This window comes from Ylistrum balloti, unplaced genomic scaffold (genome assembly GCF_031769215.1).
Source record: "Ylistrum balloti isolate Yb309-2 unplaced genomic scaffold, AGI_CSIRO_Ybal_v1 Utg369614, whole genome shotgun sequence".
Classification (NCBI taxonomy): Eukaryota; Metazoa; Mollusca; class Bivalvia; order Pectinida; family Pectinidae; genus Ylistrum; species Ylistrum balloti.
Window position 1 is genome coordinate 34821 of NW_026781888.1, and position 72089 is coordinate 106909.

A 72089-nucleotide genomic window follows, 5' to 3' on the forward strand; every position below is an offset into this window, starting at 1 on the left:
TAATGCTAAGGCAATTGCATATTAGGTTTGTTAATGTGAAAGACCTTGACCTACTTTCAAGTTCACAGTGGTCAATTATAATCATTAAATGACATTTTTTTACATTTTAAGAGTAAAACAGTTACATTATTTCGCTAACAATTTCCTGTTGAGACTTGCTTTTGATTGCTTGAAACAAAAATTCCACAAAAGTTCAACTTCCTGTTTTCCAAAGAGGTTAAAGTTCAAAACTTCAATGTAAGGTAACTATGTATACGAAACATCTTCTCAAGTTTAAAAGGATGTAGAAATTTGAAATCTGATATATGATATATATGATATTAAGGTAATATGATTGTCTGTTATTGTTTTTAATACTGTTGACCTTGACCTAATTTCAAGGTCACTGCAGTTAATTATATTAATAGCATTAAATGACGTTTTCTTAATTTTTAATAATACAACAGTTACGTGTTCCATTTAAAAACCTTCTGTAGAAATTTTTTTTATTGGTTCAAACAAAACCTCCACAAAACACCACCTTCCAGCTTTTCTTAGGGGTCAAAGTTTAAAACTTCAGTGTAGGGTATTAACATATACGAAACTTCTTCAAGATTGGCAAGGCCTAGACGTTCGATACATCCCAAATATAATGCTCAGACTATTGTCTATCAAATTTGTAAATATGAATAACCTTGACCCACTTTCAAGGTCAGAGGCGTCAATCATGTGAAAAATTCCAAAGAATTTAATTTACTACTTTAAGAGGTAAACAATTGTGAAATTCCTTAAAAACCTCCTGTGGACAATTACTATTGATAACAATAGGTAATGTTTTCCAAAAATTCAACTTCTTATTTTTTATTTTTTTTTTTTTGTACTGTTAAAAACAATGTTAAACAGCAATATTTTGGAAAACAGTGCTTTGATCTCTTACTATTGATGATTCCTTTGGTGCTTTGATTTCATGCAGAGTGCCAATGTATTGTAGACATTGCCTTTAATTACAGGTCAAAATAGGTGAAAAGCCTGTTAAAATTGTCTGTTGAAAATTTCTAGTTATTGTTGTTATTGGAAGAGTTTGAAGTTATTAGCTTATGTTTTATCTTACATTTTACGTACTTCTAATTCCCCCTGGGCACTGCTTTCTCTTTTACTTCCCCAACTAAGTACGTTTCATGGGAACATTGAATACCTCTGGAATCTTAATGCTTCTTCAGGCAGAAAGATTTGCTGCATTGAGATTTAGTTGTGTCACTTAGCATAACAGCCCATTGTCTAAGGTCAGACACTAACAGACACTTATTAGTTTTTAATTTGTTCATCTGAGAACATTCATTAACCTGAAATCCAAATCAAAATGTTACAGAAACAAATGGAACAATGCACAACTACTTGAAGGGATAATGGGGTCTCTACATATGAAATATGCAAAAGATCCATCAAGTACTTTCCCAGAAAAAATGATTACATACTTTTACTGACAAATTCCAAGATGGCCATCTGTCTGCCATGTTGTTTTTCAACTCAGTCAGAAAATGAGACAATGCACAACAAGTGACACAGGGAAACCTATGTATGAAAATTGAATAGTATCCATCTAGTGCTTCTAAAGAAAAATCAAATTACAAGAAAAGTTTTAGGACAGATGGACAGATCACAGACAAAGTTTGGTATGAGCAACCCACCATCTAATGATGGTGGACTAACAATTTGTATTTGTATCTTAAGGTACGACAGCTGCATGCATGAAGGATTCAAATTCATGTCTGGTTGAGTTACAGATGAAGAGGATTGCTTGCAGTTTATCACAAAATTAAAAGTCTAACTGGCATGGCATATTTCTCTCAAATGTAAAATAGGAATCTGTTGCTTACAAGTTTCTATATCCAACAACCACAAGAACAACTAAAACTTTATCATATGACTGTTTTAAGAGGTTGCTGTCTACATCCAGTGCCTATTGATTGAAAGTTCTGTAGCTAAACATGACCACCTACAAGAAATGTTCCTACCCTTAGGACACAAAGACTTACATATCCTTGACACTGCAGTTAGGTAAGTCAATGAACATGACTGCCTACATCCACTTGTAGAGTCTTCCTTTAACTTAAGACTTGAGGACTTACATATCTCCCCCAGAACCCATGTCAAGCAAGATGAGTGCCTTCCTTGTATCAGTGAATATAACTCATCTAGGATACTGAAATCCACAGTAACATATGCTCCTTTTTAACTGAAGATGATTGCCTTTGTCCATGTGAAGAGTCTATCTTCCCTGGGACATGAAGTCCTACATATCCTCCACACTCCATTTATAAGCCTGGTTAGCTACTGCCTTCCTGTCTGACATTTTCGCAAAAAGCTGTGCTTCAAATCCATTAGATCTATTAACGCCATCCCATCGGTACCCCGGTTGGATTCCATATCTGTTTGGTGGACCAGCTGGTCCCTTGTATCTTGGTAACTCTGTAAGATATAAAGAAACAAAGTTTTAATCAATGATGTTATGGAAGTTAACGTCCTACCAATAAGTTTTTATATGACATATTTTAATAGACAGGTAATCAGTATTGAGATATGTTTCAAATTTCTCCTCTCAACCATTCATGACTTGAAACGTCACAGATCATTAGCACTCTAAGCATATTCAGATGAGTAAGTATGCATATTTTGTTATAACACAATTGGTTGAAAGTTACATAGGAGGTTCTAGTAATAAAAACAAAGTGAGCAGAGGCTCCCATACCACATATCCCCACCTGTAGAGCAGAAAGTAAAAGGACAGCTTTAACCTTAACCAACAGTCATTATATATTAAAATCAAGTTGGACACAAATCTTAAAGGTATAATGCTATGCTGAGAATATGAACCATATCTCTTGTTAAAGGTTATACACTATAGAGCTGCATTCTGGTATTATAAAGAGCCTAGTATTATAACAAGAATCTGTTGAGAAAACTATTGAGATCTAGAATCTATCTTTCAAAATGTGCCCCGGCAAGAAAGTATGTACACTGCCCACTGCTCTGAAATATGTTTCAAAAACATCACATTTGAAGAAGAAATTCCTCAAGATATATTTTGATCAATGCCTATATCAACAATATAACTCAAAAATTTCTGAAAAATATTTGTCAAAGCATTTCCAAAACAATATTATAATCATTAAAAAATAACAAAATGTTAATCAAATGACATAAATGAATTTTCACAATCAAGTTTTCACATAAAGATCATAAAAGTATTAGTGAAGTTAAAGGGAGATAATTGACTACTCAAACTTACAAAGAAATTTTATTACAAAAAAATTATTTTGATATTGTTTAATAAAGATAACAAGAGATCCCTGAGGGATCTTGGTGTCAACCATTGTTTGATCTCTATATACCCTTTGAAAGTTCGATCTTTTCCCTTCTTTTCTCTTCTGGAAATTTGAAATTTGAGAAAGATCTATAGAGGAGTTCTGAAGAAAAAGCGGTAACAAAACTTTCGCAGTCAAAATAAAAAATGGCCACTTGAGGGCCATTTGGTTTTCTCTGATCAGTACCAAAATCAAACATGCAAAACTAGGGATCAAGGATAGCATACACATGAAATTTGAAAAAGATTTTTGCTGTATTTCTCAAAAAATAGTGATAACAAACTTTCAAAGTCAAAATCTAAAAAATCCCAAAACCAAATTGCACATAACAAACTTTCAGTAATAACAAACTTTCAAAGTCACAAGATCACCACCTGTCGGCCATTTTGTTTTTCTAATCACAACTAGGGACAAAGGGGAACTTACATATGAAATATGAGAGATATTCATCCAGTACTTCTTAAGAAATAGTGATAAAACACTTTCAAAGTTAAAATCCAAGATGGCCACCTGTTGGCCATTTTGATTTTCTGATCAGTCCCAAAACTAGATGAGCACAATTAGGGACCAAAAGGAATCTACACATGAAATTTGAGAAAGATCCATCCAATACTTCTCAAGAAATAGTGATAAAAAATTTGTTCACTGACAGACAGACAATGGACAGACGGACAATGGACGGGCAGACAAACCACAGACGCAGAGTAATTTGAATAGCCTACCATCTGATGATGGTGGGCTAAAAAGAGTGAAATTATAACTGACTCCCAACTAACAATATGAAATAAAAAAAAAGAAACAGCAACTTTAAGACAAAATTTAAACATTTTCATGTAGACCCTTTTTCTTGCACAGTTGATATATTTGAGTACAGTTTAGTAATGATATGACAGTCTATATGCTCTGGTGTTCCACTGAGATAGATTTTGTTTCCATGCAGGTAACATAGAGATGACACACTACAAATTACAATCCATATGGGAGGGTATCGACTTACCTGGTATCTTTTTAAGGTTGTAACAAGAATTGATTTGTGTAGTTTAACCCTTAGCTTAGAGGATTCATCGATTTACTTTTTTTTGCAAAGGTTCCTGCCTTATATTCAAACATATGTTTATGTATCAGTGATATTTGATATTTAAACATGGAAGGAGTTTTCAAAATATTGATCAATCTCACAAGATAAATAGGCAGAAGACTTAGCTAGTCTCTTACTAATCAGTCAGGTATGTTATATATCCAGTACAAGCGTGAAAATATGGTAAAATTTCTTAAGTTCTCAAATGTCTTATTTATAGAAATTTCCCACACTCTTCATAAATAACTCTTTTTAAATGTAAATAAATTGCTTCAAATCTTGTCAAACTAACCTTTATCTGTCTCTGAACAGGTTATAGCAAGGCTGATTACCGGTAACTAAAATTCCACAATTTTACATGTCAAAGTAAGTTAGTGTTAATCAAAACATTAAAACCTCATGAAAGGAGCTTTTACATGTAGGAAGGCACAAAAGAAATGTGTATTATCTCTGAAGGGTATGACACAGTGTATTAAATATTACTAACATCACAGCAATTGTAAAAAATAATTTTACACTCATTAGAACCTAAATGGCCACAAATTCATACCACAAAGCATCAGCTTACTGTTTTAGCTGTTTGTGAATTCAGTGGTTACATGTACTGCGTATTAACTATAATATGGTATAAAAAAGTATAAAACAGAGAACTAGTGGGGCACAAAATTAAGATGATTCAGCATATACCCATAAGGATCCAGCTCAGAATAAAACATGTTATCCTACCTTTAACCTTAGCACCTCCTTTCTGTTTTTTCTTTTTTATAAATGCCAACATCGGGTCTCCTTCTCTATCTTGTTCTCGCAGCATACTGTCAAGGTCAGCATCGTCACGGTAACGAGCTAGTGGTTTGCTTATTTCATGTAACTGATCCATCATCATAGATTCCTTCACTTCCTTTTGTTTTAAACTTGGAAATGAAAATAAACAACGATGAACATCATTTCAACATGACATGAATCTCTCAGATATACAGTTTCAAAAAAAAAAAAAAAATTTCAATTTTCCCCTTACAAAGAAACAAAATCTGAGATGTTTTCAAAATATATATATCATCAAACAAGATGTGAAAAATATCTCTAAGAACAGTTTACAGTGGCGGTGTCTTAACATTCATGATTTGTGATTTGATTAGGTCTTGAATGTCAAATTTCCTTTGTGAATATTTCTTTAATCTTAATTATATCCATCTGTTCAAATTCAAAAGTCTTTTTTTTTCAACTTAAACAATTTTTATATATACCCACACAATACACAGACACACCTCAAATTTCAGTATGTTTTTCACATTTCAATCCAGTTTTTATTTCATAATGTTTTATACTGTGATCAAAATTCACATAGTGTTATGTATGATATGTGTTTTATATAGTAACAATTCACATAGTGTTATGTATGATATGTGTTTTATATAGTAACAATTCACATAGTGTGGTGTATGATATGTATTTTATATAGTAACAATTCACATAGTGTGATGTATGATATGTATTTTATATAGTAACAATTCACATAGTGTGGTGTATGATATGTATTTGATATAGTAACAATTGACATAGTGTGGTGTATGATATGTATTTTATATAGTAACAATTCACATAGTGTGGTGCATGATATGTATTTTATATAGTAACAATTCACATAGTGTGGTGCATGATATGTATTTTATATAGTAACAATTCACACTGTGTGGTGCATGATATGTATTTTATATAGTAACAATTCACATAGTGTGGTGTATGATATGTATTTTATATAGTAACAATTCACATAGTGTGGTGCATGATATGTATTTTATATAGTAACAATTCACATAGTGTGGTGCATGATATGTATTTTATATAGTAACAATTCACATAGTGTGGTGCATGATATGTATTTTATATAGTAACAATTCACATAGTGTGGTGTATGATATGTATTTTATATAGTAACAATTCACATAGTGTGGTGCATGATATGTATTTTATATAGTAACAATTCACATAGTGTGGTGTATGATATGTATTTTATATAGTAACAATTCACACTGTGTGGTGTATGATATGTATTTTATATAGTAACAATTCACATAGTGTGGTGTATGATATGTATTTTATATAGTAACAATTCACATAGTGTGTGGATATGTATTTTATATAGTAACAATTCACATAGTGTGGTGTATGATATGTATTTTATATAGTAACAATTCACATAGTGTGGTGCATGATATGTATTTTATGATAGTGTATTTTATATAGTAACAATTCACATAGTGTGGTGCATGATATGTATTTTATATAGTAACAATTCACATAGTGTGGTGCATGATATGTGTTTTATATAGTAACAATTCACATAGTGTGGTGCATGATATGTATTTTATATAGTAACAATTCACATAGTGTGTGCATGATATGTATTTTATATGAGTGTATGTATGTTTTATATAGTAACAATTCACATAGTGTGGTGCATGATATGTATTTTATATAGTAACAATTCACACTGTGTGGTGCATGATATGTATTTTATATAGTAACAATTCACATAGTGTGGTGCATGATATGTGTTTTATATAGTAACAATTCACATAGTGTGGTGCATGATATGTATTTTATATACATGTAGTAACAATTCACATAGTGTGGTGCATGATATGTATTTTATATAGTAACAATTCACATAGTGTGGTGCATGATATGTGTTTTATATAGTAACAATTCACATAGTGTGGTACATGATATGCATTTTATATACATGTAGTAACAATTCACATAGTGTGGTGCATGATATGTATTTTATATAGTAACAATTCACATAGTGTGATGTATGATATGTATTTTATATAGTAACAATTCACATAGTGTGGTGTATGATATGTATTTTATATAGTAACAATTCACATAGTGTGGTGTATGATATGTATTTTATATAGTAACAATTCACACTGTGTGGTGCATGATATGTATTTTATATAGTAACAATTCACACTGTGTGGTGCATGATATGTATTTTATATTATCACATAGTGTGGTGCATGACATGTGTTTTATATTAACACACTGTGTGGTGCATGATATGTATTTTATATAGTAACAATTCACATAGTGTGGTGCATGATATGTATTTTATATAGTAACAATTCACACTGTGTGGTGCATGATATGTATTTTATATAGTAACAATTCACATAGTGTGGTGTATGATATGTATTTTATATAGTAACAATTCACACTGTATGATGTATTATTATATGTATTTTACATTAATTATAACAATACCCTTTGCCCCAGTCCTGATACTTGGCATCCTTGACTGCTTTTAAAGCCCTCTCCTCCGCTGTCTCTTCTTCCTCTTGTGCCAAATTCCTCCGCCTTCCACTCTTCTTGTCCCGAAATACAGTGGCTGCGTCTTTTCCCAACAGCTCTGTACCAATCTATAGTGATATAGAAATATTCTCTAATGTAAATTTGTATGAAAAATATATATATATTAAATAATTTAGACCTATAATGCATCGTTGACCTTTGAACCCTTCCGAATGTGAGGACAGTGCTGCTTACTTCATTGTCAATACTATAACAAATATAATACATATGTCAACAAAATAACTGTTTCAATTATCATCAAGGGTCATAATTCTGATTCTGATCAAAACTGAAAAAGTATGATGCTGTTCTGGGAGACACAAGAACATGTCATCTATTAATTCATCAAAATCTAATCATAGGTAGGTGAAAAATTCCTACCATTTCTGTGACCTTTGATCCTATGACTGTTAGAGCCTGTAAGTAGTGTAGTTTACATCCATGCCTACAATATTCTAATGTACTGATGTGGACAAGATATAAACTGTTTCCAAGATATTTAACCATTAACACAAGGATTGTTTCACTTCGAGGAATCAAGGGCCATAATTCTATAACAAGAGATCCCGAGGGATCTTGGTGCCCACCATTGTTTGATCTTTATTTGCTCTTTGAAAGTTGGATCTTTTACCTTCTTTTCTCTTCTCATCTCTTTTCTGTTTTTACTCTTAATGATAAGACATTTGAACATTCCTTTGCAGAAATTGTGATGATAATCTTTACCTGCCAAATCCAAAATGGCCATCCAGAAGCCATGTTGTTTCTTCTGATCAGTCCCAAAATCAAATAGGCACATGGAGAGACCAAAGTGAACATATGTATGAAATTTGAGAGATATCCATTCAGCACTTCTCATGAAATAGGGATAACAACCTTAACAATGTAAAATACAAGATGGCTGCCTGTCTGCCATTTTTTTTTCTGATCAGTCCCAAATTCAAACAGGGGACTAAGAGGAACCTATACATGAAATTTGAGAAAAAAACTATACAGTACTTCTTAAGAAATTGTGATAACAAACTTTCGAAGTCAAAATCCAAGATGGCTGCTTGTTTTCCATTTTCTATTTTCTGATCAATATCAAAATCAAACAGACACAACTAGCAATCAAGGGAAAGATACACGTGAAATTTGAAAAAGATCTCTGCTGTTGTTCTCAAAAAACTGTTTATGTACGGACATCTGATAATGGTGTACTAAAAATTGATGGAATCAAGGAGACAAAACCTTATGTCATGCATAAAATGTGAGAATGAAACCATTGTATAATCCCTGGGGAAGTAGGTAGTACAAATATATGTTAACTGACAAACATATAAAGAGACATACATGCTGATTAACTGATGGTAGGAGGGCAACAGTTACATTAACTGATGGTAGGAAGTCAACAGTTACATTAACTGATGGTAGGAGGTCAACAGTTACATTAACTGATGGTAGGAGGTCAACAATCACATTAACTAATGGTAGGAGGTCAACAGTTACATTAACTGATGGTAGGAGGTCAACTGTTACATTAACTGATGGTAGGAGGTCAACAGTTACATTAACTGATGGTAGGAGGTCAACAGTTACATTTACTGATGGTAGGAGGTCAACAGTTACATTAACTGATGGTAGGAGGTCAACAGTTACATTAACTGATGGTAGGAGGTCAACAATCACATTAACTGATGGTAGGAGGTCAACTGTTACATTACCTGATGGTAGGAGGTCAACTGTTACATTAACTGATGGTAGGAGGTCAACAGTTACATTAACTGATGGTAGGAGGTCAACAGTTACATTAACTAATGGTAGGAGGTCAACAGTTACATTAACTGAGAGTAGGAGGTCAACAGTTACATTAACTGATGGTAGGAGGTCAACAGTTACATTAACTGATGGTAGGAGGTCAACAGTTACATTAACTGATGGTAGGAGGTCAACAGTTACATTAACTGATGGTAGGAGGTCAACAGTTACATTAACTGATGGTAGGAGGTCAAGTTACAAAATCAAAGTAAATAGAATTTAATTCAATTTGGAAAACAAAATTAAAATTCTTCTTCATTTGAAGCTACTGATTTCTGTGAACATACTGTTTCAGGATTTATTGATAAAGTTGACAAAAGTTGATAGTACTCATGAAACTTGATCCCTTCAATGCCTATACCCAAGGCCATTAAGTTCTTTTATACCAGATAATTGTATCTTAGTTTCAAACAATTGCTTTCAAATATTATGATTTGGTTACCTTTTTAAATGCAGCCTCTTCCTTGGCTTTCATTTTCACCGACTCTTTTTTCATGTCTGCAGCACTAGATAAACCAGCTACCTTTCCAGATAAAGTTCTTTTCATTTTGTCATCAGAGTTTTGTTTTTGTATTCCTACATTATCTCCCTTGCTTGAACAATTTCTTCTTGGTGGTGATTGGTCAGAATCTGAGTCATTTCTCTTTTTTCTCCTTGGAGGTGATTGGTCAGAATCTGAGTCATTTCTCTTTTTTCTCCTTGGAGGTGATTGGTCAGAATCTGAGCCATTTCTCTTTTTTCTCCTTGGAGGTGATTGGTCAGAATCTGAGCCATTTCTCTTTTTTCTTCTTGGTGGTGATTGGTCAGAATCTGAGTCATTTCTCTTTTTTCTCCTTGGAGGTGATTGGTCAGAATCTGAGTCATTTCTCTTTTTTCTCCTTGGAGGTGATTGGTCAGAATCTGAGTCATTTCTCTTTTTTCTCCTTGGTGGCGACTGGTCAGAATCTGAATCATTTCTCTTTTTTCTTCTTGGAGGTGATTGGTCAGAATCTGAGTCATTTCTCTTTTTTCTCCTTGGTGGGGATTGGTCAGAATTGGAGTCATTTCTTTTGTGAGTCCTCAGAGGTGATTGGTCAGAATCAGAATCGTGTCTGCTTCTTCTTTGCAATGACTGCTCAGTTTTGCTTTCTGTCAAAAGAGTTAATTCCAGTCAGAACAAATATTTATCAAACTTTAAGCTAGTAAACCAGAAATATTATTTTTCCTTCCTGTAACAGAAATAATATATAATCTATTTATCACAGCAAACACAAGTCCTGCACATCTGATACAACAGATATAACACACAATAAAATATTGTAAGAGTAAATGATCAAGCAACACCTGTTCCCAACCACACCCACAACATAAATAAAATGTGGAGAGTGACAATAGTTTTTTTCAAGAAGTACGTGCTTAGCAATTAAAATTGTTACATTGGTGCACTCACTAGAGATCAAGGATTTGGATAAAACTGTAGGATCTTTATTTTCACTAACCTAATGTCTTCACATTCACCCAAAATAAATCATATACTCATATGGTGAAAACATTGTAGAATGATTTGATGTCTGCAAGAGAAGCCATTTGTACATTTTCTTCAAACTATTCGTTTTCACAAATTTTTTTATCAAAGCAAAGCATGAAAGCTAAGCATTGTGAATTAAAAACCAAGCCCAATGGACCTGTATTGCTCACCTAGTATCTAGTGTTCCTTACAAATACATTAACATTCATATCATATGTCATTCAATCGCGTGTGCTATTGAATATAATAAGCCTACATATTACACATTAGACCAAACAATTAATGCACAAACAAGACAGATTCACTTTAATGATGACTTAAGGTCAAAGTTCCCATGTCAAAGGACAATGTCATAAAGGTTGCATTTTGTTTCTCTAAACTTTGCAAATCTATTATGGCATTCTAAAGTTGATTTGTTAAGAGTTGAAAGGTCAATGTCACAGGTCAACACTTGTAATTATATATATTCTGAGTGTCAACAAGGTAATCAGTTTGAATAAAGTGTCAGGTTTCATCAAAGAAATTGTCAGAATTTTATAAGAAATTTTACCACTTTGACCATGAATAAGGGTCAAAGTCATATTTTGTAAGGCTACTATACAGAAGATGTTGTTTGAAGGATTTAACAAATTTAACCCCTGTGACCTTCATTATGGATCAACCCCTGTGACCTTCATTATGGATCAAGGTCATTTCTTTTTGCAAACTTTGTGTGGTGTATCCTAGCAACCTATATGCTAATTATTATGCCTATTACCCTTTTGGTAAATGAGAAGCAGTCATTGAATTTTTTTTAAATTTTACCCCTGCGACCTTGAATATGGGTGAAGGTCACTTCTTCCATGGAACCTACCGGTCAAATATCATGCCTCTAGGTCTTTTTGTTCATAAGAAGAAGTCACTTATATGTTTTAACAAATCTGATCCCTGTGACCTGTAATATGAGCCAAGGTCATTTCTTTTCGTAACTTTTCTTGGGTTTCATCCTAGCAATTTATGAGACAATACCATGCCTCTAGACCATTAGGTAAATAAGTAGAAGTCATTTAAATGTTTTTACAAATTGGACCCATAAGACCTTCATTATTTCTTTTTGCAGTTTTTGTCGTGCTTCATCCTAGGAATATTCCAGCCAAATATCTTGCCTCTAGGCTTCATGGTTGTTGAGGAGAAGTTGTTTAAAAGGGAAAAGTTGATGTCAGATGGGCGACGGGCGAAGGATACTGTACGTGTTCAGGCTAGGTTAGCTAAACATAGATAATTACCACTGATTTAAATATGTTGCTTTATAGTAATGACGATCCTTATATTATTCTGAATCTATGTGTAAAGTACAGTTCTGCCAATTTTGGTAAATCAATGGTTAATTTCAAAGAGAGGGTCAATTTTTTCCACTGAGTATCTGATTCTGAAGTAAATGAAACAACATGTTTGAGATTTGTAGTATGTTTGAATTCTATGTCTGGGTCACCTTGATAAAAAGCCAAGCAAGTGTTTAAATAATCATGCCTGGTTTTCACATTGATAGTAAAGAACTTGAAATTTGATTAGACTGGTTTAATCCTCTGGTATTGACCCTCATGCTGTTGACAAGATGTCAAAAGTTGTTCCAGTCTATGAGGTCACTACTGACATCCTGTGGTAAATTCATCTGAAGAAGCCAAACTAGAACTTTGTCATGAAGGGGCAAACTTATACCCTAACCCCAACAGAGTTAATTGTAGAATAATAAAATGGTATTTAATTTTGGTGACATGACGTATATAGCCAGCAAGTATAGTTAAAATAAATTCAGTAGTTTAGGAGGATTAGCTTGTACATTGTTGTGTCTACAACTGAGGAACAGACAGACAATCTAATCCCAGTATCCCTGCTCACCTAACTTTGTGAAGTGGTGGGTTGTTGGGTAAGGGGGCATAATCAGCAACTGGATGTGGGAATCACTATAGGGTTTAACTGTGTAATTTCAATTTTACAAAGGAGTATCAGAGTTCACAAAAATAAATCACTGCATAATTGTTATGTTACTAAAATCGCAAAACGTAGTACATATATCAGGTAGTTGTGAAAGGAAGTTGGTTTATAGTATTACATTCAAAGCACTCACATGCTAATTGTGAGACAAATTAACTATCTTGGGTGACAAATTCTGGATTTTTTTTTTCAATTTACTTTTTACAGCTGTTTGGTTTATCACCTGTATTTCTTTCTCTTTTTTTTTGTGAAAATATTAATGCAAGTGATCGCAGAAATTGAGGAAAACTCACTTCATTTAATTGATTGGTAACTTGGGAAAACTCACTATGTTCGAAAGATAACTCCAGAAACACAGAAAACCCACTTTATTGGAAATGTGACCCCAGAAACATGGATCAGACAGCCCACTTTGTAGGCAGTGACCAAAGAAACTTAAAAAAAACATCTTTGTTGGAAATGTGACTCTAGAAATTCAGAAAAAAAACATCTTTGTTGGAAAGGTGACGCCAGATTCTTAAATAACACATTTTGTCGAAAAGATGACCCCAGATTCTAAAATAACACATTTTGTTGGAAAGGTGATCCCATACCTGTCTTAATTTGATCAAGATATTGAAAGCGGGCTGCTTAGGTAAAATGAGAGTGTGGTACTGTTGTTTGACCAGTTGTACACCATCATGCCTAACATAATCCAAATGAAAGATTCCTGTTAACATTACACATTAAAATTTTACCATTTACATAATCCTGATTACGATTCATCATAGAGACAGTAACCATACCATTTTCTGTCCTGTTCATTAGTCTCCATTTGCCTTCTGAGTCCCTGTAGGACTCGAGTCGTTTCACATGATCAGGGCGTTCATCTATAATCTCAGCAACTGTTGGGTCATCATCACCAACATCCTCGTCCAGCGTATTTTCTAAATTCCCTGGCAGTGTTGTCTTAAAGTCAATATCATCATCAACAATCCTGGAACTAAAGAATGTTTTAGACCTGTAAACTAGCCAGATGGACAGTTTATCTTATGGAATTTGTTTACAAATACTCTTTCAGGTACATGTAGGATAAAGATGTTATCACACTGATGTCACTTAGAAGTTGCACTATGTGTTGATGTTAGTGTTGCTCAACAGACCCATCATGAGACTTTACATATAGTGCCCATGAACCCAGAACACCACTAGTTTAGGGTTAATATCTACTTAATACATCAGTGTGTAGGAGACCTGTTATGTAGTACATGTAGGAAATGATGAAATAAGATGGTGTAGTGAACATTTAAAACCCTAGAAAAGGTCACATAATTTGGTGTTTTTTTTTTTTAATATCCAGGAATCCTAACTATTGATCACGACCAAAACAAAAATAAAATGCCAGATAGAGAGTTCAATCATTTCAATTAGTATCAACAAAAACATGCTGAGAACCTCATCCAAATATGTAACCCTTGTGTTTCTAATACATACAGTAAATGGTGTATTTCCATATACCAAAGCAATGACTCAAGGAACTAACTAGCCAGTATATATAGGCCAAGCCAATTTTTTGCAAAAAGTGAAATCTGGTACAGTATTCAAATGATATGAAAAAGGCACTGCCTAGGAACGAGCACAAAATTTAGCTTGCATTTTCATGTCACTTTAAAACTGTACCAGATTTCATTTTCAGCAATGATTCTGCTAGGTTTCAGCTAACAAGTTGTAAACAGATAAAAATGCGGCTCACAAACTTGGTGACCTCTGACATTTGCAAAAATTACAGTAAACAAATAGCAGTCTTTGTGTATTAAAATACGAATATAGCCCCAATGAATATCTTAGGTTATGGGATTTTTTTTCTCAGCACTGACATAACAGCTTTTAGTGTTACATCAATGAACTATGGGCGATAGTATTCTGGTCTTATTCAACTGTTCAATAGGTAGGGCACAATCCCTCATATAAGTAATCGTCCTGCGTTTGAGGGACAGTTACAGCAATCTGTTACTTACACAAATACAGGGTCATTATCAAATAAAAGCAGTTTGTTTAAAATATTGAAGCAAAAAATGGTATCATCTTTTTAACATGATCCAATAGCCAATTAGACCATATATATAACTGCATAGTAAATATTCATTTCTGTTGTCTAACATTAAGTCAAAATGACAATTTATATCAATGACTTCTCTAACGACTAATGTATAGCCAGTGGCAGCATTGAGTGCAAATGTCATAGGTGAGCATGAATTCAACTGTGTTCTATTTTAGTCACACTATAAGCAGTTGACAAAAAATACAGGTGATAAAGTTTGTTTTTACAAAAAGCGAGACAACTTATGAAATGTATAATGTTGCATTGGTTATTGTGTCATGTCAAAAAATGACGCCATTTGTTGATGTAAATGTTTAAAAAAAATCACTATGTGTTTATATTTCAAATGACCCTGCATTTGAGTATCTTGTTGATTACTAAAAGCGGTAATTATTCTCCCAACACAGGACTATGCCTATGTGAAGGATTGCGTCCAATCTATTCAAGTTATTGATAGAACGACATACATCAAGAATATATAACTATATTGAAAATAGCATATATGTACCGAGGAGCTATTGCAGCTGATTTGGGTTTCTTTTTCTTTCTCTTCTTTTTCTCGTCAGTAGCATCAGATAGATAACGTTTCAAATAGTCTGCTTTGCTCAGGCTGATTGCCGCTCCGGCTCCTGCCATTTCTCGAACTTTGTTTATCGCGGAAACGCTTGAAAATATCAGGGTCACTCACAAGCGGTGATACTAATTACGGCCCGGTACCGCCCGGTACATTCAAGACTACCAAGTGCTGCCCAGGAACTATATCTTAACCGCTCGGGCTTTAATTTGCAATTATTTCACGTTATATGAAAAGAAAGGACTAACCAGATAAATATAGTAGTCGGAAAATGGTGCAAAGCTATCAGAAAATTGTCCTCATAATGGGTATTAGAAATCAGAGATATCGCAACGCAACACATTGCTATTTGCCATGCCGGGACCACATATTTATCCTGCAAATGGCACTGCCAATGTCGAAACACACCTGCAACATATATTTTTGCTGTTTTGGGCAATGACGGAAAACATCTGTATTTCAGCACGTGTGGTCGAAAGGATTACACTCTGAATTTACTTAATTATTACGTTTAGAAATATGAATAGTTGTTGAAACAAGTGATTTTATATGTTGTAATGAACAAGTTGATCTATGAAAATTCATCAAATCGCTGTTATATCCGATGACGTTTGGAACTATATTTCCGTACGGAGCAATTACATTTCCTTCCGTCATCAGGCAAAATCCAGCGTAGCATCAACATCATGTAAATACAGATTGAACAACAAAACGGTTTCAATTTCAATAGTCTGAATTTCAATCAGTGTTGCGGGATAAGTAGAATACATGGTCAGTGTCTTCAGATATTAGCCAAAGTGGCTGGCCAGAAGCTCGTTGCCACTTTTGTCTTCCTTCACCATCGCCGAAATACATTTTATATTTGAAGATACTGGCCATCTATTCTCTATATATTATATCTCATTCATTGTAGTGTCCATATAATTCTAGAAGTTGCTCCGGTCAATAGTTTAGCATATCAGGCCGGGAGTCAATGTCAGCCGGCTGACGCCATATATTGTATTGTGACGTCATTATAAGATAATGAGTTATTTCCCTTTTTATACTAATAACTTGAAAGTTCCAACATGTAGCCAGCGGTATCTCCGTGAATTAAATTTTAGTTGATAGTAAGGTTATTATATTTTTAAATTGTTATATTGCATAATGTGAATACGATACGATTGGAATAAAATATATAATAGATATTTGAACGTTTATAATTCTACACGTGGAGGTTAATGACGTTGTATGTATCTAATAAAGGTTTATTATTCTACACGTGGAGGTTAATGACGTTGTGTCTAATAAAGGCTTATTATTCTACATGTTGAGGTTAATGACGTTGTATCTAATAAAGGTTTATAATTCTACATGTGGAGGTTAATGACGTTGTATGTATCTAATAAAGGTTTATTATTCTACACGTGGAGGTTAATGACGTTGTGTCTAATAAAGGCTTATTATTCTACATGTTGAGGTTAATGACGTTGTATCTAATAAAGGTTTATAATTCTACACGTGGAGATTAATGACGTTGTATCTAATAAAGGTTTATAATTCTACATGTGGAGGTTAATGACGTTGTATGTATCTAATTAAGGTTTATTATTCTACACGTGGAGATTAATGACGTTGTATCTAATAAAGGTTTATAATTCTACATGTGGAGGTTAATGACGGTGTATCTAATAAAGGTTTATAATTCTACATGTGGAGGTTAATGACGTTGTATGTATCTAATAAAGGTTTATTATTCTACACGTGGAGATTAATGACGTTGTATCTAATAAAGGTTTATAATTCTACATGTGGAGGTTAATGACGGTGTATGTATTCAGTGAACTTTTATTATTCTACATGTGGAGATTAATGACGTTGTATCTAATAAAGGTTTATTATTCTACATGTGGAGATTAATGACGTTGTATCTAATAAAGGTTTATAATTCTACATGTGGAGGTTAATGACGTTGTATGTATTCAGTGAACGTTTATAATTCTACATGTGGAGGTTAATGACGTTGTATCTAATAAAGGTTTATAATTCTACATGTGGAGGTTAATGACGTTGTATCTAATAAAGGGTTATTATTGTACATGTGGAGGTAATGACGTTGTATCTAATAAAGGTTTATTATTCTACATGTTGAGGTTAATGACGTTGTATGTATTCAGTGAACATTTATCATTCTACACGTGGAGGTTAATGACGTTGTATCTAATAAAGGTTTATTATTCTACACGTGGAGATTAATGACGTTGTATCTAATAAAGGTTTATAATTCTACATGTGGAGATTAATGACGTTGTATCTAATAAAGGTTTATAATTCTACATGTGGAGATTAATGACGTTGTATCTAATAAAGGTTTATAATTCTACACGTGGAGATTAATGACGTTGTATCTAATAAAGGTTTATAATTCTACATGTGGAGATTAATGACGTTGTATGTATCTAATAAAGGTTTATAATTCTACATGTGGAGATTAATGACGTTGTATCTAATAAAGGTTTATTATTCTACATGTGGAGATTAATGACGTTGTATGTATCTAATAAAGGTTTATTATTGTACATGTGGAGATTAATGACGTTGTATCTAATAAAGGTTTATAATTCTACATGTGGAGATTAATGACGTTGTATCTAATAAAGGTTTATAATTCTACATGTGGAGATTAATGACGTTGTATCTAATAAAGGTTTATAATTCTACATGTGGAGATTAAAGACGTTGTATGTATCTAATAAAGGTTTGTTATTCTACACGTGGAGGTTAATGACGTTGTATCTAATAAAGGTTTATTATTGTACATGTGGAGGTAATGACGTTGTATGTATCTAATAAAGGTTTATAATTCTACATGTGGAGGTAATGACGTTGTATCTAATAAAGGTTTATTATTCTACATGTGGAGATTAATGACGTTGTATCTAATAAAGGTTTATTATTGTACATGTGGAGATTAATGACGTTGTATGTATCTAATAAAGGTTTATTATTCTACACGTGGAGGTTAATGACATTGTATGTATCTAATAAAGGTTTATAATTCTACATGTGGAGATTAATGACGTTGTATGTATTCAGTGAACATTTATTATTCTACACGTGGAGGTTAATGACGTTGTATGTATCTAATAAAGGTTTATAATTCTACATGTGGAGATTAATGACGTTGTATCTAATAAAGGTTTATTATTCTACATGTGGAGATTAATGACGTTGTATCTAATAAAGGTTTATTATTCTACACGTGGAGGTTAATGACGTTGTATGTATCTAATAAAGGTTTATAATTCTACATGTGGAGATTAATGACGTTGTATCTAATAAAGGTTTATAATTCTACATGTGGAGATTAATGACGTTGTATCTAATAAAGGTTTATTATTGTACATGTGGAGGTAATGACGTTGTATGTATCTAATAAAGGTTTATAATTCTATATGTGGAGGTAATGACGTTGTATGTATCTAATAAAGGTTTGTTATTCTACATGTGGAGGTTAATGACGTTGTATGTATCTAATAAAGGTTTATTATTCTACATGTGGAGGTTAATGACGTTGTATGTATCTAATAAAGGTTTATTATTCTACATGTGGAGGTTAATGACGTTGTATCTAATAAAGGTTTATTATTCTACATGTGGAGATTAATGACGTTGTATCTAATAAAGGTTTATTATTGTACATGTGGAGATTAATGACGTTGTATCTAATAAAGGTTTATTATTGTACATGTGGAGGTTAATGACGTTGTATGTATTCAGTGAACGTTTATAATTCTACATGTGGAGATTAATGACGTTGTATGTATCTAATAAAGGTTTATTATTCTACATGTGGAGATTAATGACGTTGTATCTAATAAAGGTTTATTATTCTACATGTGGAGATTAATGACGTTGTATCTAATAAAGGTTTATTATTCTACATGTGGAGATTAATGACGTTGTATGTATCTAATAAAGGTTTATAATTCTACATGTGGAGATTAATGACGTTGTATCTAATAAAGGTTTATAATTCTACATGTGGAGATTAATGACGTTGTATCTAATAAAGGTTTATTATTGTACATGTGGAGGTAATGACGTTGTATGTATCTAATAAAGGTTTATAATTCTATATGTGGAGGTAATGACGTTGTATGTATCTAATAAAGGTTTGTTATTCTACATGTGGAGGTTAATGACGTTGTATGTATCTAATAAAGGTTTATTATTCTACATGTGGAGGTTAATGACGTTGTATGTATCTAATAAAGGTTTATTATTCTACATGTGGAGGTTAATGACGTTGTATCTAATAAAGGTTTATTATTCTACATGTGGAGGTTAATGACGTTGTATCTAATAAAGGTTTATTATTCTACATGTGGAGGTTAATGACGTTGTATCTAATAAAGGTTTATTATTGTACATGTGGAGGTTAATGCGTTGTATGTATTAAGATGCGTCACAAGCTATCGCTCTATTAATGTATTTTTCTACATAAGATATATCTCAATTACAGATCTGGCGTCATATAATTTGTTTGCATCCCTATTATAAAAGTAACCAGATAGTTTTTTTCTATCATACAGGTATCTCCACTATATTAATGGTATCCCCAGCTCCTCTTCTCATTTTTTATTTCTTTACATGACAAATATGTTTAGATAGGGATTAAAGTCCTTTCCGTTTAAGCAATGTCAGTTTTAACAGGTAAATTTACCTGTGATTTAGTATACCACAGAAAAAAAGGTGAACCTAGTTCTCTATATATCTTACATTTCATAATTAAATTACCTTCATTATCTAAGATTGTATTATGTATGAATGTGTACAAAATTTGAATATCAGGTATGAAGCCAAATTATCAACGACTAAGTTCTAAAATGTATTATACAGAGTTATTTCAAATCAAATCTTTTTTATACAGACATGTGATATACATATGTTTGTGTGAAGCTAGAGTTGGTTATGATCAGATTATACTTACAGTAATCTTTAATTTCATACATTATTATATAGTAAAAGACGAAATCTCAAAACATAGACAAATATAGAATGCCATTGTCGTCAGCTATACGAAAGTTGTCACTTATAAATGTCGGTGAGCAGTGAATAAATAAAACTTATCTGAAATTCTGCTTACCATCAGAGACGCATGTAACATATTTTACAAATCGGCATATTTTAAAACTAAAAGCATCATGCATGTATCAACGGATGAAAGTCACTTACAAAATCGTTATTGGTCTAGGGGAGACAACTACATCATTTCATAAAAAATACATCGTGTCAGTATGAATCGTCATCTAAACTCAAGCCCTATGTATCTAGGGCAAAATAATAACAAATTAACGAGAGCTACAGAATAGAAATTTCTCTTCAGAATTAATCCCAAAATTTCCGAAAGATGATGGAACAATGATTACTAAACAAGACAAATTTTAGAGAATATTAAAGAGTTTTATGAAAATCTATATCAAGATATATCGAGATAATAAAAAGCTTACATGACATTGACCTTGAAACTTGTCTTAATTTTAATAAATACCCAAACTCACAGAGTATCAAAATCATCTCTCTCAAAGAAGCAAGTATGTTTTCGAAAAATGTTAACAATAATAAAAGCCCAGGATCTGATGGATTCGGTGTGGAATTTTCATTTTTTTTTTTAGAATAGAATTTGTAAATTTGTAGTAAGATCACTAAATTTTGGCTTTTTAAAAGGCGAACTTTCCGTAACATTACAATTGAAACTTGTGTCTCGAAATCGGTTGAGTCGAAATTACGTTTGAGTCGAAATAATTTTCAAGTCCCGAGTTTTTTCTTTCTATTTCTTTGTAATTTTAGTTCGGATGACTCGAAATTCATTGAGTCGAAATTTCGGTTGAGTCGAAGCGATTTTCAGTCTCTTCAACTATCAAGCAAGGGGAAAGTCATTCTTTGTCTCGAAATTATTTTTTGTGAAAACATTGGCACATCTTCTGAAGAAATCTGTTAATAAATACACATAGTAGACAGTCACCTGCGCGTAACACATGACTAATTACAGAGTAACAGTGGTTCATCATACACGCAACACTTGGTCTCTGGCGAGATTCATTACACGTTTATTTATCCAATTAAAGGTTTGCTTCTTAATTAGTGTCACAGTGACTTACCTGCACGTTAAAAAAGTAGCGCGTTTACAAAAACATGAATACATTTAGCTTGGTTGCGTGCTTCTTCATGAAAGAAAAAAATCGAAACCGTTAAATTAGTACGAACTTTTTGACGAAATCAAATCCCCATAATTACGAGAGAAACTAATTTTGAGCTTGTTAACTAAAGTACTAAGATCGGTGACTTTGTCAGATTTATTAGTGTTTGGACAATGAAGTGCTGAAAGTATTTTTCATAGATAGAGTCTATATCTGTGCGTGATTCGTTAAGTCTAGTATTTGTACAATGTTTTCTCTAACAGATAAAACCTTTCTAATGCCGCGTTTTTCATATGTTTATTTATTCATAATAAAGTCATATTGATATGATCTGTAGCTTCATACATCGTTTCTTGTAGCGTATCAAAAGCAAATTTTAATTTCGTTTTATTGTCATTCCGTAAAATATATGACGTATATGTGCTTGGTTAGTAAGGGTATTGTACACGTGTGCGGAACGTAACGACGTGAGTACAAATATATTTGATTGGAGTTGTTATTACGTGATTTGGATGAATAAACAATAAAAAAAGAAAGTAAAATTAAATTTATTTGTTTATGTACTGCCATTTCAAATAAAATAAAATAAAAGGCTCCAAATATAATCACTGAATATATCTATAAAATAGCATCAGGGGTTATCGCATTAAGAAAAAAGGTTCTTAATAAAGTTATTACTTATGATCAGACTGGGTGTTTATCAGAAAAGTATATTGGGGAGAATACACGTTTGTTATATGATATGAAATTATAGAAACTGATATACCTGGTATGATTATGATGATAGATTGTGAAAAACATTCGATTCTGTAACTTGGAATTATCTTAGAAAACTTTTGAAATTAATCGGTTTTGGTAATGATATTTTAAGTTGGTTTAATACATTACATAACATTACATAACATCTGCAATTAACCAAGGAGGGAACTTATTGTGGTTTTTTATCGAAATTAAAAGATCTTCTCGTCAAGGTGACCAAAATGCCCCTATATCTTTATCATGTGTGCAGAAATTTTAGCTCTATGTTTGAAGGAATCAAGACACAGAATTTTGAAACTCTAATATTTCAATATGCAGACGATACATTTCTTGCGCTAGATGGATCAGAGAAGTCACTCTATGAAATTGTCATTGAACAGATTTGCAAATATATCCGGCTTAAAAATAAATGCTGATCAAACTAAAATAATTTGGATCAGTAGAAAGAAATACAATAAGTATAAAATGCTTCCAGATTTTAATCTGCAGTAAGGAAAAATAAATTTACTCTACTTGTTATAGAATTTGATGTAAACTTAAACACCATTCCCAAACTGAATTTTCATCAAACAAAATGTAAAATCTAAAGACTAATCAATGTCTGGAAAAAACGAGAATTACTCCTAGTGGTCAGATACATATTGTTTAATCATTATTGATGTCAATCATTTGCTTACATCCCTTCTAAATCCCAGTGAAAGGGTGATTAAAGAAATTAATTCTATATCTTTGGAATTTTTATGGAATAGTAAAACAGATAGAATTAAAAGAAATTTTGTTGTTAAAAATATAATTATGGTCGATTGAATATGGTTAATTTGAATGCCTTTATTAAAGCTCTTAAACTGGGGTAAGAAAACAACACAGCGGAAGGCAGAGGTGATCAATAATATGTTGATATACAAGGCACTTAGACGAGGGGAATATAGTTTCAGTCTTCTTTACAAATTAACTACCATGTTTTACTGAAACCAAATATGGCCAATAACGTGATTTACATCGTACATGTTAATCATGTAATGTGTACCGATTTAATCATAGTCAGTATCGTTTGTAAATGTGTCGGAGTGTATTTATAACAATATTTGTCTCTCCTAAACACTAATCTTTATTATAATTATTTATAACAATATCTGTTCCTCCTAAACACTGATCTTTATTATAATTATTTATAACAATATCTGTCCCTCCTAAACACTGATCTTTATTATAATTATTTATAACAATATCTGTCCCTCCTAAACACTGATCTTTATTATAATCATTTATAACAATATCTGTCCCTTTATCTTTATTAGAATTATTTATAACAATATCTGTCCCTCCTAAACACTGATTTTATTAGAATTATTTATAACAATATCTGTCTCTCCTAAACACTGATCTTTATTATAATTATCTATAACAATATCTGTCCCTCCTAAACACTGATCTTTATTAGAATTATTTATAACAATATCTGTCCCTCCTAAACACTAATCTTTATTATAATTATTTATAACAATATCTGTCCCCCCTAAACACTTATCTTTATTATAATTATTTATAACAATATCTGTCCCTCCTAAACACTGATCTTTATTATAATCATTTCTAACAATATCTGTCCCTCCTAAACACTAATCTTTATTATAATTATTTATAACAATATCTGTCCCTCCTAAACACTAATCTTTATTATAATCATTTCTAACAATATCTGTCCCTCCTAAACACTGATCTTTATTATAATTATTTATAACAATATCTGTCCCTCCTAAACACTATCTTTATTATTCTTAACAATATCTGTCCCTCCTAAACACTGATCTTTATTATAATTATTTATAACAATATCTGTCCCTCCTAATTAAACACTGATTTCTATTATAATTATTTATAACAGTATCTGTCTTCCTTCACTCCGATCTTTATTTTAATCATAACAATCATATTTGTAATTGATATATCTTAAGTAAATTAGTTTTAGCGGGAGAAATAATTTTGAAAAAGACTGAATATAAAGATAAGAGAGAGTAAGAAATCGAATATTGATTTCTATTCATAATCTGAATTCCTAGACCTGTTAATTCAAATTAGATCTCTTAGATAATAATAACAATAATTCACTGCAATAAAAGCCGTTTTTGTGTAACTACAGAAATTAAACTCCAGATTAATATGTTTTACATTAAAAACTGTACATCAAATGCGGTTATCGCAATGAAATCGTATGTATGGATTCCGTAATCCATGTCACCACCATTTGTAAATGGGTCGGCGAATAATGGAAACACTGTACACATATGAGATATCCTAGCCAGGCATGTGTAGTTTCTGTTTCCATTCAGACATACATACATACATGTAATATACATGGATAAACACACGGAATGCAGACCTAGTTTTCAATCTTCTAATAATTTCTTCGACACTTTGACAATAACAATTAATTTCAAACTTTACGAATTCACACAATTAGTCCAGTCATGTGGTGTTCCGTTGTGTTCACATTTGTTACCAAACAAATCCAATCGACGAGAGATGTACTTAGCAGGTTGATATCTGAATTGAGTCAACATCGTGTGTTATGACGTTCTTACCATCTCGTTTAGTGCAAGATGGGAAATCGAGATAATAACCTTTCCTCTATATCAGTCAGGCTAAAAGACTTTACTGTATGTGATCTTGATATAAAGTCTGTCAGTCAATAATCGATGTTCTCATCAAATCATATTAACTATATGACCACACTGATATTACATCTATGATTTTTTTTTGTGGTAACGAAAAATATTGATCAATGAAACTGTAGCTATGCATTGTACAACGTGTTTATATTTATTTGTATTGTAGTATCTTAATTCTTCTGTCCCTGTGTCCGATCCAGAAGGTACCGTCCTCGTGTAGACTGATACACAAAGGTTCTACTCCGTCAGATGTATAAACAGTCCTCATACAGCGTCCAGTGTTCCTGTCAATCAGTAGTACTGACTTGGTGACCAATTCCGCTACAAGGACATCACCAGCTCCATCAAAACAAACATCAAACGGATAAAACTTTGATGACTGAGTAGAACTTCGGTTTGGATTGGTCGTACCGATGTCTTTACAGTGAAACTTTAGGTTGAGGTGTTTATCCATCACGATGACGTACGATTGTTTGTCTGGTTCCTCACCAGCCATGTAGTTATTATACCGCACGCCTTCATTGTCAACAACAGCTACGTCACCGGTCTGTTTACATGACATCATGTGATGAGGAAATACTGCCACCTGTCTACAAGGACCTCCCGCTCTAGATGATACCGCCCGTCCGTCTGTAGTGAACAGCTGTATTCCTCCATCCATCCCCACTAATACCATGTCATCACTGGTGATACAAAGAGAATATGGCGTGTCGGTGACGTCAAATCGTTTAACAATATCACCACCTGTCGTGATTTCCCGGATACTTCTGTCATCACGCACACAGAACCACACCCTGCCCGTGGTCGGGGATACAGATATCGATTGGACTTTGACCTTACACTGTATCTTCTCCTTCATTGTGCCTTTAGTATCCACTCGGTACACACTATCACTATCCCAGTACGATAACCACGCCTCGTCACCAGTAAGACCTGTACGACATACATCGTAATGAAATGACGTCTTGAAATCGTCAAGAACCACGGGAGTTGGTATCGGTTTGTACGACTGATCCTCTCCGTCGACTAGTATCTTACCGAACATATGTTCCAACAGTTCAGTAGATATGCTTCCGGGTTTGAATTCCACTGTCTGTAATCTACCTGGAGTAGGTGGATCAGTGGCGGTATTCCTGATTTCCCGCACTAACGTTGTGACGTCAGCTGTTATCCCTGATGCCAGTATTTGTTGACATCTATCCAGTTTCGGTTTCAAGTCTTCTCTAAGATATCTGTTTAATTCTGCTTTATTTTTCTCAGAAGTACTCGCATTTAATTTTTCCAACTCGGTACACATGTTCACTAACATATCGATATTTCTGTCGATATCGTCTTTCATTTTTTCCCCCTGACGTTTAATGTCTCTGATAACTGCCTGATATTGTCCTCCGTTTGTCTCATTCTCCCGAATATCTTCCTCAACTTTCGGAATGTCGACCTTGGAGAGTTTGTCAACATACTGTTGTATTTCCCGTTTCTGGCTCGTCACGTATTCAGTAAGTTTTCCAAATGTGTGACCATTGTGAATGTCTGTAACACACTCCATACAAATCAGCTGATCGTCACACGATTTACAGACGTAAATAAATCCCATCCCTTGATGGCGGGTACAACCAGGTACTGCCGTCTGTGTCGCCATGTTGTCATGAGTGACAGCGGAGGACTTTATAGTCCTGTCAAAAGTTTGTCAATATGGCGGCTGTTCTCCAAAATATTTAGAAAAGTCGTCTTCCGGGAATCTGACAACATATTCTATTTAAGGTAACAAGGAAGTATCATGTACTTTTATCAAATTTGGTCACATGCACATACTGGTGTCACGAGGGAGAATTCAGATATCTTTCCAGTAAGCAAGAGACACGGCAATAATTTATTACATGTCCGATTTTACTCGATAACAGGTTGATAGTGTGATCAAAAAAATCCTAGTAGAGAGGATGTTTTGTTTAATAGTATATTTAAGTCGGTTTGATTCAGTTTCTTCGCAGCACATGGATTTAAACAAAGAGTCAGTACGAATTAGACAGGATTCATTAGTGAATTTAGAATTAGCTAATGATTATATCCAATAATATACTCTAAGTTATTGTCAATAATCGAGATTCATTAATTGATCTAATCATTTCAAATCAGTATAGATTTAAGACATTTAAGATATGGTTGGCACAAAATGGTCAGTATGAAGCTCTAATTAGGTATCTTGTAAAAAAATGTGAGAGCACATATCTTCTTATTAACGTTTTAGTTCAGTTAAACAAGTATACTGTGTATTTCAGGGAATGAAGTTTGTGTTTAAACTGGGAACGTTCTATCCTATCACCTGTTACGGTCATTTAAGGACGCTCTCTCTATGTATGCGAGTTGTGTGGATTTTTGAATGTTTATGATCATATAAGGCCTGCCTCCCTTACGTGCATCTTTCTTTGGGAGGCTGAGTTATGTTCGTGTAAGGCATCTCGGAATTATACAGGACTGAGACCGATTTTATTGTTCTACCAATTTTCTTAATCAATTAGGAACTGACTTTCGATTTTTTTTCTTTCTATCCAGCATTCGTCCTTTTTATCCATCATATGTAAATTAACAATACTGAAATTTCCTCTCGCTCTCTACAAATTTAAATGCGAGTTACCTCCCTTCCTTCACCGTAGCTTGTTCTAAATTCGGTGGCAAATTTACAGCAATTTAACTTATTTATCCTCACATTGGTTACTTTAGTTAATGGTAAAGAAAAACATTCCGTCTGATGTTATTTCTAATGGAATTATGTTTGACAAACTAAAAACTTAATATGTTTTGGCATTTTAAAAACAGTAACCAAAAAAATTCATCCGAAAATTTTATTTATCGTTTCAAAGCATTCTAAGTTCGGAATTTCAATCCAAAACTATAAGTGAAATTTACATTAAATAAACAAAAATGTGTCATTTTCTTTTTTCTTTTTAAAAAATCCTGAAAATGTGTTGACGATCTTAACAGTCCAATGATTAATGATATTGAAAAACACAATAAACTAAAACTTTTCACTGAAGAACTACATGAACATATTGATTGATGGGGGTGGAGGCATTGTAGTCGCTGAACCTGATACTGAAATTAATGTAACTATGTACACAGTATCAACAAAACACACAGCAGACTAGGACTGATGGTTTGGAAAAAACCCAAAATATGGTCCACCAATACAAACCAAAGTACTTGTTAAATCAGTAATGTATGCAATATACATCAATATAAACAAAAGCGTGTACCCGAAGAGTGTATTGCAACACTGCAAAGTTTCAAATGTGTTCACTTTTTATATTTTTATTCATTTTTTCATCAACAAGTGTAAAAGTCCTGGTGTCTGCCACCAGCCTAGCTTCTTATAGTGATTTTTGTTCGCACAGCTCTGTGGTTCCGTCTCGGCTTAAAGCTGGCTACACATCAATGAATAAAAGCTTGTGTGATCAAGTTCAACATTTTATTATGTACACGATGCCACAGGGATGAGAAGATTAAATGTGATGAAAAAATATGCAGAACAGGAATACAATCTCACCGTACGCCCCTTAACTCCTGACAAACAATGACCACACTAATAAATAACATAACTAATTTCTACTTAGTAAAGACTTGTAAACTTAAACAACATTCCCAAACTGAATTTTGACTTTAAAAAAATGTAAAATCACAATAACTAATAAATGCCTTGACAAAAGAAAATAAACTCCTATTGGTAAGATTCATATTATTAAATCATTATTGATATCAATCATTTGTTTATATCCCTTCTAAATCTCAGTGAAAAGGTGATTAAAGAAATTCATTCCATACTTCTTGAATTTTTGTGGAATAGTAAAACAGATAAAATTAAAAGAAATGCTGTTGTTCAAAAGTATGATGATGGTTGATTGAAGATGGATAATTTGAATGTTTTTATTGATGCTCGAAAACTGCGGTGGGTAAGGAGACTATACAGCGGTGAGGTAAATTGTAAATTCATTTTGAAAGACCAAATCGATTTGGATGTATTGATGAATTGGTGATGAATATATAACAGAATGTAGTAATATATGTTCTAACAACTTTTGGAAAGATGTGTTTAAATCTTGGTATGAATTGAATAATTCAAAAGAAATTGGGGAACTTGATGAAAGATCACTGTTAACCCCAAATATCTGGCATAACAAAAATATTACTATTGCAGGTAAATCAGTCTTCCATCAATCATGATATAAGTCAGGAATACACACTGTTTCAGATCGGATAAAAAATACAAATAACTTTTCCTTTTATACCTTTGAAGAACTTTCAGAAAAATACTAATTTTCTTCAAGTTAATGGATGAATATCTGCGAAAATGAGGATGACAGCTATGCTAAACTGCTGTCCCAGCCAAATTTACACTAAAAAGGTTTTACAAGGGCGTTCGCATTACGGAAAAGTCTTTAAAATTCCTATTTAGATTTGTGATAGTGATAGGCATTTCAAGGTATGGTATTTGATTGTTTGCATGCTGTTCTTCCTACACATTAAGGAAGCTCGACAAACATCGTCTTTGGATGTGATTAAGCGGGTTAGAGAAAAACCCACAGATCGTATAAAACAGACGATAAAATGTGTATTCTCAACAGAAACTTATGATTGTATTTTAAACAGGGATCTCATTAATTTCCTCCCCTACATGTTGATTACTATTTGCCGTGATGTTTAACAGGTGAAGCCATTAAATGTGTTGTAAGCGTAATGTCTAAGTGTAATTTACTATTTTCATTTACTTTTTATCAAATGAATTTGCTGAATTGAAAACAGATCACATATAACATGGCGGTTTTGTAGCTGATGTTTACACTTATTTCAGAGAAACGGTCACACAAAGTGAAATATCGGATAAAACTGTATGTATATCGCTTTATTTATACATCATTTAGTCTTATACATTTGTGTATGTAAGTCACTATTTTAATATACACTAAAACTATTTTTCATTGGCTGTGCCAGTTTTAAATTGATTGTGACGTCATAATATGGAAATTACGTTATGTGATCAATTGAAAATGGCGTAACAATATGGCTACCTCCATTTGTTGTTTTTCCCCCTTTGGCTTTAAAACATTCACAGTGTTACTTTACTGCGCTATGTTATAAGAATGTTTTGGTTTTCATTTCCTAAGAAACTTCATGAAACTTATTCTCGCCAAGACTCACAAGAACAGAAAAAATCTAACACCCATAAAATTTCATATGAAATTAAAACCCCTAAATACTTATGTTGTTTCTATCTTACACATGACCTGCCACACGCCATTGTATCGACTGATTTGTCCGTGTCCAGAGTTGCTAGATTTCAGACCGTATACTGAGGTCTTTGAATGTCTCATAGTATGTTTTATCATGTTTCCTTGTTATTGGTTTTCAGTCGCGGAATACGGCATTGTATCCACACTTGAATTTACCTTTATATGTCGTTTTTGTTTAATAAGGGAAAATCTTGCTGCTTTTTTGTTCATAAAAAATTGTCCTTTGTACAATGGTTGATTCTGAGTTTACAAATTTGTCATCTTTATAATACCATTAAAACTGAATGGCTACTTTTCCTTTGAATAGTGATGGAACTGGAATTGAATGTTACCCAATCAATTCTACTGCAATGTAGAACACTATGAAAGGAAATAACTTCGATATGCGACAAATACGAAATTCGCTTTATCTAAATTCATCCAAACTTCAAAATTGTGTATTAATTGAGCAATTCAAGATAAAATAGTACATTTGCGTCTACGCTGATCTGGGGAGTGAAGATGTTAGCAAAATACCCAAACTACATCTACCAAAATAGTGAAAACCTATTAATTATTGGCATCGTATGCACGAAGTACGGACGGTTTTATGGAGATCACCTGGCTCACGAGGGAGAATTCTTTTCTTCTGCATATAAGAAACCATATATCGATATTCATTTATTATAAATTGTTCCACTTGAGTCAATGAACACTACATTCACTAATATTATCTTATTGCATGTCTAATTCCATCTTATCTTATTATTAGTGAGCGAAATGTCACGGGTATGAGTCTTACTGCGGACGCTGGGCGTTTTTCTTTACCTCCTCCAATCACACATTAAACAAAGGTTGCTATTTTATTTACAACCATACATGCTGCGAAGGAATAGGAGCTATAGTCTCATCTCTTGTATAAGGGAGATAACTCTTTTAGTCTTCAAGTAAAGTAGTAACAATGATGTGTTTATGAAACACTATGTCCTCGGTTGCAACTAAATTCTTAGGTGGAATATTGAAAATGTACTATGTAATGTATGTGCTAACTGCGTACACACTTTATGAAGCATTCCTATGGCTTTGTTGTGGCAATAATTTGCTTTTTTACTCCATTAAAAATAAATATCACATCAAACTTGAATCCACAAGCTTTACCTCTTATTGTGAAATAGCTGTGGCCAATGCTATTTTTTCCAATGCACGTCAAAGGTCATGGTCAAGGTCATATGGTCAAAAATTTTGGTACCATCGGAAAAGTCTTGTCACAAGGAATGCACATGAAAAATATGAAAACCCTGTCTCTTACGTTGCAAAAGTTACGGGTAAGGTTAACGTTGACAACAGACAAACCAACAGACACTACAAAATTAATATGCCCCGGGTCTGTCATTCTCGTTATCGATTCTTCATTCTATCTCTCCCTTTTTATATATAGTTGAGGTATTTTTTTTTTCTAGAATTTATAATAAAACTCTACTTTGGGTTATAAAACGATGATTCAGCCGTTCAAAATATTTTAATGTAATAACTTGTGTCTAATCCTTTTGCTATTACACTTGGCAATAAAATATGTTTCAACTCAATATTTTAATTGTTAAAAAACTGAAAAATATGAACATGGTTATTAGATAACTTGTAGTTTATGTCCTTTGTGATCAGTATCGTAAGGCTAATTGTGTATGAAATATTACTCTAGGCCTGAAAACTTCTATGTGTTTCAACTTGAAATAATTCTCGTGTTTGTTTCAATGACTGAAACGTTATTGCCAGTGGTGGAATAACCACTGTGTGTAGAACCATCTTACTCCGATAGGTACGGCTCGTAACTATAACTCACATATATCAAACATCTATCATGCCATGAATGTCAAGAAAATGGCGGCTTCAGTCAATGTTTGGACAAATATTGTGATAAAAGAGCAAATCCTGCTCTTTCGGTTAAAAATAAGATGATAGTATATAACCAGCAAAACAATCAGATGTAGGAGATGACGTTCTTTATTAAATTAACTAAAAATATGCTTTTTTCAACCGTGATGGCATATGTGCATCTTGCAAGTAGGTGGTTTGGACAGGCATTGTAGATTCGTGTTATTTTTTAAGTACTCAAACCACATAATTCTTTGCGAATGCATGCTGGTAAAATATCGCCTACCTCGAAGGTATAAGTGACTTTTGTGCTGTGTGTGTGTTACGTTGAAGGTAAAGGTGACTTTTGTGCTGTGTGTGTGTTACGTTGAAGGTATAAGTGACTTTTGTGGTGTGTGTGTGTTACGTTGAAGGTATAAGTGACTTTTGTACTGTGTGTGTGTTACGTTGAAGGTATAAGTGACTTTTGTGCTGTGTGTGTGTTATGTTGAAGGTATATGTGACTTTTTTACTCTGTGTGTGTTACGTTGAAGGTATATGTGACTTTTGTACTCTGTGTGTGTTATGTTGAAGGTAAAGGTGACTTTTGTGCTCTGTGTGTGTTACGTTGGAGGTGTATGTGACTTCTGTACTGTGTGTGTTACGTTGAAGGTAAAGGTGACTTTTGTGCTGTGTGTGTGTTACGTTGAAGGTATAAGTGACTTTTGTGCTGTGTGTGTGTTACGTTGAAGGTATAAGTGACTTTTGTACTGTGTGTGTGTTACGTTGAAGGTATAAGTGACTTTTGTGGTGTGTGTGTGTTACGTTGAAGGTAAAGGTGACTTTTGTGCTGTGTGTGTGTTACGTTGAAGGTATAAGTGACTTTTGTGCTGTGTGTGTGTTACGTTGAAGGTATAAGTGACTTTTGTACTGTGTGTGTGTTATGTTGAAAGTACAGGTGACCTTTGTGCTGTGTGTGTTACGTTGAACGTATAAGTGACTTTTGTGCTGTGTGTGTGTTATGTTGAAGGTATATGTGACTTTTGTACTCTGTGTGTGTTACGTTGAAGGTATATGTGACTTTTGTACTCTGTGTGTGTTATGTTGAAGGTAAAGGTGACTTTTGTGCTCTGTGTGTGTTACGTTGGAGGTGTATGTGACTTCTGTACTGTGTGTGTTACGTTGAAGGTAAAGGTGACTTTTGTGCTGTGTGTGTGTTACGTTGAAGGTATAAGTGACTTTTGTGCTGTGTGTGTGTTACGTTGAAGGTATAAGTGACTTTTGTACTGTGTGTGTGTTATGTTGAAAGTACAGGTGACCTTTGTGCTGTGTGTGTTACGTTGAACGTATAAGTGACTTTTGTGCTGTGTGTGTGTTATGTTGAAGGTATATGTGACTTTTGTGCCGTGTGTGTGTTACGTTGAAAGTATGTGACTTCTGTGCTGTGTGTGTGTTACGTTCGAGGTATAGTGATTTTTGTGCTGTGTGTGTGTTACGTTGAAGGTTGTCGTCTATTGTTAATGTTATTAAACGATTGATAGAGTCAAGTCGTTCCAATACACTGGCAAATGCTTCAGTTATACATGTTTTCGTTAGTCAGAGTTAATTCTTTAAAACTACTTTTTGATCTTTTATCCAATAAATCTACACGAGGGGACATGTACCCTGTTGTAGATTTATGGAGAGGGACTTAAAATATCGGCATCCATATCGGAATCTTTTCACGCCCTTTTACTCACAGTGAAAATACATGTGCTACAACTTATGTATTAGCTAGATCAAAATGATTCAGCACCAATGTAGTTTTACATACAGATAGCTGGCCATTATGTTCAAACTACACAATGCATATTCTCGAGTTCAGAAATTCAACAGATTTTCCCAGAAACACGACGAACAACACGTCATCTTTATGTATATACAATCAGAGACATATATGTCTCTGATTCAATTGATATTGTATATTGAAATGCGTGTACAGAAACCATCCGTTACATAGAAAAATTACAACCCAACAACTACATATATATACATAAGATATAAGATGATTTGGCTTTTCATCATATTATGCATTTTAATTATCTTTGCTATAACAAGTTGAAACACGCGCCTGTCGAGTTACTCCCCCTTTATGTACTCTCTCACCGTGAAACCAAGACTAGTCTGCATGAAATCATTTCCTGTTGAGGAAGACTTTGTTGTCAATAAAGAGTTCCTTGTTATATTTGTGAATTTGGGTCGATTTCACGGCTTTTAATAAATCTTCATCTATTTAGGATACATCTAGTAATATTTCCTGATATAATCCCGACATACTTAATAGTATATATCCTGTTAGTGATAAAAGCTTGGGAGGTCACGCCGGATTTGAAGAAAAATGGCGGGTGTGTTATTCGAAGATATATTCGATGTGAAAGATATTGATCCTGACGGGAAGAAATTTGACAGAGGTAAGTTGAAGTAATTTAAGCTTATCCAGTATTTTAGACGGTGTTTCAATACACGTAAGTTCAATTTAGATTTAATTAATTGCCAGTTAATGAACCTAATACCCCTTGAAGCGGCGAGCATGTGTCTGCTTGATCAGCACAACGTCAAACAGTGCATGCTGTTGTCTTATATTCATCAAGATCTTAAGTTAACGTTATCTTGTCGAAAGAATTTGAATACACAGTAGTTTTAGAATTAAAAAAATGCTTGTAAACGATCGATATAGTTTTACACTGTTGAATGAGTACCCGGTACTTTTTGAACTTGTCAAAACTTGTCATACTGAAGTAGTCTGATTGGTCCCGGACTTCAAAAGTCCTACAAAACCCCCCGTGGATCTTGACGATTCTGACAGACCAAGGCGTAACACGGACCGAGTCGTACATCTAGGCAAAACAAGAGTGCCGACATATCAAGATTTTTTAACAGCCGAAAACATGGCAGATTCGAGAAAGGCGACTTCAGAAATGCATGCAAAGATAAAAATATTCGGAAGACAAGAACTAATACCGAGTGTGGACTGATGATGGGTTACGGAGAATGAAAGCTACAGAAAAATGCCTGGTAAATCATGTGTGAGCCTGTCTTGTCACTAAATGTTATCAAACCACTGATAATTTTGCTTAAACAGTGATTAGGCAGTGTCACTTTTCTTGATATGTTTGAAATAATTATCAACTGTTAAATTTGTTACTTGAATTTGAATTATTATATAAATATCTTTAATGTCTTCTTGGTGTATGTTGTTAAACACCATTTATGTATTAAACAGCAGGCTGGGACATGCCATGGAATGGAATCCATGATCACCATTGATTAAACAGTCATTTTTTAAAACAAAGATAATTGAAGTCAGCTAAAGTAGATTTAATTATCTCTTTATGTAACTCCCTTAAGTTATTTTTGCTCTTTATAAGAAAGTTGGTAACATTTGGTGACAGTGCAAATTTCACATGTTGGATCTTGCAGCATGGGTTGCCTAGGTATGGAATACACATACAAACCAGGTACCAACTGGTCTTTGAGATAAAGTTTATTCCCTACTCTGTCAAACCATATTTCTTTGATTTTAGCTTGCTAATTTAGTGGAGGCAATACTTACACCATATTGTATTTTTTTCCCAGGTTGATTTCTTTTAATACTCTTTCATGAGAAATTGTATTTTTTTTTTCAACTGACTCTACAAAGTAGCTGACGTCAGATTGCTGCAGAGTTATTTTTGTCTAACCATTTGTTAATAGAAATTAAGATTTTTTACAGCATTTAGGAAAAAGTATACAAACACTTGCATGTTAATTTATACTGCACAAGATCACTTTTTTTACACACGTTCTAATATAGGTTGATGTAATGTGTCTCAACATTAATCCGCTATAGAATGTCATTTAATACATACTTTAAAACACTTAAGCTTACAGGAAAATGATGTAGATAAAATGTACAGATTTATATCAAGAAATAATATATGATATTTTGGATGTTAGTCAATATTATAGTGTTAATGTCCTTGTCGGAAACCAGAACTATTCATCATCTTTAAAGTTCAAATGCACATGTAGAGGATACAAGAAATACAAGGATTGTGTTTTTCAAAGTGGTGAAAAGGATAAGTTTTACTGCAAAATCGAAAAGAATAGTTGAATAGTTTACAAAGAAACTTTTTTATGCTTTTCATCACTAATACTCAACCAGTCTGTAGTTAAATGATATGAAGATGTGTGAGCTGTGTGATCTAGACTATGACCATGCACCTATATACATGTATACACTTCTCTGGAAGGTGTGACATGATCAGTGTAAATAGACTTATCTAGGTAATATAAATCTTAACACGACTGGCCAAAGAGTAAGTCTGTTATTGGTGGTATGTGGATGAACTTTGACCTATAGATGTGCTTGATTTAGGACTTGATTAGCAGATTTTAGCCTTCTGTGACCAAGTGTCTGCAGATCTCCCTAATAGCAAATAAACCTATTTGTCATAAGTATATATAACAAAAGCTTAAACACTTTAAATGGTTTTGGTGCAACTCTGAATCTATGTTGGTGTATTTTGTACCAGTCATTTGTTTTGTTGACTTCACATTACAGTTTTCTCTCTCCAATTGTCATTCTTTGTAGCAGTACTCAAAGGTGAAATTTCGCTTTTGTTAAAAGTTGCTAACAGACCATAGTTTCAAGAGTGAATGCTTTTAATTAGGGGGGATTTTTCAAGTTCACAAACACAACCCTTGAACAAGATGTTTGTTGAAATGATTTTCACATGTTTCATCTGCATACAACTCTGATGTACATTTTATACTAACTTGTGTATATTTTTTTTTGTTTTTGTAGTTTCCAGGCTATTCTGTGAGTCAGAGTCATTTAAGATGGACCTGATCCTAGATGTTAATACGCAGCACTACCCTGTTGATCTAGGTATGCATTTAACCACAACATTATTATAAATCTTCTGACAGCAGCTTTTTATACACATTTTATGTGCATTCTGACATGGAAATGTCAAAAACTATGAATTAGTTCATTACAAGAAAAAGTATGGTAACTATGTGTACAGTAAAAACTTATCATAAACAGTTACCCTGCATAATTTTTAAAATGATTCATATACCAATAGATTTTTAGCTTAGATTATACATGCATGAGAAATATAGAAATAAAAAAGAACAAAATATTATTGTTTCTGTTAACACAGGATCAGATTTGATTTAATGTTGTTGATCATGAATGTTGTTAAGATTTAATTTAACAGATGATCTGTAAAATAAGAATCTAATGTCATTTCTTAAAATCACCAATTTGAATAATCTTAATTCTTATCTAAGAATATTAAGACAGACAGAATATCTTGTAAATCAATTATTGCTTAAGTTCAGTGGTCTCTGTTAGTGAGGAAGATGGCATTCAGATATCAACAGGTATTGGTACGAATGTTGAAATTTTTCCTCTCAGATAATATTTGGTTCAATCACACATTAACTTGGTCATGGTGTAAATCTAGATTTAAACAACTCATTGTTGAGCTGCTCAGAAATACGTTTCAGGATATATTAGCTATTGAAGAACACACTGCACATAACAAAGGCCCATCCATTTTATCTAATATCAGATCTTAATTTGAATCATTATTGATAAGGTTCAACAGATATCTTTTGTCCTTCTAGATCACTGCATGTGGTAACTTAAAACAATGCAGAACATTAAAATGATTTAAAACAAAAGACTCATGTAGCTATGTTCTCATCGTATAATGTAATATATAGGTACATATACTTGTGATCCATGGCTAGATTGACAGACACAGGGCTATTGTTAGGAGGTTCCAAGTGTCCATTTAAAGATACCATGGTGACTGCTTAATCAGCCACAAACCTTTTCTTGTGAAGTTTTAGCCAACCGAATGGTAGGAAACAATGATAAGGTTATTCTAACTTGTTCTAATGGTACATAGTTGAAGTGCATTTTTTCATTGGCAAGATCTATAAATTAAAATCCAGCAAATTTTGAAGAAAAATTTGTCTCAACTTGTCGAAAGATTGTACATTGGTAAAGAAACAATGACTTTGCAAAGTAATTGAACACTGGTATATATACACGTGTGTATGAAGTGCATACTCAGTATACACAGCCTTTTAAATTCCAATAGAAAAACTACACGTTTTCAATAGAATTATATGTCTATACTTGTCTTGGGCTGGGCAGTTAGTATACAGTTATGTCCTATTACAATACTATGAGGTCGTTGCCGAGTTTGTATGGACATGAATCAAACTTGTAGATCAATATGCAATACTAAAGTCACACTGGCTCCACAGACTCAATACAGACACAAAGATTTCAATGAAAAATTTTCTTTCTTTAATATATTCAATATTGAATCATTCAGCTGGTGCAAAATTGTTTAGTTTGTATTTCATGCATATTATTGGTAAAAGAAAAGAAAACAATAAACTTTACAAATTGAATGTTAACTGTAGCAGCGTGTAGGTTCATGTTACACAATATCAATAATAAAAATGAAAATATAGTTAATTTTACAATACATAACTTTCTTCTAATATCATTTTAAGGTTTGTGATTTGATCTTTGTGATATTTATCACCTTTATATCACATGGCTGTTTCAAATTTGAATTTTTTTCTGTCTTCTGTGGAGTTGATTTGCTCTTATTGATAGATGGAATCTTAAACTTATGTCAGTGTATCGAATGTTTTAACTTCATTCATCATCAGTAATCAGGTGTAGTATAAGAAGTAAATTGATTATCATTTCACCAACACTTATTTGTTACCATGGAAATCAAATTTGATAAGCCTTTAATGATTGAAGCCTTAATTTTAGTTTCAATAATGTTTTCACTTATTTTGAAAGTTTGTGCTTTATCATTAAATTAATTTGACTTCAAAAGCATTTATTTACTAAAAGCACACAAAAATTAAATATGCTTAGCAAGTTTGAATCGTAAGTGTTTTGCCAAACCTATTCATAACTGTATTTTTACTTTCCAAAAACCCATTTTTTTCAGCTCTCAAACAGTCCACTGCTTTTCATCATATACTCATGTATGAAAATGACTTTTATATATATTCAAATTGATCAGTTTTGTCAAAGATTGCCTATAGATAAGCAATGTGCAATGATTCAAATTGTCTAAAAAATGTCATTTTTCATTGGAAACCAGTGGATTGCAATAATCTGTGAACATTTGTGTACATAGTATTATCAGTGGTAACAAGACCCTTCCTTACATGCTTCAAAGCAAATGCACCACACCATGTGTATAGAAAAGATCTGTTCTAACTTGCTCCATGGTAGTGCAAATAAAACACCCACGTTTAAATACCATGGACTTTTCACGGGTATGTGTTATGTACAAATGATTTATCTCTTGAATCAACAATATGGTCACTGAAATTTTAGAATAATTCTACAGTTTTATAATTCGATGCAAAGAAAAACTGGTGACATTTTACCATGAATATTACATTGACCTTACTGTTCTATAGGTGACAAGTTTCGTATGGTGCTGGCGACAACGTTGCGAGAAGACGGATCACCAGACGATGGAGAGTATAATCCTCTGGACACTGGACCATCTCGAGCAGATAGCTTTGAATATGTCATGTATGGCAAAGTATACAGGATTGAGGGAGATGAGACTGGTCCCGATTCCTCACGATTGTAAGTCTGAATTTAAACTACTGTTTTCTTAGCCAGTCATTTTCACTGTATCTGAAGTCAACTCACATGTACAGCTTTTCATGGACTGATCAGCTTAACGTTACACCATGAAACAACAATTAATCACTCAGACAATTTCAAAATGTAAGAAAAAGACATACATGTGAAAACGACATTGATAATAAAATTGTTAGTTTTTTTAATTTTATTTTGATAAAATTACAAGTCCTGATTAATTTTTTCATGGTGAACTGTTAAGTAGATTGCCTGTTTGTAGCTGTGTATATTTATATGTATGATGTGGTATATCATTATCAGTTGAATTTTTCTGGAATTTCTTCATTTTTAATTAATTTTCCAAAATTGTATTGCCTCTGTCCTAAGGTGTTGTGGGAGGTGACAGTATAAAAATGATCCTACCACATCTCACATTTACTTTTAGATAGCTGTGTCCATTACTTACTTGTCAGATTTGATATTTGCAAAGATATAGAAGCTACAAAAACAAGTGTAAAGTACTCCTCACCTAAATTTGTTATTCTAAATTTGAATTTAAACTGCTTATAACAAATTGAAAATGTGTCCAGTGGTGACAATTTGAAGCTGTTTCCAAAATAATTCAAAATAGATTCCTGGCAGAAACATAGATTCTTTATGAAATTTTGGCCCTTTTGTGTTACTTGAAACTGATAAGTTATGGACACTTTTGTTCTAAAAACCCCTCCTCATAACATGTTTAATAATTTATCCTGGTATTAGTTCACACTAATGAGGATGCCCAGTCCTTGTTTCACTGCACAATCAGGATGTTTCATCAGCAAGGAAACTAATCTTTCCCATCAACTTTTCAAATTTTTTAGCAACACAAATTTTACTTTTGACCATAATTTCAAATATTATCAGTCAAAAATAAGTTAAATGAAAACACAATTAAGACCAAGTATATGAAGATTTTATTGAAGTTATGACTGAGATGAGGCTCCTTGTTGGTCCTTACTAGTTTTGTTGTATTAACATAGTTTATATATAATTTGCATGCAACTTTATTGAATGTCAGTTACATGACCTGAATGAAACGTGTCAAGTATTTCAAATTGTTTCTGCTTCTGTTGGTGTTCTTGTCGTATTGTAGAATATTTTTTAATGCATGAACCACAAGTTTATATTACTAAATCTTTATCCTGTTTATATTTTTAAGTTTAAAAAAAAACTAAGGTAAATAAACATTTATATATCATGACATCATATGACTTGTATAGGATAGTGTTTCATAATGGTGCATTTAGTTGGGGGTAAGCTATTTTTTTATATTAATTATATTATGTTACACAGAAATGAAATGAAAGAAATTAAAATTGTTAAGCAGAGATACATCATTCAAACCTTTAACTCTGGAAATGAAAAATGATCCTGGTAGATTTTGAACTTTGATATATGAGTGATCACATGATGTGTGCTATCGCAGTCAAGAAAGTTATCACACGAATGTCCTTCTCTGATAAAGCAAGTAGATATCATATAAACATGACAAGACAAAAAAATTGTTGACTGAAAAATGTTTGATTATATTTTTGAGTACAAACATCCATACCTAACATTACTGCTCATGTAAGATATGGAAGAATATTGATATTTTTAATTATCTTAAAATTAAAACAATCACCCAACCAGTTATTACGTTGTATATAAAATATTTCATTTAACAAGCAAAAAAATTGTAAATCTATATTAGTGCGGATTTCTCTAGAGTAAGGGTTATGTGTGAATCTAGATCATGGATATCTACATAATGTGTGCTTAGGTCGTATTACCGGAACATACAGCAGTTATATATAGTTTACAAGTAGGCATACTTAGCATTCTTACATCACGTCTATTTTGAGAGTGAGAGAGAACTGTAAAGATGCCTCAGTCGTGAGTATTATTTAGACATCATTTTACAACCATTTCGGATCTGCATAAAGTTAATTTTATATCTTACAGTAGAATCAGAAAACATTAACTATGATTTACTGTATATGAAATATTATTTATCTTCGTATTTGATAAATTTGAGAGATACAGATTAATCTATGTAACACAGTATAAGACAGGGAGAGATCTAAAATGCTGTAGTGAATACATCGTCGTCACAAGATATATACACCTACTCCATTGAACACCCTGTTTATAAAGTCATGGCTTTTGATAAATAGAACATTGCGATGCATAAATTTAGTGTATTTATCCGTGAGTTTTTAAACAGATGTCAGATTTTACTTCGGTGTGAATTAACATCAAAATATCACAGAATCAATAATTTTCTGTATCAAAGTCACGTAAACAAAATATAAAACTTGTTTTTATTCTGAATGAAATTGTTTTAAAAAATGAGTAACTGTTTGTACTTGTCATATCTTGGTTTGACCGTGTTAGACACACCATCTAATAATAATCACCAGTCATACACAAAATATCTGCGATTTAGAAGCTGATTCACTACTACCCAACTTTGGTTGTATCAGACATGACAATTCCTCAAGGCACACAAGTACTTAAGTTGTCAGCCTGTTACAGATGTGAAGATATTTCATTTAGTCAGTGTCAGGTAAGGTGAGATTGAGGTCAGCTTTTTATATTGAAAAGTAGCTGTTGTTTCGAGGATATTTCGACCTATACAAAATTAATCACAGTCAGACCTTTTACATACGATTTAAGTTAATAAGTACAAGCTCTTTCATTTGTAGCCAGTCTTAAAATTATGTCTTGTGTACTTAGTTACATGATGAAGGGAGTAAAAAAAATCTCAGAAAAGTCATATTAAAAGGGAATCCATCTGACATACAAAATACAATCATCATCATCATCATTAAGTATATCATTAAACAGGGACACCTTTCAATAAGTTTTTAACAACTATAAATAACATACCTGCGTGACGATTTATCACAAGAGGCCATCATCGTGGATATCTTAAAAGTCCTGTGCGGGAGAAGATACCATTGTGTGCTCGCATGGGTATTAATTCTGTGAACACAGCTGGTGGTATCTTTTCCTTTGCAGTGAATTGCTTCAGCTTCAGGAAGAGGAGGTATGCCAATGAAGATACGTAAATGGAGATGTTGTATACCATTGAGTTTGAACTTCTTTACTAACACATTGACGAGTTTCGACTTTAATGTATAGGAGAAGTAAGCTTAATATTACATAGATATGTAAAACATGAAATACAAGTTAATCAATAGTTTATGCTAAGTTCCAGGAATTAATTCACACTGAAGAGGACATAGCTTTTATCCAATGTTTGCTTTTGTGTGCACTTGAGACAAATTCTTGGCACAGTCTTTTTCTCAATGAAATGTATCGAGGTCCAATCTCTCACGTGTATTTACTTATCAAACATTATGTCATATTGGGTTTATTGTCCAATCAAATCTTCGCTCATAGTGGGGGTGGTGTTTCTTTGTCACCATAGCAGCCCACTGGGAAGTTCAGCAAATAGGTACACTATTGCCTGGGACCTATTTCGATATTAGCGTTTTTGGAGTTCATCTACCACCAAATAACTGTCATAAATGCTTTCCCTATGATTAAGGCTACCTGTCCGTACATGCTTTCCATTTGAAAAGCTTTTACCTTGGACATTTAATAGAACATGTACATATAGTGGTATACCCCAGACGACTTGTGCTTTACAGTAGGGTTAAGGTGGAGGTATTGCAGTCAATCAGGGCACGGGATTCTTCCTGCAAATAGATCTGCCGGTCATTTTCCTAATGTTTGGGATCGTTAGTCATTCGATTGCAAACATAAACAAAAATATTTGCAAACAGGCTAGAGAAAGTAAGATAGATTTCCTCACCTCAGGCACCAATAATTTCTGAAAGAAAATCCTCTTTTCTCTTGATCTAGACCCACACCTCTGATCAATGTTATTTCCAGTTGAAGTAAATAATGGTTAGAATACATGCATTATATCAACATGCTATTTTCAGTTTAAAGTGGAGCCGATGTCACATTTTATACATAATGTCTTGACCAAATATAAAGTACACCAGCATAGAGTGTATATATATTTGGTTATGGCAATTTTCGGCAAACGTGACGAAGAGAAGATGGCTAAAGAAAATTAACACACCTGCGGTTGATTGAATGTTGCTGTTGTTTAGACTTTAGAGTAGTTTCAATAAAATCCCCCTACATGCGAGTTTGGTTTTCATTTGTATGTATGTTGTATTATCTAATTAGTAATTCTAATTCGTTGAAAATGTAGAAAAACCATTTAGAATTTCGATCATCAACATATCCGTTGAACATGTTCTTACGGTCATGTATGTCATTGTTCTCTGCATACATGTATATACACCAGTATTCGCTGGCCATAATTAGGTGTATCAGTGGCTTTATGTCGAGTTTGCCAAGGATCTCTTTCTCTCGGTAAATGCTAGGGTATGCAATATTTCCTCTACATGTTTTAACGCGCATAGCCGTTCACCGGGGTCACCGCCAAATATGACAGGGCGTTATGATCAATTGGGGTGTGTACTCGCGTGGTTACGTGCTGTCTATTAGACTAAGATATCTAGTTTTAACGAAATATCAATAGCAGATTAAAGCCGGAATGTTTATATCGAACTTTCAACATTATTGTTTGGGTTGTACTTAGTAGTTTACTGGCCAATATTAACATTTGTTGAGTTATGACAGTCTGTATGTCAAAATTAGTCAAGTTGCATACACATTGAAAATATCGATAGTCCGTATGTTCATTGCTTCATTAAGTTTCGGAGAATTAGGTTGAAGTGGTTCCAAAAACGCTTTTTGTTTAGACCAAACGTCTTTAAAATTGTCACGGGGATATATCAGAGTAGTTATCCTTACAAAAGCAATATTCGTCGAATATGTCACGCTTCACTAGCTTGTACAGGTAACGGTATAGATTTGTATAGATCTTTCCGTCAGGTACACGGCAAAGTTTGTCGTTAATATAATTACCCATTGTACCCCTGCTAACCTGAATGAACCTGTCCTGGTAATATATGTATGCTTGACATTGTGTATGTATACCTATGTATACACACATCCTGAGCGGGGTATATCTACCTGAAGTCTTTCTGGCGTTGAGATCAGCTACATATATAGACCCGTACTTACCTGGTATCGCGTGGATTTCCAGCAGATGATTCAGCACTCGTCTGCGGGACTGTTTAAGTAGAGGTCCTAGTTTGTACGTTTAGTTGGTATAGGAAACGACCATGGTACAATCTGTGAGAGGTAAACCGAGCCAAAGACTGCTTTTTGATTCAGGAAAGATATTTATCATAATCTTGTCTATTTTATTCATTTAAATACGTTTAATGTGTCCTTATTTTGTACTTTAATTGTTTCTGAGACGATTTGTTTCAATAATATGTTTATGATTGTGACCATTTCTTCATTTATTTCATCATTTTTTGTAAACTTTGTAAATTGTTTATCAATTATGATATGGTTGAAATATTTTTACTTTGTTTTTCTTCATCTTTTAAACAGTGATCTCTATTTATAATTTTCACCTTTGACCTTACATACTTTCTTTCCAATTTTGGAGTCATTACTTTTCTCGTTATATGATTTAGACATTTCGTATAATCTGCCATGTACTGTGTTGTTTTTACTGGTTTAGGTTTTTGTAATCAAATGACACACCACGTAAATGTATATCTAGATGATCTCGTGTAACTGCAACCATTTTGCGTAACCCTCAAACTTCCGCCTTTTGGAAGACAATCGATGCGTATTAATGAACCACGCATCACATATGTTTACGAATAGTTAATCACAAGGTCCAATTCCTATCAATTCATGCGGACAATGTGGAATTGATATCATATTACTTTCATGGCTTCACTGGAATCAAATTGGAAGAAGATTTAATCGAGATGTCTAAACGTGTAAAAACAAACCTAATATTATTCGGGATATTCAGAGTGTTGAATACATATAACGTTGTAAGAATATATTTAGAATTTCTTTGATAAGATATATTTTCACTTTTATCAAATCTGGATGTTGCACATAACATAAGATAAATCAACCCCTGTAATCAGATTTACTCTCTTGTACTTTGAACTGAAATGTTATATTAGTAGTGTCCTTCTGTTTGACTTCACGTTTCACCCATACCTCGGGACAGAATGATAACAAATCTCAGTGACATCATTTGGAGAATTGCCAAAATACCGATATTCTTTTCTTTGTCGTGTTGTGAAGTAAGCTCTGAATATAAAAGGTAAAACCAGTTCGACTTATTAAACGACACAGCATTATGTAACCTATTACACTTCCTCCGTCGAAAACGTTGTTAAAAACAGGAATAAAAATGTTTTGTTACGGTTTGAACAAGGAAATGAACGTGGAATAACAAAGACATGACAAATAGAATATAGAATTCGACAACACTTGTGTGACAATAGTACTACAATGTCGGGGGACGGTCACATTGGTTACCATTATAACTCGCCATTCACAGTAATGTGGACACGATAGTGTAATTTACGTCATCATTATAATGACGGGATTTCCTTTAACTAAATCCATTTTATTCCATGATATTGCTTTAAAATAATTTCTCGAGTAAGTCGTGGATAAGCATGCACATTTTCAACTGCTTTTTATTTCACCTAAAGGATGTATTTTACTTCCCACTATCTGGCTGTACAGGACGGATCATGTGTCTACCTGTAGAACATGAGGTAGCACAGAACGGGATTATTTTTTTTAAAATCAATGCTTGCATGATATCATCAGGAGAAGACATGACTTTGCTAAGCGCGGTAATTATTTGTTTCACCCAATAAGGCAAGGCCACAGGGACTTGCGATGTAACCGTAGTTTAATCCCCAGTGGGAGTAATTCGTCGGCATTGGCGCGACTGTTTCAGTAACCAATTGTTATATATTATGATTTCTTTAAAAATTGAACTAAGGATCTTTAACATTCCTTCAAGTATTAAATGGATTTTCGCTCGTGTGTATTTACTGGTTGTGTAATACAATGTTGGGTCTTTTGTAGTACATTATAATGCAATGACGGGCTTGTTGTAAGTTGAAAGTATTAAAGGTATTTAATAGTTTGTTCATTATGTCTAAGCTTCCTTAAATCCACTTTAGTGTTAGCGTTACAGATCATTGATCTTCGGCCTACGTGCACGTATTTTATTGCCTAGGGTTGTGTCGGTGGCAGGTTGAAGCGTGAAGATATCGGGACATTGTTTTACCGCCCTAGAATGAATGATACCCCATCTGACAAACCGTAGTCCACTTTTTAATCATTTATGTCGAAATCATTGTCACATTCCACATATTCATAAAATCAGTTGTCTCGATCATTTTAACTCTTTTCATTAATTGAATAACCCGTATTTAAGTTCAAGCTAGTAATTAAAACTCAGACACAAAATATTCTTGTACTAATTTTCAAACATTTGTAAGAATACACTCGTTGCATACATTGTTAAAAAGGTATTATTTAAGGAATAAATGGGTGTTTTTTCGTTACAATACATTTCATTTCATTGTTTTGACTTAACTGTAGAATGGCTTATCTGAACAAGCTGTGTTTTATGAATAATTTTATTTTTGTTCGTGACAGATTATTTTGATGTAAACTGCCTGTTTTGAGTATTGCATGACATCATTGTTGCTAGTAATGTGTGCAGTTTTATTGTGTTACTGTATTAACATGTAGTGTTATTATATAATATGTATCAGTCTGCATTACATAATATAGCACCACATATGTATCTTTATTGTAATACGTAGCGATAAGTATTGTTTCCAATAACATCGTATTCTCTCACATACAAAGTTGAACTCAACATTGGAGTGAACGATACTTATCATTGGAAATGCTACTTTGTTGACTTTGATATACTCTCCTAACTAGCATGCTGACTAACACTGTATGTGGTCTATCTATGAAGGTAAATTAAAACGAACTGTTACATTATAGCTCATGTGGACCGAACGGTTGAAATTTCAAAATTTTATGAAATGAAATTACTAGTATCTTTTATATACAAACGCCTCGTAAGTACGAGAACATCAAAAATTCACTGTGCCTTTTCTCAGAGATCTAACCGTTCATATACATTTGCTATAAAAAATGTGAATGTCTATGCAAATTAGCTGCATGCGTGTACAATGTATTATCTGACAATTTTGGCATTATTTATTGACGAATTCCGATAATATCCTAAAATTATAATGTCCAACATAACGGACTCCTATAACATTGGAATGTACGTACTTCAAACTTTACGTATGTCAATAACGATATTGAGAGAAGAGGCCAGTTAATCACCTTGTGCCAAAATTGTAAATGAGAGAGGAGGTCAAGTTATTATTCTAAAATTAATAATGTATGAATTAGCTTTCATTTCAAATTCTGCACACCATTTTCTCGCACCTGTCGCATTCATTATTGATCGATCCTTAGTAATACAATATTTAAATATTCAAAACAATAATCTACCTTTTGATGTAATTGTGAATGAAGACAACAAAGTCGGGCACGGAGAGTTTAGTAGTACGTAGAATCTGTGTACAATCACTACCAGCTGTGCATTCTACAATCTAAATAGTAACTGTAAATGCATAATCTGGTATGTGATTGGACCAGGCCAGTCACCTGACCTCTGTCGTCACGTGGATACCACGCACTCTCACCTTCACTTGTGACCTGTGACCTCTGACCCACCTGTTAACAGTGCATGATGGGTAATTAACAACTGCTGGACTCTAATTCTATTTAGTTGCATGTTTTACCCATATTTCGTAATGTAATTGTAATACTTCGGTCAATAACAGTATTCTTCCTGGGACGAAATTTCATATCGACAACCTCAGAAAGATATTGTATTGATTGATAGACTTTGTATACACGTAACTAACCTCTGTACAGTCTTGTTTTTTGTAACTTGTTTAACTATGTGTATGTATTTAAAAACGTTGTCGTATAGTAATTTAATATTTTCTGCTATGCAAGTCAATAAATCTACATGGCTAGATATTTACGTTTTAAGCAGTTGGATATTTTTTTATTTGAATGATCATATTTGAAGTTTTATAAACTCATCCATCCATCCATCCATCCATCCATTAACTATCAACCAGCTTCCATTCGACCATCCATCCAGGCATTCAGGTTATCTTTTATTTCTATTGGTCAGTATTCTGCCAATCATCAAATCTCATACAAATTTCCTTGGATGTTTTTCTTCCAAAGATACTGATTGGTGTGTTTTTGTGGCAGTGTGGTTAGCTGGTTGTCATGGTAACAATGGAACAACCACTATTTGCACTCCCGTGAAACCATACTCTAATTCGGCCAATTTCGGTCATTATTATGCAAACTTTCTCATTAACTTTTATTCATATCTGGTCATAATAGTCAGTCAAACAAAATGGATGTATGGATGACGTCGATGGATGTGTAAGGAAAAATTTGATAATTTTGTTATTTTATGACACATCTCTCTAAATCATTCATACATTCATGTCATCATTCTTAAGTCATTATCAGGAAAATTAAGTTGGTATTGATCATCTCATGTCGTTTTATCATCAGACATTTTCATCAAGTCAAAGATTTCAATCAAAATAGTGTGATTTCAAATATAAATAACAGGACAGATCATTAACAATCATTAGAAAATGACAAAAGTCAGTTTTTGTCGTCATTCATTATATCTCGTCATAATTAACACAAGTTTAAATCACGAAGTCAAATAATTCCATTTCATAAACTTGCTCTTTGTTCGAGACATCAGCCCCAAATAGCACATTCCATATCTCGTGCCTCTTTCCTATATGAACTCTTAAGTCTTCTCAACATTGATGTGAAAATCAACACTATCAATATGAATGGTCTAAGTAAGGAAGATATTTTTGATAGGATATGCTGTCATTGATGTGGTATGCGTGTGAGTGGCATAGCCGTAATTGCAGATTGAAAATGGTTCTTGAGAAATGGCTTCTGATAACAGTATTTTTGTTCTTTGCAGAGCTGCTTACGTGTCGTACGGTGGACTACTGATGAGACTGCAAGGGGACGCAAACAATTTACACGGGTTTGAAGTGGATTCTCATGTGTACCTGTTAGTGAAGAAGTTGGCTTTTTAAATAGTGTGACTGTGCTACAAGTGTAAATGTGAGAGTTGAGGAATGAAAGGCAATCATGGCTACTTTAATAGTTGATAAATTAGTCACACAATCTTAGGTTTGTAACCACTTGATTAACACATTTTATGAACCGTTGCTTACAAGTGATCATCTGTATAAGGCCTGTGTGCTTTACCGACAGATTAATGATGCTATTTTCATATGTAGACCTTGACATATAAGATATTTTTGGAAAAGATGTGTCTGAAAAGTGAATAAAGAAAGAGTTAATGTAGATCGAGAATAATTTGATGTTAATCGAGAATTACTTAAAGTAGATTGAGATAGTTTTTGAATGACTGAGCAGAGTAAATGGGTGTGTAATATTACCATACCACCATTCCAAATGTGTTCATGTTTTGTGAGAATTCATTTTTTAAATAAAAGTTTTTAAAAAAAATGTGTCAATTTGTAATTATCTCATGATTTTTTTTTGGGTATTTCTGCAGGCCTCTTTTGTTCCAAGAGGTGATGTAATCAGATGTTACACTGAGGTACATATAAAGAAGTCTAACCATTTGCTGGTTTCCTCAATAGTGAAAATATCCACTAATCTGAAATGTGAAGTAAAAAGTTAAAGTGAAAGTAAATGAAGAGCTGATCGGTCATTGAATAATTTAGAAAATCCACATGGGTATGGAAATTCTGGGAATTTTTTTCAAGATATTTGACGAATGCCAAGTTTAGTATTGAAGAATTACATATAAATAAGACTAAAACTATTTGCTAGTATCCCCAATAGTGTAAATATCCACTAATTTGAAATGTGAAGTAAAAAGTTAAAGTGAAAGTGAAAGTAAATGAAGAGCTCGTCGGTCATTGAATAATTTAGAAAATCCACATGGGTATGGAAATTCTGGGAATTTTTTTCAAGATATTTGACGAATGCCAAGTTTAATATCCAGGAATTGTATCAGAAATCGATATCGCTTTGGGTAATTGTTTGATAATCGTTATTACATTTGAAGAAATTTCGTTATCCAGGTAAGATTATTTTTAAAAAAAAACAATTTCATTAACATGCCGAGAAATCGAAAGTCTGCTTTATTGATACAAAATTAATCACCGTTTGTTTAGATAGCTGATCGAATTCAACAAAGACTTTAATGTTTTAACTCTATAAATAACCACCATAAGTTTAATTCGTACCAGTCGCACGGAGTGCAGTAGTATCATGGTGAGCTTTTAACACACTATAAAATGGCTTACATCTGAGAGATGTCCAGCCTATTAGGTTTACGAGGCGCATTTGAATGGATCGTTAACATGCTCTAATAACGTAAAAAAACTAGGCTTTTTAAATCAAAATATCACAATGCTGATTTTTCTATAGAAATATATATGTTCAATTAGAAATAGTTTAATCGTCCTCTGGTTTTAATCACCGTGTCATACAGAAGTCTCCAAAATAGTTCAGTATCGTCTCTTTCTTTTATAATAAACAATGTTTAATTACTTTGGTTTGAGTTTAAATTCAATGAGATTATCAATGCATTACTCCTTTTTGTCACTTTAAAGCGACACGTCCAATTAGAATTATCATTATAGTATCAGATTAAAAAGATATTGGAAATGAGAACATTTGGAGTTATCAAAGGACTTTAAAAAGAGACAAGTGAGCAGTGGTTTTCAATCACAACTTAGAACTGTTTAAAACAGTTATGAATCAAACTGCATCACACAGCTATATCGTGGTCCTAGGACTCCCTGGTAACACTAGGGGAGGGGGAGGAGGTCTAAGACACGAATTCGAGGAGGAGGAGGATAAGGAAAACAAAAGGGCTAACGTATTTTACCATTTCAACGATGTAATTAATTGACAATAAAAATAAAAAAGAGGATTTCATGACATGCTGTATTAGTTTATCGTTATCATTTTATTATTCTTAGACAAAAGCGAGATAAAAGAAAAACGTGTGTGGGGAAAAATACATCGCCAAGATAAGTCAGAACATGACAGGATTATCACATTGTGGCGGGAACGTGCACACCTTGTAAATATTACTCTATCTTTCAATGAATACAGAAATCAGCCATTAGAAATATACATGTATGTCAAGCAGTTTTATTACTCGTCATTTCATCGGACAACCACCACAAATATCTTGTTCAAGTATAACGTATATCTCTCGAATAAAATTGCAAATTGCGAGGACCGGACCTCAAAATCCAAAACTTCAGAGTTCACAATCAAACTGGTCTAGTGAGTTGAATCATGGCCTATTTTGAATAAATGTGACGGGCCTTAATAGAAAGGCAATACTGATGTATTGTAGAATAATACGGTCGGAATTTAAAATGGAAAACCCTGAAAATAATATTTTTGATATTTCCCAGAATGGCGGACTTACTGGGTGATTGCAAAGTTCTTTTCAATCAATTTATTTTGAACTCCTTGTAATTTTCACTATGAAAAAAACTTTATTGTGCGTTCATCGATGGTAGAAAGACTGTGTAATGAGTCGGGAAAAATTGAAAAGTAGCATCGTAGGAAAAATGATAGTGCCAAAACTTAAGTGGTTTTGGCATATTAAAATAAGCTTTAGAACAATTGTATTTAAGTCTGCCTCGAACCCCCGGAATAGTGCAATAAGTATATAGGACAGGATTACAGAACTGCCACATTTTGTTATGATTTGACAAGTTCGAAAATACAAATGAATGTTGAAATAAATGTAGTATAAATAGCTTTTTTGTTCTAATTCCATGCACATTTTATATGCATGGCATGAAATATAACTGAAAACAACCTACAAAGTTTTTTTTTGTTTTTTTTTTTGTGAATTTTCCTTACTCCGAGTAATAACGATATAATCACCGTTGTATAATGCCTGCCAAATCTATATTGACCAAACACTATTTTGGCTGTTTTACTGAATGCCGCTTAAAATTGTACATTAATCTTTACAATAACACAAAGTTCCAGACCAAAGTACAAAATGAACGCTTACATAATGAATAAGAATTGTATCTATTCCTTTGATCGAGGTATTCCGTATTGTGCCATGTTAATCAAAGCGAAATAAACACCGCTGATTCGTCAATCTTGGATCCGATCATATTTCAACCTCTGCGAGGTTGAATGCATTTGGTTCTCTGTCGACAGCGACGTGGGATTATGTTTGGGGTTATTGTTTAAAACAATATGTTGTCCGTATCCAACATGATTATGTAGTAATGTCCTAACATTGTCTTTTTTGTTACTGAAAACACAACTGATATCATGATATTTTCGCCGCATGTTCCTACAACTAAAATTCTGAACTTTTTTCCAATCATGCTTGTTAACTTCTTCAGACTTATTAAAACTGTGATCTGATAATGAAATTCGATATACCTGTATCTGGATCATCGATTATCGATCCTATCACAAATTGGAATCGATTAGATCAAATTTAGATTATATTGTATAACATTAATGATCGGAAATGGAACAAAACCTTACTGCGCCCATTACATCATAACGTGTTTTAGACTCTAATTCTAAACTACGTGTTTTCTCACTCCATCATACTTTTAAAATTTCTTTCAATTAATTTATTGACAGTCCTTTAAACAATCGTTAACTATAAATAATATTAGTCTTTTTTATCCTATCATCCTATCGTTTGATTTCTCAGCATAAATTATTGTTTTACAAATATGAATAGATATGTTTGCCGTTCCTAAAAAAAGCCCAAGTTTTGTATTTTTCCTTCCTTAGGTCTATGTTTGGAGAATTATACTCTGTATCTGGCAGTCTACAATTGTCCTTACAGAAAACATGCTTGTTTTTGCATCACACAACCACAGTTTTGTCTCCTGTTTTTCTTTTCTTTTCTATGGCTCAATGGGTTTCGCATCGTCTTCGGATTCTAGGTTTTCTTGGTGCATTGACGCCGTGGTATGTTTTATCACGATGCATTGACGCCGTGGTATGTTTTATCACGATGCATTGACGCCGTGGTATGTTTTATCACGATGAATCGATGTTATGGTACAGAGGTTTGCAAGATATTCAAGCATGTTATATTTTTTCCTTTACTGTGTCATTCAAATACCTTTATATTGCCTTAAGTTGTCAAAAACATTAACACAGACTTTTAACTTTAATCTTCATAAAAACGTACATTATGATTGTACGTAAATGAATAATGTGTTGATATAGTGACAAGTATCGTGCCAAGTGTTTTGATAAAGACTGTGTAACATTAACCAAACTGAGTCATTTATTTATGTACAGTACAACGCGACCAAAATATGTTCCTGATAAAACCTAGAAAAAAATACATTTTATTAAGTTATTTTTTATTGTGTCAATGCATAACGGTAAATAACTGTTCTTATCAGACGTCATCTATATACAGGTGAGGAAAAGGAGAGACGGTGGATTGACTAGTGGTAGTAGGGATATGAAGGGGTGTCGATGGTGGAAGGTGGAGGGGGTGTCGCTGGTGGAAGGTGGAGGGGGTGTCGCTGTTGGAAGGTGGAGGGGTGTCGCTGTTGGAATGTGGAGGGGGTGTCGCTGGTGGAAGGTGGAGGGGGTGTCGGTGGTGGAAGGAAGGATCTAAAGGGGTGTCGATGGTGGAAGGAAGGATGTGGAGTGGGTGTCGCTGGTGGAAGGAAGGATGTGGAGGGGTGTCGATGGTGGAAGGAAGGATCTGAAGGGGTGTCGATGGTGGAAGGAAGGATGTTGAGTGGGTGTCGCTTGTGGAAGGTGGAATGTGGAGGGGGTGTCGCTAGTGGAAGGTGGAATGTGGAGTGGGTGTCGCTGGTGGAAGGAAGGATGTGGAGTGGGTGTCGCTGTTGGAAGGTGGAATGTGGAGGGGGTGTCGCTGGTGGAAGGTGGAATGTGGAGTGGGTGTCGCTGGTGGAAGGAAGGATGTGGAGTGGTATCGCTAGTGGAAGGTGGAATGTGGAGGGGGTGTCGCTAGTGGAAGGTGGAATGTGGAGTAGGTGTCGCTAGTGGAAGGTGGAATGTGGAGTGGGTGTCGCTACTGGAAGTTGGAAGGGGCTGTCGCTGGTGGGATGTTGAGGGGGTGTCGCTGGTGGGATGTGGAGGGGGTGTCGCTGGTGGGAGGTGGAAGGGTGTCGTTGATGGGAGGTGGAGAGTGTATCGCTGATGGAGGGTGGAGGGGTTGTCGCTGGTGGAAGGCTGGATGTGGAGGGGTGTCGCCACTGGAAGGTGCGATGTGGAGGTGGTGTCGCTGGTGAAAGATGGGATGTGGAGGTGGTGTCGCTGGTGAAAGATGAGATGTGGAGGGGTGTCGTTGCTGGAAGGTGGAATATGGAGGGGGTGTCGCTCCGGAAGGTGGAGGGGTTGTTGCTGGTGGAAGTCTGGATGTGGAGGGGTGTCGCCACTGGAAGGTGCGATGTGGAGGTGGTGTCGCTGGTGAAAGATGGGATGGGGAGGTGGTGTCGCTGGTGAAAGATGAGATGTGGAGGGGTGTCGCTGCTGGAAGTGGGATATGGAGGGGGTGTCGCTGGTGGAAGGTGGGATATGGAGGGGGTGTCGCTGGTGAAAGATGAGATGTGGAGGGGTGTCGCTGCTGGAAGTGGGATATGGAGGGGGTGTCGCTGGTGGAAGGTGGGATATGGAGGGGGTGTCGCTGATGGGATGTGGAGAGGGTGTCGCTGGTGGAAGGTGGGATATGGAGGGGGTGTCGCTGGTGAAAGATGAGATGTGGAGGGGTGTCGCTACTGGAAAGTGGAGGGGGTGTCGCTGGTGGAAGGTGGGATATGGAGGGGGTGTCGCTGGTGGAAGGTGGGATGTGGAGGGGGTGTCGCTGGTGGAAGGTGGGATATGGAGGGGGTGTCTCGATATATAGATGATAATTTTGTCTCTGTACCGTAAGAAAGTTTAATTCTATATGCCGAGGACGAAGTAAAAAAAGAATCATTTTCATTTCCAATTCTAACGTCGCCTGCAGTTCACTAATCGTAATTAGTTCATATATATATATATATAACTTTATATCGCCATACAATTTTAATCACACGTATAATCTCTTTAAATGTACAGATGCAGAGGGTATTTAAGTCTGATTGTTCAGTAACACACACTTCATTTACAATCACCACGGACCGCGGCATGTTAAAACAGGTCAGCTTCCAAACAATGACTATTTTAACTTGGAGTTATTTACAATTACATAGACCAACATTCACACACCAAACACCTGGAATCAAAACAGGACTCCCGAATGTTCTCATTCTGATATTAATTGATAAGTTACCAACTTCTATGCAAAATATTTCAGTAACCTATTAAAAAAACAAAATGGGAGAATTAATCTGATATATAATCAAACTATTTGATAATCACCTTCATGAAGGTGTGAATGCCAGGCGTTCAACCATTGCATTTTTCTTGCTATGGCATGTATAGTTCCTGTAAATGACCTTGACAGCATGATAGGACACAACACTGCGTCAGTGCGCAGTATATTTAACGTCAAACACGTGTCATTCATAGCTGATATAAATTACCTTTTAAATATGATAAGACACAACACCGCGTCAGCGCTCAGTATGTTTAACGTCAAACAAGTGTCATTCATAGGTGATATAAATGACCTTGTCAATATAATAATACACAGCACCGCGTCAGCGCTCGATATGTTTAACGTCAAACACGTGTCATTCATAGCTGATATAAATTACCTTTTAAATATGATAAAGACACAACACCGCGTCAGCGCGCAGTATGTTTAACGTCAAACACGTGTCATTTATAGTTGATGTAAATTACTTTGTCAGTATAACAATACACAACACCGCGTCAGTGCGCAATATGCTGAACGTCAAACACGTGTCATTTATAGCTCATATAAATGACCTTGTCAATATAAGACTCAGCACCGCGTCAGCGCTCAGTATGTTTAACGTCAAACACGTGTCATTCATAGCTCATATAAATTACCTTGTCAATATAATAATACAAAGCACCGCGTCAGCGCTCTGTTTAACGTCAAACACGTGACATTCATAGCTTATATAAATTACCTTGTAAATATGATAAGACACAGCACCGCGTCAGCGCGCAGTATGTCTGATATAAATTACCTAGTCAGTATGATAAGACAGAACACCGCGTCAGCGCGCAGTATGTTTAACATCAAACACGTGTCATTTATAGTTGATGTAAATGACCTTGTCAATATAAGACTCAGCACCGCTTCAGCGCGCTGTATGTTTAACGTCAAATATGTGTCATTTAAGTAAATATGAATACAAATCAAAATTCGTAGTTTATATCAAATTCATACGTGTATTATTGTCACCGTCCCCATGTTTACAAGTATGACGTCATAATAACCATGTCCGTTTTTCATGCCCTTATCTAAAGACTAAATGTTTACAGATGCCATGATAGTAATAAGTGATACTTAATTCTGTCGTTATTACACAACGTGTAATAACAGTGCAGCACACAGAGGGCTGGAGTTAATGCTAGTACCAGAACTATAGATCGGCAATCGTTTTGTCGTCGTAAGCATTTTTAATGGTCGTCTTACGTGTGCAAACAGGAATCATTGATTTAAATCATAAAACGTTAAATTAATCTCCGATACCCACCAAACTTTAGCCTTTATTTTGTCAATATCGACACGGGCTATTGATTATAACAAAGGGATTTGATATTGATAAAAATACACATGAAATGCTGTTCTGGTATATTCTGACTAAAACAATAGGCATGCCATTTGTTCTCGTCTGTCTATGTCATTAAAATGGTGTAGATCTAGGACTGTGAGATATTAAATGACTTTTTGTATCGGTTGTGGTCTACTTCAAGGTCAAAATCCGATCAGCATGGACTGCAGGAGGGGCAAAGCATTCTTCCAACCCTTTGTTAAATACTGATCTCTATTTCATGAATTTGAAGAGCCAAGTGAAAAATCAAAGTCAAAATAATAAAGAAATGACAAGATCAGAAAGGAATATATGTTTTACAGTAACGAATAAAGACAAATTAATGTCTTGTCATAGACAACCACATGTTTAAAGTCACAAATACCACTATTAGACCATCATCCCTAGCCCCTTTCCTTTTTCACCGACGACTTTAGCCAACAATTTCTCCTGAAACATAATTCTTCTCAGTTTTCAGTTTTGCTGCAGTAAGTAAGACGTCTGTCCTGCACTCCTTTTTTTGCAATACAACGAACTTGTCACTACCTTAACCACATGGCTGTACCACAGGAATCAGACGTCCTACATAGTAGATTCCTGTTAATCTTGTAGTACAATTATAGCAATATATTACGTACACAACGTCAGATTCGTGCTGACGTACTGAAATAGCACGTGTCTTTATTTTCTAGAAATTAATATCACGGCCAAACATTATTAAAACATGTTTTATTCAATTTTTGTGAACGAATTTGAATTCTGTCTCCAAATAGTAGCTAAGCTTAATAATCTTTTAAAATTTTTTTGATAAGCATGTGTGTGAGACTCGTTTCAGTGTACAAAATGTTAATGACTTTTAAACCAATTGACCATGAAGGTCAACTCGGCATTATACAGCTAATGTCGTGAACACCACAAATCAAACTTAGGCAGCTCCTGTTTGCGCGAGTGAACCTAAATGGAATGTTGCCAACTGGCCAGTAGCAGTCCAGCTGTGGAGAAGAACCCGACAGAGGGATTTGGGGAATCGAATATTTAATACCGAGTCAATACATACATTGTGGTATTGTTCTCTAACAAATATTTCATTTAATTAAGAACTATTGTGTAAAACAGTGAACTGGAAAATTAAAACTACAGATAAGAACACAGTTGAATTGTGCTAGATATAATAGCCATGCAAAACTTTAAAAGTCTTGTTACAAGTCTAAATCATACTTCGTGATTCTGTTGCAGATCATATGACTTCATAAATGCAAAGTCTAGAAGTCAAATAAACAGACAATGTCAGTACCCTTTTAGATTTATAATCTGTAGACTTTAAAAACGGTAATATCCAGAGAAATCAAAGAAAATATAGAAAAATTATACAAGAATTGTATGAAAATACCAACATTTTTTTAACATAGTATAATATGAAGTTATTAACAAATTTTAAATAGGCAGGTCTATACAAATAGCATCCATGCTTTCTGTTCTATATCCTTCGATAATTTTATATGAAATATTTATCGTTTCTGTTGTAACTATAATGTATGTGGATGGTGTTTTACACATTCAACTATCCAGTAAGCTTCATATAATATATGTCACCTTAATGTCACCTTCAGCTCTCGCCTCTTCACTTTTTTAAGAGTATTTAAAACTGTGATGGGCGATTATGTAACAAAATCATCTCAGTTGATGCCATATATCATAATTCTGGGAAGGCTGAAAATAACGCTTTGTCAGCTTCCTTTCGTCCACATCCCCACCAATTTTCGACTCATGACATCAAAATGGCGGCGAAAAAATAACTCTCAGACAGACCGTCTTAGGATCATTTATTGGCAAGTTTGAGTTGAACCCTAATTATAGAATTTGAGAAGTTTAAAATTGATGCTGTTCAGAAAAATCATGGAAGTGCAACAACATTGCAAATGGCAGCAATGGCACTGATGAGGCCAAAACGTAACGTCTTCTTATGTTAACATTGCATCTATACTAGTATCCAGGTTAACTGCACCAATAGGGAGCCATGTTGTTTATCACTGGTTCAAAAACAATACTTGGTTTAACCTAATGATCAATCCAGACAAGATTGATTTTAATCAAACTTATGGAACTTGAGATGATTAAAATGTGAGTAGTTGATGTACGGCAGATAGTGGACGACGTTGGGGGAAACCCCTGACAAATGGTCGTTCTGACCCCGCGGCCCAGATGACCTAAAAACTGCTGTCATTTCTTGATCATTGGAACTTAAATATTACAGAATGGTGGCACTAATACATGTAGTATTTAAATCATGAATGTCCAGTGGCGTAGCAAAACATTTTTAAGAGTGTATGCTTTCAAGAGAGGATCCAAGGGCGAAGCCCCGGTTAAGGGGGTTTAGGGGCGCAGTAAGGTTAAAAAAGTAGGGCAAATATATCTCAATGGAATTCGAGTGTATGTTTAAGCATACAAGCATACATTATTGCTACGCCTCTGATGTCGTTACTTGCATGGTCACATGTACTTGTAATTGATAAAACTCAAAGATTGTTTTGTTGGCCAAAGATCTTCCAATATGCCATATGTTTCCATAAAGGTGTGTCATTTATCTGTACTATAAATTCTATATGAATATTTCTCACACCGTATCAGCACACCTTGTATATTTTCAATTCAAGCCAATATTTGCAAGAATGATTATTCAGATGGCATAGCTAAAATAACAATTGTGAGCCAAGGACTTGCATTCAGTTTATAAATACCAATTTCTTTGATTCTGTTAAAGAATTATATGGGCAATAAATAATATTCCTGATTTATTCTGGGACAACGTAAAGATTGAGAGATGACACAGTAAAATTGATAAGTAATGCCTGTAGTTTCATATTAATAGTTTTCAAAACAGAAATAAACTTTTTACAATCCTCCAATAACTCCCCTCCCCCCACCATCTTGTATTCAATTTAACATCTTTAGAGCTTAGTAAGACAGCAGTAGATGTTTTACATAAATCAAACTTCTTTTCCGTAAGTTTGTATGTGTTGATGGAATGTTGTTAGGACAACCTCAATTCTTGTCCAAATGTGTTCTTTTTATGTTTTATTATTGTGCATTTAGGGCAGTTAAAGATATTGTATGTCTGGTTTGAATACACTGAAGTACATTTTCATGTGATTTAAATTCATGGTAAATTTGTTCTTGAGCTACAATCAGAGCAAAATGCTGGCTCTGTAAATAGCTTGAACATGAAACAAAGTTATTTATCTACATCTGTACTTAGACAAACTAAAACATTACACACTGTTTGTCCTCTGTTTTTATTGTTCATAGTTGTTAAATCTTAAAATAAATTCCATAAATATGTCAACCATATATTACGCTTAAATCTAAACATTCTCAAAGTCTTAAAGAAACAAACATATTACAGAATTTTGATTCTTTTTCAAATATGTACTTAAATCTAGGTACAATGTATTTATACTGATGATCATCGTCATCAATTTCACATTCTGTAATTAACATATATCACAGACAAGTCCCCCGATAACCAATGTTTAAACATTCTAACAAATCTCTGAAGTTTAAGGAATACCATCAGTGTCTTTGATAGATTCATAGATTTATATGTATCAAGTTCATAAGAACATTAGATGGCGAAAAGCTTTCAGGACACACAACACAGAAACTCAAATGTACCGGGTTTATGATGGGACAATGAAGTAATATTTGTATCTCTGACTCAGCGTCTAGACTTCTTACAGGACATCGAATATGTGCTCATAAATAAATATGGCGACTTAGACCTTGAAACTCAAACTTGTTAGGCAACTAAGTGGTTTAAAAGTCTGTACTGCTTTTAGTTTTAAAAACCTTCAAGGAGTGAAGCATCTGAAGCTTTGACAATGATTATCTTAAAATAGAAACAATGACCTTGACTCAACAACCCTGATACTCTCACCAACCTGTCTAAGAGATTTTGAAGCTTAAATAGAGTGGAAAGTTTGAGAATACCTCAAGAAGTAGACCTATTAAAGTGCTAACAATGATTATCTAAAAATAGTAACAGTAATCTTCACCTTAACCCAACAGCATTAAACCTCAAACTTGTCTGAGATATTTTGATGCTTAATAAACGTGTGAAGATTGATGAGAATCCCTCAAGGAATAAAGCCAATTGAGAGCTGACAAGCTTTGTAATAGACATAGGGATGAACAGACACAGAGGAAAACCATAGTCCCCTTTGGTTTCACCAACAGGAGACTAATGAAACTTAATTTAGATAAAAGTCTTTCATACACCACCGTATAAATACACATATCAAACCTTCTTCTAGAGCCACTGATTAGTAATTTCCCTTAATCATCCTTTTTCCCTACTTGATCCAATGTTAAACCTATTGAGCTGTCCTGATTTTCCGTAGGAACAGTGAGAGATGTATCATCATTGTCCTCACTATCTCCATCTCCAGCAGTAAATGTAACCTTAGGAGCAGATTCTTCAACGCTCGTGTCCTTTATCTCACCGAGTAAATCTGAATCCGATGGGCCAGCTGAATCCTTCATTACACCTAAAGATGACTTTGAACTGTCTGTGAAATTTAGAGTGACATCCATTTCAGATTCTGATTTGCCAGGTATTTTTGTAGAGGAAGCTTGTTCACTTTTCATAGTATCTTTTGATAAACTGATTGATTCTATTTGGTTGTCTTTTGTAACACTATCCTGAACTGACTGGGTTATTGTGCCAACATTGGTATCCAACTGGTCAGAAATCCTATCTTCTTTCTGAGGTAGTAAATGGGAAATTGGGTCAAGGACTGCTAAAATATCCACGAGTCCCAGACTGCCCTGTAACCATAGAGATTATGATGAAAAAATGTGCTTTACTAATAGTGATTTCGTTTCAATATTGTTAAAAGTTGATGTTGCTGACTGGCAATATGGAAATGTTAATTCACAGTTTTTCAAAATATTTCATGCACAAATAATGTATATTTAACATAAGACACGACCTGGACTCTTGTCTTCATGAATGCTTATATTAAGAAACTGATATATTAAGTTACATATATGCTACCTACTCAGTTTCAGTAGTTTATGGAATAAAATTTTGTTGTAGATTGTACTAACCTTCAAACATCTATGTTAAATAAAGCAGACACATGAAAATGTGTGGTACTAATTAAGGAGATTTATCAATTGTAGGAAGGGAGATAACTACTGTCAACAGACAGAAGTCCATGGATGTAGTCAGCTACAGTGATGATCAGGATAAACCTGCTATGTAATTACTATGGCATGACTTGTTAATATTAAAATCTTTTCTGTTGTTCACTTAGACTACAAGGCTGAATATGGCCTGACTTTTTAATTTTAAAGTCTTTCTCTGTTGTTCACTAAGACTACAAGGCTGAATATGGCCTGACTTGTTCATCTTAAGTCTTTTTCTATTGTTTACCAAGACTACAAGGCTGAATATGGCCTGACTTGTTAATCTTAAAGTCTTTTTCTATTGTTTACCAAGACTACAAGTCATCAATATATGCTGTACCCAATATCCACACACAAAAATCTGAGAGACTTTCTACTGAAGGATCATTATCTCAACCTAAGAGTAAATAAATCAAAATTTGGTCCTCAGATTAATAGCTGCAGTAGACTGGTTTTGATGTTATATCCTGCAACACCCTACCTACAGCTATGGTAATCTAAGAAAGGTCATCCCACAATATGCAAGGTGAATGCATGTGGTTTTGGGAAGTTGTAATATGTTTGTAAATAGGTCCATATTGAAAAAATATCAAACTTCCAAAAAAAACTTACCATCTTGTTAAGGTCGGAAAGAGTCACGCCAAGTATCTGAGCCAGTGTGACAGGGGGGAATAACTGTTGCAAACATTTGTTGAGATAGGGCAGAAGGTCAGTGGCATACACTTGACAAAACTGACAAAAATGGTCCTTCTCCCTGGGGTCAAAGGTCGACTCCTCAGCCCTAATAGTAAGACAAATATTAAAATTAATCAATTACAGGATTTTTCAAATAAGTAAGTAGATAATCATTTAAGTTAGAGTATTGTAAATAATCTCTGTCTCACTGTCCAAAGAACACAAGACTCATGTACGTCACAAACTGGTCTAAGGGAGATAATAACCTCAAATACATTCCTGTAACTGTCATTGAAGATGAACAAAATAAGTTAAATAAAAAGTAAAAACATTGAAAGACCAAAAGAAGACATATGACAACCAATTCTTTACACCTTAGATCCAGTTTGAATCTCTATGTAATTGTTGATTTCCCATATGTAGCATGACAAAGTGTATTTGATATTCAGTCTTTATATTGAAATAACTCCTGTCCAAATTCATATCTTAAATTGTTACCTTCTGTTTCACTATGAACAAATCAGACATCATAACATGAAACAAAATGTGTCTGACATACAACATATAAGATAATAAGGTCAGGCCAATAATAGCTCAGATTACACAACCTCAAGTGAAGATTGAAGTGTGTAGGTTCAACATGCTCCTGGCAGTTTGGGTTTCTTAGGAAGCTGAGAAGTGGACTAGTCTGTTCTGATGTACTGTGAATGACACACAATCAACCTCAAGTATGCTGGTATCCAGCAACTACAACAATGAGACCTTAAAATGACCCTCGATGTTGATGGGATCCAGCAAAACAAATAAAACAAACAAGGTTAGTGGAGACGGTTTATCCATCTCACAATCCCCCAACCACAAATTTAGTTGTCTCACTGTCCAGCCAGCACTTAGGTGTCTCATTAACAAATCATGACAGTGACTCTGTAACATCACAAACCTGTAATAAGCCAATGTTATGCGGCTAATCTGTAGCAGTGATTCTTGGAGGACTTCAGCAATGTCACAGGCCAGGGATATGGGAGCACACAGCCGCAGTTCATTAAAGGCTGACAGCACATCATTACAGTAAGCAGCAAGAGGGTGATAATCTAAAAGGATAGCAGGGGGAAACATCTGTCCAGACTGAAATACAGAAAGACATAACACATGTAGCAAGGATAACTGAATCAGTATACAGAAAACATGAAAGATGTCCCTCACTAAATTATCAAATGGATATCTTTGAAGATATAGAGCCAACGCCGTAGTCTTTAGTAGTGGATTACAGTATCTTCATCGCCCGCCTGGATACCCGAAGGTATGCAGGGAATTAAGGAGAATGGGAAAACTTAGAGTAAAGATAACTCAATCTGACAGGTCGGGGGGCAGGTTCCTCAAAATTTATTAAGGTAGACGGAGCGACTACCTTAATTAATTTTGAGGAACCTGCACCCCGACCTGTTGGATTGAGTTATCTTTACTCTAAATGGATATCTTCTTTCAAATTTGATAAGTTGATAACATAGTACAATATAAAGATTTCATTTTTGCAACTGTGACTATTCAGTATTTTGATTAAACAGAAGAAGCCCAAGAGCCTCACCTGACTTATTCAGCTATTCAATCAATTTACAAAGAAATTCAAATATGACGAATAATTTCTGAAACAATTTCCTTATTGGTTCCACCCTTTTGGTTGAACAGAAGACAAATTCACTTTTCATAAAAATGTGGCCAGACTAAACTTGGACAATAACCTTGTACAGAAGAAGGATTTTAAAGAACTTAAATTTCCCAAATTGGGCCCTACACCTCATAACCTACAGTCCTGGGATTCCCATTTATACAGAATTTATTTCCCTTCACCAAAGAACACTTCAAACCAATCATTCCTACATCAGGAGTAGGATTTTAAAAAATTTACTCTGTTTCCCCTGTTTTGGCCCCCTCCAGGGAGTCAAGACTTAATATCGATACAAGATTGGTTCCCCTTCACCAAAGAGTGCTTCAGGCCAAATTTGGGCATTATCCATTCATTATTAAGGAGTAAGATTTTAATGAATTTGCTCCATTTGCCCTCTTGGGCCCAATCACTCCTGGCCAAAGAGGCCCCAGGACAAATATTTATACAATACTGATTCCACTTCACCCATGAATACTTTAGACCAAATTTGATAATATCCGTTAATTCCTGCATGAAGAGTAGGATTTTAAAGAACTTGCAAAATTTTCCCTTTTTGGGCTGCCCCTCCGGCCCCGAGAACTAATATTTATATTACCTTGGTTTCCCTTTTCCCCCAAGGATGTTTCTGACTAAATTTGGTCAATATCATTTCAGTCATTCATGACAAGTAGCGATTTTGAGCAAACAAGAGGCCCAAGGGCCTTAATGGTCACTTGAGTTGCAATGCTTTTTGTTACATTTAGTAACAATTTATTTTGTTAAAAAGGAAATTACACTAAAAAATGTAACTTTCCAATATCAACTATTCCATCCATGAACAACAGATTACCGGTAATAGATTCTACCATATCTGGATATTGAGAACAACATGAAATTTCAGTCAATATGATCCATTTTTGGCCCCACCCATCTGCCACTGGGGGTCAGCCGAGGTGAATATGTGCCTCTCATTAAACAGTCATCTCATAATTATATCAAAGTTTAACTATTTATAAAAGAAAATTAACAAATTATGCTGAAAAATGTATTTTTCCTTATATAAACTACAGCAAATTTTACTCCCTCCCCAAGAGGAAATGTAAGACCCTGGGGTTAAGAAATTAACAATTTTTGTAAACCACAATAAGACAATTCCATCCATGAAGAGTACTTGATTCTATCATACCAGAGATTTGAGAAGATTTTGAAGTTTCAATTGATTTGACCTCTTTTGTCCCACACCTCAGGCCCATGGAAGTTGGGGACTATGTAATTTACAATATTTGTGCATCTTAAGCCATGGAAAGTTCTCATAAAATTTTGCTGAAATCAGTTTAGGAATTTTCCAGAAGATGTTGAAAATGTTAAAAGTTTACAACATACGATGCCAAACAAAAGGCGATCACAATAGGTCAACCCAAGACTTTGCCTCAGGTGACCTAGAAATTGGCGAACTACAGACACTGCACCAGTTACATAAGCCCATTGGCTCTTCAGACCAGGTGACCCAATACGGGCGATTCCAGTAAAACATCTACATGACCCAAAACTCGAAAATTAACCACTCCTCTCAATGAATTGGTTTCCTGCTTGCCTCTTCCAAGCAAATCAATTAAATTCTATGAGAAGTATCCCCAAACAAATCCTAGATACCTGGGGCGGGGTAGATGTGTTTTACAGATACACCTCTAAGCTAGGGCCACAAAATAAAATATTTAAGACTTTACCTGTGTACCAGTACTGTATGTCAGACTACCCACAGTAGACGTCACTGCTAATAAGTTGTATGATTGCATATTTGCTTCAAATCTATAAAATCAAGATTATACAATATGAATTCATTGGTACAGTTGTAGTCCGTACTGCTTTCAAAAGCTGAAAATGCATGAAACATGTCCACAGTGAACATTCTTAAATTTACTTAAAGGTGCTTTTAGAAAAATAGGTGCAATGATAAATTTGCACATCCCCAATAATTACGATAGTGCAATCATATTTTAGAGAAATACTTTTAGTGTGAAAAGTGCTAAGAAAACCACTAAAATATGTAAATTTACAGCAATTTTTTGTTATTGTTGAGTGATAAAACTACAGAAGATTCATTTCCACTTTGACTATATTTTGAATTGTGTTAACTATCTCTGGAGATCATGTATTATTATTAGAGAAATACAATTCAGCTAATTACACTCCCCCTCGGGATGTGAAATTTTATGACACGTCACTCACTTATTTCACATAGGATTGATTTTCGTATTAATATACAAGGAGATTTCATTCAAATCATGCACGATTATTTGTACAGAAATAATTCTTAATGGCATCCATACTAATTTGGTTACCGATATCTAAGTTCAACTTTTACCTTTGTAGTGAATCTGCCAGAGCCACTTTGAAGCCTTGGAGAGCTGCTCTCTGGAAAATTGGGGCCAGGAGTCCACGGAAATCTGCCCCTACTCGACTAAAGGAGAGTCCGAAGTACATACACTGACCAAGTATAGAGTCAAGACGTCCACCCACACCTTGATGGAGGTTTGTCTCAAGGACAGTCAGAAACTGGGACACCTTGACGGACAAAAATCGCATGAATGACATATACAGTAAATGTCATATTGGAGAAGAAGTACCGTACCAGTAAGTTTAGACAACAAACACATTATCTTTTGACCAAAGGGCATGGGCTTATTACTAGATGATGAAAAAATTCATATAGACTGATGTCATATCTGTAAAATTGAAATAAACATTGGTATACATACCATGCATTTACAAGTTCTCATACTAGATATCTTCACTGGTGGCATGACAAGTATCAAATTAGGTGTTAGGAACATTTACTACTAAAATTCATGTTACAAAAAAAGTTACTAAAAAAGAAAAATGTAAAGAAATTACAATAGCAAAGAAGATATGGAAAAAAATGTCAAAAAAATCAAGGTTGAAAGGAAGTAGGTTATCAAAAATCCATTTCCTACGTTCCTAATATAAACTTCAAATATTGGAAGATTACCTTTTGTACAACCCATCCGTGAAATAGTGCAGATTCATTAACAGAGTCTTCCTTATTGGTAGAGAGAATAGGATCTTCATCAGAGAAGATGGCACGATACTGGGTGATGATGTCAAACAGGTGAACACGACTTGCTTCTATCGTTTTTGTAATGTGGACATAGGCTGGAAATTAAAAATACATTTACATAATGGCACACAAACATCTCTTTCATGCGACAGAAGTTTGGTTTGTAACTAGGCATGGACTTATCAGCAACTTATTGCCCTGTAAATGGGTTTCATCACCTTCAGCATGCATAGATCATGGTGAGTAGAACCAGAGAGGGGCCTGTTCTACCTCTAATTTACAATCCTGAAAATAACAAGAGGGCTATAACTGTACAAAATACATTGTACATAGTTAAACTAGCACTCATTGGGTTTTTCAAATTTTAGGCCCGCAGGCAATGCTAACTTCCTGCATAAGAATGATGTCACTCTCCCATCCTTTGGACATACAGAGGGCCACAAAAGTAATATTGATAGAGCGTTGGACATTCCAAACCTAGGTTCCATTTTGGCGGTTTGTGTTTCTCAGGTCAAGATCTGAGGTGTGAGGTTCCATCCCTGCACAGAGACGGACAATACTTTAATGGCTGACTCTGGTGAACTATGTTGTAATAAAACCAGCCAGAAAACAGCAAACCAATACAAGCAAATGTATTACATCAAAATTATATTTAACAATATCAATCATAGACACTAGGCTATTTCAGTTGAAATTAAACCTCAAAATGACGTTCTTGTTTGTTTTCTAGATATACTGATACAACAGCTTACCCAGTAAAGTATTGACTGTTCCAGAAAACTTCAGATATAAGGAAATTCTATACATGGTTTGTGTTTTAGAAAATGCATTGTACTGTTTGAATCCCATCTGTTGAAAAAACCTGGAGTTCTGTTTTCGAAGTTCGGTAAATATTTAACATGAATAGCTCCATTTGGGAATGTATACATAATTCAGGTCAAATGAATTATTTATTGAATCCAAGCTATACATTACAGTACAACTTTCCTCCTCTTTGCCCTACATTTTCCTACTAAATGTTGACTTACGATCTTCCTTTGGTATTGCCTCTAGTATACCCTGGAACCAGGAGTCCCGAGCCTGCAACAAAAACCAAAACGATACATAGATAATCACAACTGACTCTACAAAATGATCTTCAGAAAATCTTCATTCATTTATCATTAAGACAAACCTGCAGAAACTTGATGCGGAGCTCTGCCTCAGTAAAAACATCCATCCTGCGGAGGTAGCCAATGACACGGAGACAAGCCGGGAGCTGGACATTTGTTCTCAGCTGCTGGATCAGCTGGTTTAGCATTAACTGAGCAGAGTTCTTCACCTCAGACACAATATTCTTTAAAATACAAGATGTGCATTTGTTATGCATTTTAGAAAAAGAATAAAATGTAAATTATCAGAAACAATAAAATTTTTCATAAAATGAAACCAGTATTAGTGCTTTACCATCAATGAATATCACTAAATCTATTTGCAGTAACATTACATCCTGCTGTTATCCATTGGACTCTGTTTAATAATCAAACATATCACTGCAACGCCACAGCCAAAAAATACCAACATACTAACACCAATAACAGGAATGTTAGCGTGTTTTTTCTCAAGCCTTTTGACATGGGCCGCCAGTTCCAGTGCCTCCTCATAATAACTGTTTCTCACACAGGTATCCATGAGCTGTGGCATTTCTAGGACCTCCAGCAGCTGGGTGTGACGCTGTAGGGTCAGAGTATTCATCCGCCGGCTACAACAAAAGGTCATAAACATATATATAACATAGACACATCATCTGGAAATTCTAGGCTTCTAGCAGATGGGTGCGATGCTGAAGGACCCCAACATATGGTGTAAATTTATATATAACGTAAAAGCATGTGGCATTTCTAGGACCTCAAGCAGCTTGGTATGATGCTGGAGAGTCAGGGTATTTACTCATTGGCTATTACAAAAAATTATAAAATTAATATATAATATTCAACAAAGTGTTGAAGTATTCACTGGACAATGCATTATGGCCATACAAATTACTTTTTTTAACCCTTACCCATTTGACTACAAACATGACATTCTGTGATATGTAATATTCACTTGATGATTTCATCAATATTTCCAATAGAGATCAATATTTCCTAAATGTGACCAATTTCTGAGGAGCTCAGCTAAAGTAACAATTTTCTGCGAGAGATTTTTGTATTTCAATTTCATACAATTAAAAATGTCTGATATGATTTCAAACACAGAAAATAGCAAAAAGCACCTATGATTTGAAAGATATCACACATGGGTTAACATGTTGGTGTTAAAGATTGGTAGTATGTAATTATAAGTAGTCAGTTTTAAAAATTTTTTTCAAATGCTGATTCCTGTATATAATCGATTCCTAGATAGATTTAAATAAATGATGTTTTACCTAGCATTGATGTCCTCAGCCTGTTTCATAACTCTCTCACATTCTTCTGAAAAGTCTGGGAGTTTATGCAACATATCACCAACATGCTTTTCTATGATTTGAAACTGTAATGAGAAAAAAACTTAATGCATCTAAAAAGGTAATGAAAACAATCAAACAACTTTTTTGCAAATAAGACAACACCAAGATGACACAAGTATTTAGGTGATAACTGCTGTTAGATTCTATATCTGTGATTAATACATCTGCATTATTACCAAAAAGGGTGCTGATAACACAAGATCTTTTGTATACTGTGGAGAGGTTCTTCTTTCACCTCACCAGAATGTAATATATTCAGGAGTAGCATCAACGATTTCTGTATGTTTACCAAATTCCTCAATTTATCTAATTTTACATCTTCAAATATTTCACGGGAGCACTCTGCTGTCTGGATAAATGTTTTGTAGTGTTGAAAAGCCAGGTGCTGAGTTTCTTGTAGAATCTGTGACTTTGCTTCAGACAAACGATCAGGCTCCTGAGCTGAAAAGCAAATTCAAGGATGTAAGTCTTGCATCACTACTGTTAATCAAAATTTAAGTATTATATAATTTGGCATGAAATTAATTGGTTATCATAAGACAGTTCATAATATACAGACTTCTTATACAAAAAAATTATACCAGTAGAGCTAATAAGAAAGTTTAATTAAAATGTTTGTATTTCAACACCAATACCTCAACATACATAACTCTAAACCCATCTCATTGATCATTCCAACTTACTATTGCAAAATTTTACAGGTTTAAGTCAATAAAATTACATCATGAAACTCTTTGTAAAGTTTAATTTATTTCAACTACTTTTATATATTTCATAGATACTTATACCTAGTTTGTCCACTCCATATGAGCTCAGTTCTGACAAATACTGCACGAACTCTGGGTTGTCATTCCAGCTTTCTATGAAAAACAAACATGAAAGAATATGACAATGACAAGAAATGAATAACTGTTCATCATTACAAGTATACAAGATAAATCTACACTTAATGCTGATGATCGAGGGAAAATTCAACTTTCACCTTAATAATTCTTTACTAATATCAACATGAAACTTGGTATATGGGTGTATTATGGTCATATTTATGAAATATCTCCTGATATTGCTAACCTTATTTAGTATTTTCAATATGACACAGTCTGATGACACCTTATAATAAA

General features: G+C 34.1%; 6 protein-coding genes across 6 annotated transcripts in view; 2 read left to right on the forward strand and 4 right to left on the reverse strand.

The window, feature by feature from the left end:
* Window positions 1-1533: 1533 nt before the first annotated feature.
* On the reverse strand, window positions 1534-15767 carry LOC132548022 (BUD13 homolog). The gene is made up of 6 exons (XM_060211843.1): window positions 15640-15767; window positions 13837-14033; window positions 10013-10698; window positions 7690-7844; window positions 5149-5333; window positions 1534-2448 (listed from the first exon to the last, which is right to left on the reverse strand). Exons 1-6 carry the CDS (start codon window positions 15765-15767, stop codon window positions 2273-2275), a joined length of 1527 nt encoding a protein of 508 aa, XP_060067826.1. The 3' UTR covers window positions 1534-2272.
* A 9260-nt stretch (window positions 15768-25027) lies between these two features.
* LOC132548064 (uncharacterized) lies at window positions 25028-26954 on the reverse strand. Its single transcript, XM_060211892.1, has one exon. It carries the CDS (start codon window positions 26952-26954, stop codon window positions 25467-25469), a length of 1488 nt encoding a protein of 495 aa, XP_060067875.1. The 3' UTR covers window positions 25028-25466.
* A 7683-nt stretch (window positions 26955-34637) lies between these two features.
* LOC132548015 (DNA-directed RNA polymerases I, II, and III subunit RPABC3-like) lies at window positions 34638-50673 on the forward strand. The gene is made up of 4 exons (XM_060211830.1): window positions 34638-34877; window positions 37253-37336; window positions 39925-40099; window positions 50124-50673. The coding sequence occupies exons 1-4, from the start codon at window positions 34805-34807 to the stop codon at window positions 50239-50241; spliced, it is 450 nt and encodes a 149-aa protein (XP_060067813.1). The 5' UTR covers window positions 34638-34804; the 3' UTR covers window positions 50242-50673.
* Window positions 50674-54685: 4012 nt separating this feature from the next.
* On the forward strand, window positions 54686-55225 carry LOC132547754 (uncharacterized). The gene has a single exon (XM_060211559.1). It carries the CDS (start codon window positions 54686-54688, stop codon window positions 55223-55225), a length of 540 nt encoding a protein of 179 aa, XP_060067542.1.
* Window positions 55226-55253: 28 nt separating this feature from the next.
* LOC132547764 (uncharacterized) lies at window positions 55254-56159 on the reverse strand. Its single transcript, XM_060211569.1, has one exon. It carries the CDS (start codon window positions 56157-56159, stop codon window positions 55254-55256), a length of 906 nt encoding a protein of 301 aa, XP_060067552.1.
* Window positions 56160-61185: 5026 nt separating this feature from the next.
* The window catches only part of LOC132547619 (conserved oligomeric Golgi complex subunit 8-like), an 11851-nt gene continuing 947 nt past the window's right edge, over window positions 61186-72089 (reverse strand). Inside the window, exons 2-13 of the mRNA XM_060211404.1 lie at window positions 71757-71828; window positions 71285-71409; window positions 70888-70991; window positions 70050-70221; window positions 69655-69816; window positions 69509-69560; window positions 68412-68575; window positions 67767-67966; window positions 67129-67210; window positions 64697-64881; window positions 63694-63862; window positions 61186-62718 (exon numbers count right to left, since the gene is read on the reverse strand). Of these exons, the coding sequence (XP_060067387.1) occupies window positions 62227-62718; window positions 63694-63862; window positions 64697-64881; window positions 67129-67210; window positions 67767-67966; window positions 68412-68575; window positions 69509-69560; window positions 69655-69816; window positions 70050-70221; window positions 70888-70991; window positions 71285-71409; window positions 71757-71828 (1979 nt within the window). The 3' untranslated portion in view covers window positions 61186-62226. The remainder of the gene's footprint in view (window positions 62719-63693; window positions 63863-64696; window positions 64882-67128; window positions 67211-67766; window positions 67967-68411; window positions 68576-69508; window positions 69561-69654; window positions 69817-70049; window positions 70222-70887; window positions 70992-71284; window positions 71410-71756; window positions 71829-72089) is intronic.

Coding starts and splice junctions, on each gene's coding strand:
- LOC132548022 (XM_060211843.1), bottom strand. CDS start 15,767: ATGGCAGGAGCCGGAGCGGCAATCAGCCTGAGCAAAGCAGACTATTTG. Junction 10,699..13,836: donor AATGAACAGGACAGAAAATG/GTATGGTTACTG, acceptor CTCTTTTGACAG/AAAGCAAAACTGAGCAGTCA. Junction 5,334..7,689: donor TATCAGGACTGGGGCAAAGG/GTATTGTTATAA, acceptor TTCATTTCCAAG/TTTAAAACAAAAGGAAGTGA.
- LOC132548064 (XM_060211892.1), bottom strand. CDS start 26,954: ATGGCGACACAGACGGCAGTACCTGGTTGTACCCGCCATCAAGGGATG.
- LOC132548015 (XM_060211830.1), top strand. CDS start 34,805: ATGGCGGGTGTGTTATTCGAAGATATATTCGATGTGAAAGATATTGAT. Junction 34,878..37,252: donor CGGGAAGAAATTTGACAGAG/GTAAGTTGAAGT, acceptor TTGTTTTTGTAG/TTTCCAGGCTATTCTGTGAG. Junction 37,337..39,924: donor GCACTACCCTGTTGATCTAG/GTATGCATTTAA, acceptor ACTGTTCTATAG/GTGACAAGTTTCGTATGGTG.
- LOC132547754 (XM_060211559.1), top strand. CDS start 54,686: ATGGTGGAAGGTGGAGGGGGTGTCGCTGGTGGAAGGTGGAGGGGGTGT.
- LOC132547764 (XM_060211569.1), bottom strand. CDS start 56,159: ATGATTCTTTTTTTACTTCGTCCTCGGCATATAGAATTAAACTTTCTT.